A 71,174-nucleotide genomic window follows, 5' to 3' on the forward strand; every position below is an offset into this window, starting at 1 on the left:
ACAGGCTGTGCCAGTTTGGACAAATGTGGAGGAAAATATCCTCTGATAGAAGGCAGGTTACACCCAGCCCTCCCCCACCAGCTTCGGGAAAAAAGAATTTTCCTGGGAAGAAAGTGAAAGAGATAAAAACTATTTTTTTAACAAACACCCAGGAAAAGGATAACAATGCTAAATATTAAAAGCTCTCGCTGTGCAGAGAAAGCTGGGATAATTTGAGAGTCCTTCCGTGTTTCGGTGGGGTCTCCTGAAACATCCATAGACAGCGAGGCCCGTGCAAAGAAATAGGGAGCCATTCTTGAGAGAAGTTTCAGAGCTCTTTCTTCTCCAGCCACATGGGCGGGGCACTGCCAAAGAACTGAGCAATCACGGCACAACCAGGGCCCTCCTGGCACAGGGCAACACAAAATAAGCAGTGCTGAACAGGATTAGGGCACATGTCAGCAGGGAGCAGGGAGACCCCGTGCCCAGGCCATGCCTCTACCCCAGGGTCCCCTCTCCCATGACCTCATGGCAGGGGGGAGGAACCCCAACACTTCCGGAGGTGTAGTCTCTCTCCTCCTCCTTGCAGCTGGCTCATGGGCCCACATTCAGGGCCCCCACCTCGGGAGAAAATTCTCCCAATGTGGTCTGATGTTGAAAGAGTCAAGAAGAGAAGAAGGGAAAAAAAACCCCAAAGTCCCAGGAAAACAAAGTTCAACTCTCCATCTCCCCCCAGAGAAAAGGAGCTGAAAACTGGCTAAAAAGAAACAAAGTTGCTTCCTCTGCTCTTGCTGCAAGCAGGATGCAGAGGAGTGTGTGTATGTGTGTCCTTGAACAAACGCTCTGAGAAGTTTGTCCGGTTTTTTTTCCTCTCCCCCCTCTCAGGCTCAGTTGAAAGGCACAGAAATGCACAAAGTTCACTTCTGGGCATAGAGCAGCGATAGGGGATACACATGATAAAGTCACCCCAAGACACGGGGACAGAGAATTCAGTGGAAAGACTCCGAGAATTCTGCTCCCAGAGAATTCTGCTCACCCTGACCCTTGTAGAAAGGGGACATCGTTCCCGGCAGCCTGTACTGAGCATGTGGCTCCTGAGTGGGGTTTGTTGTTTAGGAAACCTGCTCCGGCTTTTCCATTCTTTCCTTCCAAACAGGAAAACTTCTCCTGGGGCTGTGTGCAGGCAGAGCCCTGAGGAGAGCAGGTGGCACATGGTGCGCTGGGCTGGGACAGCCAGCTGCAGAGCTCAAGGGAAGAAGCCCAAAGTGTCACAATGGCTCCTTGCCTTCACATGCAACACCTGGGTCACAATGGTCTCCTTGATTCCATGAGGCCCCACTGTGTCACAATGGCTCCTTGGTTCCATCGGGTTCCGCAGTGTCACCATGGTCTCTTTTGATCCGCACTGTCATCATGGACAATTGGTTCCATGAGGCCCCGCAGTGTCACAATGGTCCCTTGCTTCCATAGGTTTGATGTTGTAACAATGGACTCCTTGCTTCTATGAGCTAGCCTGCTTTTTGCAGAGGTGTCTTTGGTTCCAACAAGGCCCCGCTGTGTCTCAGTGCACCCTGGCTTCCATGTGGATCTGGAGCATCACAAAGGCTCCTTGGTTCCACCAGGTCCTGCTGTGTCACAATGGGTCCTGTGGTCCCCGAGGCCCTCCAAAGTCATCATGGAGGCTTGCTTCCATGAGGTTCCATTATGTGCCAGTGGTCATCTTGGTTCCAGGAGTTTCCTTAGTGTCACAATGCTCTCCATGCTTCCATGATTCCCCACAATGTCACAATGCTCTCCATGCTTCCATTAGGCCCTGCTTTGCCACAATGGTCCCCTTGTTTCCATGAGGCCCCGCTGTGTCACAATGGACCTATGGTTCCATGATGTTGCGTGGTGTCACCGTGCTCTTCTTGAATCCGCCGTGTTACCATGGACCATTGGTTCCATGCGGCCTGGCCGTGTCACAATGGGCTCCGTGATTCCATGATTCCCCACGGTGTCACAATGGAGCCTTGTTTCTAGGAGGTTCTGTACTGTCACAATTGCCTCCTTGATGCCATCAGCCCCTGCAGTGTCACAATGGCTCCTTGGTTCCATGAGGAACACAATAGCTTGGCATAAGCATTGAGCAACAGCTGCTGAACACACCTGGCAACATCTGCTTACATCAAAAGAGGGCTTCAAGCTGAGAATGGCACCAGCAGCTTCCATCTGCAACAGAGACCCAGGGAAAGGACAGGCTGTGCCGGTTTTGACAAATGTGGAGGAAAATATCCTCTGATAGAAGGCAGGTTACACCCAGCCCTCCCCCACCAGCTTCGGGAAAAAAGAATTTTCCTGGGAAGAAAGTGAAAGAGATAAAAACCATTTTTTAACAAACACCCAGGAAAAGGAGAACAATGCTAAATATTAAAAGCTCTCGCTGTGCAGAGAAAGCTGGGATAATTTGAGAGTCCTTCCGTGTTTCGGTGGGGTCTCCTGAAACATCCATAGACAGCGAGGCCTGTGCAAAGAAATAGGGAGCCATTCATGAGAGAAGTTTCAGAGCTCTTTCTTCTCCAGCCACATGGGCGGGGCACTGCCAAAGAACTGAGCAGTCACGGCACAACCAGGGCCCTCCTGGCACAGGGCAACACAAAATAAGCAGTGCTGAACAGGATTAGGGCACATGTCAGCAGGGAGCAGGGAGACCCCGTGCCCAGGCCATGCCTCTACCCCAGGGTCCCCTCTCCCATGACCTCATGGCAGGGGGGAGGAACCCCAACACTTCCGGAGGTGTAGTCTCTCTCCTCCTCCTTGCAGCTGGCTCATGGGCCCACATTCAGGGCCCCCACCTCAGTAGAAAATTCTCCCAATGTGGTCTGATGTTGAAAGAGTCAAGAAGAGAAGAAGGGAAAAAAAACCCCAAAGTCCCAGGAAAACAAAGTTCAACTCTCCATCTCCCCCCAGAGAAAAGGAGCTGAAAACTGGCTAAAAAGAAACAAAGTTGCTTCCTCTGCTCTTGCTGCAAGCAGGATGCAGAGGAGTGTGTATGTGTGTCCTTGAACAAACGCTCTGAGAAGTTTGTCCGGTTTTTTTTCCTCTCCCCCCTCTCAGGCTCAGTTGAAAGGCACAGAAATGCACAAAGTTCACTTCTGGGCATAGAGCAGCGATAGGGGATACACATGATAAAGTCACCCCAAGACACAGGGACAGAGAATTCAGTGGAAAGACTCCGAGAATTCTGCTCCCAGAGAATTCTGCTCACCCTGACCCTTGTAGAAAGGGGACATCGTTCCCGGCAGCCTGTACTGAGCATGTGGCTCCTGAGTGGGGTTTGTTGTTTGGGAAACCTGCTCCGGCTTTTCCATTCTTTCCTTCCAAACAGGAAAACTTCTCCTGGGGCTGTGTGCAGGCAGAGCCCTGAGGAGAGCAGGTGGCACATGGTGCGCTGGGCTGGGACAGCCAGCTGCAGAGCTCAAGGGAAGAAGCCCAAAGTGTCACAATGGCTCCTTGCCTTCACATGCAACACCTGGGTCACAATGGTCTCCTTGATTCCATGAGGCCCCACTGTGTCACAATGGCTCCTTGGTTCCATCGGGTTCCGCAGTGTCACCATGGTCTCTTTTGATCCGCACTGTCATCATGGACAATTGGTTCCATGAGGCCCCGCAGTGTCACAATGGTCCCTTGCTTCCATAGGTTTGATGTTGTAACAATGGACTCCTTGCTTCTATGAGCTAGCCTGCTTTTTGCAGAGGTGTCTTTGGTTCCAACAAGGCCCCGCTGTGTCTCAGTGCACCCTGGCTTCCATGTGGATCTGGAGCATCACAAAGGCTCCTTGGTTCCACCAGGTCCTGCTGTGTCACAATGGGTCCTGTGGTCCCTGAGGCCCTCCAAAGTCATCATGGAGGCTTGCTTCCATGAGGTTCCATTATGTGCCAGTGCTCATCTTGGTTCCAGGAGTTTCCTTAGTGTCACAATGCTCTCCATGCTTCCATGATTCCCCACAATGTCACAATGCTCTCCATGCTTCCATTAGGCCCTGCTTTGCCACAATGGTCCCCTTGTTTCCATGAGGCCCCGCTGTGTCACAATGGACCTATGGTTCCATGATGTTGCGTGGTGTCACCGTGCTCTTCTTGAATCCGCCGTGTAACCATGGACCATTGGTTCCATGCGGCCTGGCCGTGTCACAATGGGCTCCGTGATTCCATGATTCCCCACGGTGTCACAATGGAGCCTTGTTTCTAGGAGGTTCTGTACTGTCACAATTGTCTCCTTGATGCCATCAGCCCCTGCAGTGTCACAATGGCTCCTTGGTTCCATGAGGAACACAATAGCTTGGCATAAGCATTGAGCAACAGCTGCTGAACACACCTGGCAACATCTGCTTGCATCAAAAGAGGGCTTCAAGCTGACAATGGCACCAGCAGCTTCCATCTGCAACAGAGACCCAGGAAAGGACAGGCTGTGCCGGTTTGGACAAATGTGGAGGAAAATATCCTCTGATAGAAGGCAGGTTACACCCAGCCCTCCCCCACCAGCTTCGGGAAAAAAGAATTTTCCTGGGAAGAAAGTGAAAGAGATAAAAACTATTTTTTTAACAAACACCCAGGAAAAGGATAACAATGCTAAATATTAAAAGCTCTCGCTGTGCAGAGAAAGCTGGGATAATTTGAGAGTCCTTCCGTGTTTCGGTGGGGTCTCCTGAAACATCCATAGACAGCGAGGCCCGTGCAAAGAAATAGGGAGCCATTCTTGAGAGAAGTTTCAGAGCTCTTTCTTCTCCAGCCACATGGGCGGGGCACTGCCAAAGAACTGAGCAATCACGGCACAACCAGGGCCCTCCTGGCACAGGGCAACACAAAATAAGCAGTGCTGAACAGGATTAGGGCACATGTCAGCAGGGAGCAGGGAGACCCCGTGCCCAGGCCATGCCTCTACCCCAGGGTCCCCTCTCCCATGACCTCATGGCAGGGGGGAGGAACCCCAACACTTCCGGAGGTGCAGTCTCTCTCCTCCTCCTTGCAGCTGGCTCATGGGCCCACATTCAGGGCCCCCACCTCGGGAGAAAATTCTCCCAATGTGGTCTGATGTTGAAAGAGTCAAGAAGAGAAGAAGGGAAAAAAAACCCCAAAGTCCCAGGAAAACAAAGTTCAACTCTCCATCTCCCCCCAGAGAAAAGGAGCTGAAAACTGGCTAAAAAGAAACAAAGTTGCTTCCTCTGCTCTTGCTGCAAGCAGGATGCAGAGGAGTGTGTATGTGTGTCCTTGAACAAACGCTCTGAGAAGTTTGTCCGGTTTTTTTTCCTCTCCCCCCTCTCAGGCTCAGTTGAAAGGCACAGAAATGCACAAAGTTCACTTCTGGGCATAGAGCAGCGATAGGGGATACACATGATAAAGTCACCCCAAGACACGGGGACAGAGAATTCAGTGGAAAGACTCCGAGAATTCTGCTCCCAGAGAATTCTGCTCACCCTGACCCTTGTAGAAAGGGGACATCGTTCCCGGCAGCCTGTACTGAGCATGTGGCTCCTGAGTGGGGTTTGTTGTTTGGGAAACCTGCTCCGGCTTTTCCATTCTTTCCTTCCAAACAGGAAAACTTCTCCTGGGGCTGTGTGCAGGCAGAGCCCTGAGGAGAGCAGGTGGCACATGGTGCGCTGGGCTGGGACAGCCAGCTGCAGAGCTCAAGGGAAGAAGCCCAAAGTGTCACAATGGCTCCTTGCCTTCACATGCAACACCTGGGTCACAATGGTCTCCTTGATTCCATGAGGCCCCACTGTGTCACAATGGCTCCTTGGTTCCATGCGGTTCCGCAGTGTCACCATGGTCTCTTTTGATCCGCACTGTCATCATGGACAATTGGTTCCATGAGGCCCCGCAGTGTCACAATGGTCCCTTGCTTCCATAGGTTTGATGTTGTAACAATGGACTCCTTGCTTCTATGAGCTAGCCTGCTTTTTGCAGAGGTGTCTTTGGTTCCAACAAGGCCCCGCTGTGTCTCAGTGCACCCTGGCTTCCATGTGGATCTGGAGTATCACAAAGGCTCCTTGGTTCCACCAGGTCCTGCTGTGTCACAATGGGTCCTGTGGTCCCCGAGGCCCTCCAAAGTCATCATGGAGGCTTGCTTCCATGAGGTTCCATTATGTGCCAGTGGTCATCTTGGTTCCAGGAGTTTCCTTAGTGTCACAATGCTCTCCATGCTTCCATGATTCCCCACAATGTCCCAATGCTCTCCATGCTTCCATTAGGCCCTGCTTTGCCACAATGGTCCCCTTGTTTCCATGAGGCCCCGCTGTGTCACAATGGACCTATGGTTCCAGGATGTTGCGTGGTGTCACCGTGCTCTTCTTGAATCCGCCAAGTAACCATGGACCATTGGTTCCATGCGGCCTGGCCGTGTCACAATGGGCTCCGTGATTCCATGATTCCCCGCGGTGTCACAATGGAGCCTTGTTTCTAGGAGGTTCTGTACTGTCACAATTGTTTCCTTGATGCCATCAGCCCCTGCAGTGTCACAATGGCTCCTTGGTTCCATGAGGAACACAATAGCTTGGCATAAGCATTGAGCAACAGCTGCTGAACACACCTGGCAACATCTGCTTGCATCAAAAGAGGGCTTCAAGCTGACAATGGCACCAGCAGCTTCCATCTGCAACAGACACCCAGGAAAGGACAGGCTGTGCCGGTTTGGACAAATGTGGAGGAAAATATCCTCTGATAGAAGGCAGGTTACACCCAGCCCTCCCCCACCAGCTTCGGGAAAAAAGAATTTTCCTGGGAAGAAAGTGAAAGAGATAAAAACTATTTTTTTAACAAACACCCAGGAAAAGGAGAACAATGCTAAATATTAAAAGCTCTCGCTGTGCAGAGAAAGCTGGGATAATTTGAGAGTCCTTCCGTGTTTCGGTGGGGTCTCCTGAAACATCCATAGACAGCGAGGCCCGTGCAAAGAAATAGGGAGCCATTCTTGAGAGAAGTTTCAGAGCTCTTTCTTCTCCAGCCACATGGGCGGGGCACTGCCAAAGAACTGAGCAATCACGGCACAACCAGGGCCCTCCTGGCACAGGGCAACACAAAATAAGCAGTGCTGAACAGGATTAGGGCACATGTCAGCAGGGAGCAGGGAGACCCCCGTGCCCAGGCCATGCCTCTACCCCAGGGTCCCCTCTCCCATGACCTCATGGCAGGGGGGAGGAACCCCAACACTTCCGGAGGTGTAGTCTCTCTCCTCCTCCTTGCAGCTGGCTCATGGGCCCACATTCAGGGCCCCCACCTCGGGAGAAAATTCTCCCAATGTGGTCTGATGTTGAAACAGTCAAGAAGAGAAGAAGGGAAAAAAAACCCCAAAGTCCCAGGAAAACAAAGTTCAACTCTCCATCTCCCCCCAGAGAAAAGGAGCTGAAAACTGGCTAAAAAGAAACAAAGTTGCTTCCTCTGCTCTTGCTGCAAGCAGGATGCAGAGGAGTGTGTGTATGTGTGTCCTTGAACAAACGCTCTGAGAAGTTTGTCCGGTTTTTTTTCCTCTCCCCCCTCTCAGGCTCAGTTGAAAGGCACAGAAATGCACAAAGTTCACTTCTGGGCATAGAGCAGCGATAGGGGATACACATGATAAAGTCACCCCAAGACACGGGGACAGAGAATTCAGTGGAAAGACTCCGAGAATTCTGCTCCCAGAGAATTCTGCTCACCCTGACCCTTGTAGAAAGGGGACATCGTTCCCGGCAGCCTGTACTGAGCATGTGGCTCCTGAGTGGGGTTTGTTGTTTAGGAAACCTGCTCCGGCTTTTCCATTCTTTCCTTCCAAACAGGAAAACTTCTCCTGGGGCTGTGTGCAGGCAGAGCCCTGAGGAGAGCAGGTGGCACATGGTGCGCTGGGCTGGGACAGCCAGCTGCAGAGCTCAAGGGAAGAAGCCCAAAGTGTCACAATGGCTCCTTGCCTTCACATGCAACACCTGGGTCACAATGGTCTCCTTGATTCCATGAGGCCCCACTGTGTCACAATGGCTCCTTGGTTCCATGCGGTTCCGCAGTGTCACCATGGTCTCTTTTGATCCGCACTGTCATCATGGACAATTGGTTCCATGAGGCCCCGCAGTGTCACAATGGTCCCTTGCTTCCATAGGTTTGATGTTGTAACAATGGACTCCTTGCTTCTATGAGCTAGCCTGCTTTTTGCAGAGGTGTCTTTGGTTCCAACAAGGCCCCGCTGAGTCTCAGTGCACCCTGGCTTCCATGTGGATCTGGAGCATCACAAAGGCTCCTTGGTTCCACCAGGTCCTGCTGTGTCACAATGGGTCCTGTGGTCCCTGAGGCCCTCCAAAGTCATCATGGAGGCTTGCTTCCATGAGGTTCCATTATGTGCCAGTGGTCATCTTGGTTCCAGGAGTTTCCTTAGTGTCACAATGCTCTCCATGCTTCCATGATTCCCCACAATGTCACAATGCTCTCCATGCTTCCATTAGGCCCTGCTTTGCCACAATGGTCCCCTTGTTTCCATGAGGCCCCGCTGTGTCACAATGGACCTATGGTTCCATGATGTTGCGTGGTGTCACCGTGCTCTTCTTGAATCCGCCGTGTAACCATGGACCATTGGTTCCATGCGGCCTGGCCGTGTCACAATGGGCTCCGTGATTCCATGATTCCCCACGGTGTCACAATGGAGCCTTGTTTCTAGGAGGTTCTGTACTGTCACAATTGTCTCCTTGATGCCATCAGCCCCTGCAGTGTCACAATGGCTCCTTGGTTCCATGAGGAACACAATAGCTTGGCATAAGCATTGAGCAACAGCTGCTGAACACACCTGGCAACATCTGCTTGCATCAAAAGAGGGCTTCAAGCTGACAATGGCACCAGCAGCTTCCATCTGCAACAGACACCCAGGAAAGGACAGGCTGTGCCGGTTTGGACAAATGTGGAGGAAAATATCCTCTGATAGAAGGCAGGTTACACCCAGCCCTCCCCCACCAGCTTCGGGAAAAAAGAATTTTCCTGGGAAGAAAGTGAAAGAGATAAAAACTATTTTTTTAACAAACACCCAGGAAAAGGAGAACAATGCTAAATATTAAAAGCTCTCGCTGTGCAGAGAAAGCTGGGATAATTTGAGAGTCCTTCCGTGTTTCGGTGGGGTCTCCTGAAACATCCATAGACAGCGAGGCCCGTGCAAAGAAATAGGGAGCCATTCTTGAGAGAAGTTTCAGAGCTCTTTCTTCTCCAGCCACATGGGCGGGGCACTGCCAAAGAACTGAGCAATCACGGCACAACCAGGGCCCTCCTGGCACAGGGCAACACAAAATAAGCAGTGCTGAACAGGATTAGGGCACATGTCAGCAGGGAGCAGGGAGACCCCGTGCCCAGGCCATGCCTCTACCCCAGGGTCCCCTCTCCCATGACCTCATGGCAGGGGGGAGGAACCCCAACACTTCCGGAGGTGTAGTCTCTCTCCTCCTCCTTGCAGCTGGCTCATGGGCCCACATTCAGGGCCCCCACCTCGGGAGAAAATTCTCCCAATGTGGTCTGATGTTGAAAGAGTCAAGAAGAGAAGAAGGGAAAAAAAACCCCAAAGTCCCAGGAAAACAAAGTTCAACTCTCCATCTCCCCCCAGAGAAAAGGAGCTGAAAACTGGCTAAAAAGAAACAAAGTTGCTTCCTCTGCTCTTGCTGCAAGCAGGATGCAGAGGAGTGTGTGTATGTGTGTCCTTGAACAAACGCTCTGAGAAGTTTGTCCGGTTTTTTTTCCTCTCCCCCCTCTCAGGCTCAGTTGAAAGGCACAGAAATGCACAAAGTTCACTTCTGGGCATAGAGCAGCGATAGGGGATACACATGATAAAGTCACCCCAAGACACGGGGACAGAGAATTCAGTGGAAAGACTCCGAGAATTCTGCTCCCAGAGAATTCTGCTCACCCTGACCCTTGTAGAAAGGGGACATCGTTCCCGGCAGCCTGTACTGAGCATGTGGCTCCTGAGTGGGGTTTGTTGTTTAGGAAACCTGCTCCGGCTTTTCCATTCTTTCCTTCCAAACAGGAAAACTTCTCCTGGGGCTGTGTGCAGGCAGAGCCCTGAGGAGAGCAGGTGGCACATGGTGCGCTGGGCTGGGACAGCCAGCTGCAGAGCTCAAGGGAAGAAGCCCAAAGTGTCACAATGGCTCCTTGCCTTCACATGCAACACCTGGGTCACAATGGTCTCCTTGATTCCATGAGGCCCCACTGTGTCACAATGGCTCCTTGGTTCCATCGGGTTCCGCAGTGTCACCATGGTCTCTTTTGATCCGCATTGTCATCATGGACAATTGGTTCCATGAGGCCCCGCAGTGTCACAATGGTCCCTTGCTTCCATAGGTTTGATGTTGTAACAATGGACTCCTTGCTTCTATGAGCTAGCCTGCTTTTTGCAGAGGTGTCTTTGGTTCCAACAAGGCCCCGCTGTGTCTCAGTGCACCCTGGCTTCCATGTGGATCTGGAGCATCACAAAGGCTCCTTGGTTCCACCAGGTCCTGCTGTGTCACAATGGGTCCTGTGGTCCCTGAGGCCCTCCAAAGTCATCATGGAGGCTTGCTTCCATGAGGTTCCATTATGTGCCAGTGGTCATCTTGGTTCCAGGAGTTTCCTTAGTGTCACAATGCTCTCCATGCTTCCATGATTCCCCACAATGTCACAATGCTCTCCATGCTTCCATTAGGCCCTGCTTTGCCACAATGGTCCCCTTGTTTCCATGAGGCCCCGCTGTGTCACAATGGACCTATGGTTCCATGATGTTGCGTGGTGTCACTGTGCTCTTCTTGAATCCACCGTGTAACCATGGACCATTGGTTCCATGCGGCCTGGCCGTGTCACAATGGGCTCCGTGATTCCATGATTCCCCACGGTGTCACAATGGAGCCTTGTTTCTAGGAGGTTCTGTACTGTCACAATTGCCTCCTTGATGCCATCAGCCCCTGCAGTGTCACAATGGCTCCTTGGTTCCATGAGGAACACAATAGCTTGGCATAAGCATTGAGCAACAGCTGCTGAACATACCTGGCAACATCTGCTTGCATCAAAAGAGGGCTTCAAGCTGACAATGGCACCAGCAGCTTCCATCTGCAACAGAGACCCAGGAAAGGACAGGCTGTGCCGGTTTGGACAAATGTGGAGGAAAATATCCTCTGATAGAAGGCAGGTTACACCCAGCCCTCCCCCACCAGCTTCGGGAAAAAAGAATTTTCCTGGGAAGAAAGTGAAAGAGATAAAAACCATTTTTTAACAAACACCCAGGAAAAGGAGAACAATGCTAAATATTAAAAGCTCTCGCTGTGCAGAGAAAGCTGGGATAATTTGAGAGTCCTTCCGTGTTTCGGTGGGGTCTCCTGAAACATCCATAGACAGCGAGGCCCGTGCAAAGAAATAGGGAGCCATTCATGAGAGAAGTTTCAGAGCTCTTTCTTCTCCAGCCACATGGGCGGGGCACTGCCAAAGAACTGAGCAATCACGGCACAACCAGGGCCCTCCTGGCACAAGGCAACACAAAATAAGCAGTGCTGAACAGGATTAGGGCACATGTGAGCAGGGAGCAGGGAGACCCCGTGCCCAGGCCATGCCTCTACCCCAGGGTCCCCTCTCCCATGACCTCATGGCAGGGGGGAGGAACCCCAAAACTTCCGTAGGTGCAGTCTCTCTCCTCCTCCTTGCAGCTGGCTCATGGGCCCACATTCAGGGCCCCCACCTCGGGAGAAAATTCTCCCAATGTGGTCTGATGTTGAAAGAGTCAAGAAGAGAAGAAGGGAAAAAAAACCCCAAAGTCCCAGGAAAACAAAGTTCAACTCTCCATCTCCCCCCAGAGAAAAGGAGCTGAAAACTGGCTAAAAAGAAACAAAGTTGCTTCCTCTGCTCTTGCTGCAAGCAGGATGCAGAGGAGTGTGTGTATGTGTGTCCTTGAACAAACGCTCTGAGAAGTTTGTCCGGTTTTTTTTCCTCTCCCCCCTCTCAGGCTCAGTTGAAAGGCACAGAAATGCACAAAGTTCACTTCTGGGCATAGAGCAGCGATAGGGGATACACATGATAAAGTCACCCCAAGACACGGGGACAGAGAATTCAGTGGAAAGACTCCGAGAATTCTGCTCCCAGAGAATTCTGCTCACCCTGACCCTTGTAGAAAGGGGACATCGTTCCCGGCAGCCTGTACTGAGCATGTGGCTCCTGAGTGGGGTTTGTTGTTTAGGAAACCTGCTCCGGCTTTTCCATTCTTTCCTTCCAAACAGGAAAACTTCTCCTGGGGCTGTGTGCAGGCAGAGCCCTGAGGAGAGCAGGTGGCACATGGTGCGCTGGGCTGGGACAGCCAGCTGCAGAGCTCAAGGGAAGAAGCCCAAAGTGTCACAATGGCTCCTTGCCTTCACATGCAACACCTGGGTCACAATGGTCTCCTTGATTCCATGAGGCCCCACTGTGTCACAATGGCTCCTTGGTTCCATCGGGTTCCGCAGTGTCACCATGGTCTCTTTTGATCCGCATTGTCATCATGGACAATTGGTTCCATGAGGCCCCGCAGTGTCACAATGGTCCCTTGCTTCCATAGGTTTGATGTTGTAACAATGGACTCCTTGCTTCTATGAGCTAGCCTGCTTTTTGCAGAGGTGTCTTTGGTTCCAACAAGGCCCCGCTGTGTCTCAGTGCACCCTGGCTTCCATGTGGATCTGGAGCATCACAAAGGCTCCTTGGTTCCACCAGGTCCTGCTGTGTCACAATGGGTCCTGTGGTCCCTGAGGCCCTCCAAAGTCATCATGGAGGCTTGCTTCCATGAGGTTCCATTATGTGCCAGTGGTCATCTTGGTTCCAGGAGTTTCCTTAGTGTCACAATGCTCTCCATGCTTCCATGATTCCCCACAATGTCACAATGCTCTCCATGCTTCCATTAGGCCCTGCTTTGCCACAATGGTCCCCTTGTTTCCATGAGGCCCCGCTGTGTCACAATGGACCTATGGTTCCATGATGTTGCGTGGTGTCACTGTGCTCTTCTTGAATCCACCGTGTAACCATGGACCATTGGTTCCATGCGGCCTGGCCGTGTCACAATGGGCTCCGTGATTCCATGATTCCCCACGGTGTCACAATGGAGCCTTGTTTCTAGGAGGTTCTGTACTGTCACAATTGCCTCCTTGATGCCATCAGCCCCTGCAGTGTCACAATGGCTCCTTGGTTCCATGAGGAACACAATAGCTTGGCATAAGCATTGAGCAACAGCTGCTGAACATACCTGGCAACATCTGCTTGCATCAAAAGAGGGCTTCAAGCTGACAATGGCACCAGCAGCTTCCATCTGCAACAGAGACCCAGGAAAGGACAGGCTGTGCCGGTTTGGACAAATGTGGAGGAAAATATCCTCTGATAGAAGGCAGGTTACACCCAGCCCTCCCCCACCAGCTTCGGGAAAAAAGAATTTTCCTGGGAAGAAAGTGAAAGAGATAAAAACCATTTTTTAACAAACACCCAGGAAAAGGAGAACAATGCTAAATATTAAAAGCTCTCGCTGTGCAGAGAAAGCTGGGATAATTTGAGAGTCCTTCCGTGTTTCGGTGGGGTCTCCTGAAACATCCATAGACAGCGAGGCCCGTGCAAAGAAATAGGGAGCCATTCATGAGAGAAGTTTCAGAGCTCTTTCTTCTCCAGCCACATGGGCGGGGCACTGCCAAAGAACTGAGCAATCACGGCACAACCAGGGCCCTCCTGGCACAGGGCAACACAAAATAAGCAGTGCTGAACAGGATTAGGGCACATGTCAGCAGGGAGCAGGGAGACCCCGTGCCCAGGCCATGCCTCTACCCCAGGGTCCCCTCTCCCATGACCTCATGGCAGGGGGGAGGAACCCCAACACTTCCGGAGGTGTAGTCTCTCTCCTCCTCCTTGCAGCTGGCTCATGGGCCCACATTCAGGGCCCCCACCTCGGGAGAAAATTCTCCCAATGTGGTCTGATGTTGAAAGAGTCAAGAAGAGAAGAAGGGAAAAAAAACCCCAAAGTCCCAGGAAAACAAAGTTCAACTCTCCATCTCCCCCCAGAGAAAAGGAGCTGAAAACTGGCTAAAAAGAAACAAAGTTGCTTCCTCTGCTCTTGCTGCAAGCAGGATGCAGAGGAGTGTGTATGTGTGTCCTTGAACAAACGCTCTGAGAAGTTTGTCCGGTTTTTTTTCCTCTCCCCCCTCTCAGGCTCAGTTGAAAGGCACAGAAATGCACAAAGTTCACTTCTGGGCATAGAGCAGCGATAGGGGATACACATGATAAAGTCACCCGAAGACACGGGGACAGAGAATTCAGTGGAAAGACTCCGAGAATTCTGCTCCCAGAGAATTCTGCTCACCCTGACCCTTGTAGAAAGGGGACATCGTTCCCGGCAGCCTGTACTGAGCATGTGGCTCCTGAGTGGGGTTTGTTGTTTAGGAAACCTGCTCCGGCTTTTCCATTCTTTCCTTCCAAACAGGAAAACTTCTCCTGGGGCTGTGTGCAGGCAGAGCCCTGAGGAGAGCAGGTGGCACATGGTGCGCTGGGCTGGGACAGCCAGCTGCAGAGCTCAAGGGAAGAAGCCCAAAGTGTCACAATGGCTCCTTGCCTTCACATGCAACACCTGGGTCACAATGGTCTCCTTGATTCCATGAGGCCCCACTGTGTCACAATGGCTCCTTGGTTCCATCGGGTTCCGCAGTGTCACCATGGTCTCTTTTGATCCGCACTGTCATCATGGACAATTGGTTCCATGAGGCCCCGCAGTGTCACAATGGTCCCTTGCTTCCATAGGTTTGATGTTGTAACAATGGACTCCTTGCTTCTATGAGCTAGCCTGCTTTTTGCAGAGGTGTCTTTGGTTCCAACAAGGCCCCGCTGTGTCTCAGTGCACCCTGGCTTCCATGTGGATCTGGAGCATCACAAAGGCTCCTTGGTTCCACCAGGTCCTGCTGTGTCACAATGGGTCCTGTGGTCCCTGAGGCCCTCCAAAGTCATCATGGAGGCTTGCTTCCATGAGGTTCCATTATGTGCCAGTGGTCATCTTGGTTCCAGGAGTTTCCTTAGTGTCACAATGCTCTCCATGCTTCCATGATTCCCCACAATGTCACAATGCTCTCCATGCTTCCATTAGGCCCTGCTTTGCCACAATGGTCCCCTTGTTTCCATGAGGCCCCGCTGTGTCACAATGGACCTATGGTTCCATGATGTTGCGTGGTGTCACCGTGCTCTTCTTGAATCCGCCGTGTAACCATGGACCATTGGTTCCATGCGGCCTGGCCGTGTCACAATGGGCTCCGTGATTCCATGATTCCCCACGGTGTCACAATGGAGCCTTGTTTCTAGGAGGTTCTGTACTGTCACAATTGTCTCCTTGATGCCATCAGCCCCTGCAGTGTCACAATGGCTCCTTGGTTCCATGAGGAACACAATAGCTTGGCATAAGCATTGAGCAACAGCTGCTGAACACACCTGGCAACATCTGCTTGCATCAAAAGAGGGCTTCAAGCTGACAATGGCACCAGCAGCTTCCATCTGCAACAGACACCCAGGAAAGGACAGGCTGTGCCGGTTTGGACAAATGTGGAGGAAAATATCCTCTGATAGAAGGCAGGTTACACCCAGCCCTCCCCCACCAGCTTCGGGAAAAAAGAATTTTCCTGGGAAGAAAGTGAAAGAGATAAAAACTATTTTTTTAACAAACACCCAGGAAAAGGAGAACAATGCTAAATATTAAAAGCTCTCGCTGTGCAGAGAAAGCTGGGATAATTTGAGAGTCCTTCCGTGTTTCGGTGGGGTCTCCTGAAACATCCATAGACAGCGAGGCCCGTGCAAAGAAATAGGGAGCCATTCTTGAGAGAAGTTTCAGAGCTCTTTCTTCTCCAGCCACATGGGCGGGGCACTGCCAAAGAACTGAGCAATCACGGCACAACCAGGGCCCTCCTGGCACAGGGCAACACAAAATAAGCAGTGCTGAACAGGATTAGGGCACATGTCAGCAGGGAGCAGGGAGACCCCGTGCCCAGGCCATGCCTCTACCCCAGGGTCCCCTCTCCCATGACCTCATGGCAGGGGGGAGGAACCCCAACACTTCCGGAGGTGTAGTCTCTCTCCTCCTCCTTGCAGCTGGCTCATGGGCCCACATTCAGGGCCCCCACCTCAGGAGAAAATTCTCCCAATGTGGTCTGATGTTGAAAGAGTCAAGAAGAGAAGAAGGGAAAAAAAACCCCAAAGTCCCAGGAAAACAAAGTTCAACTCTCCATCTCCCCCCAGAGAAAAGGAGCTGAAAACTGGCTAAAAAGAAACAAAGTTGCTTCCTCTGCTCTTGCTGCAAGCAGGATGCAGAGGAGTGTGTGTATGTGTGTCCTTGAACAAACGCTCTGAGAAGTTTGTCCGGTTTTTTTTCCTCTCCCCCCTCTCAGGCTCAGTTGAAAGGCACAGAAATGCACAAAGTTCACTTCTGGGCATAGAGCAGCGATAGGGGATACACATGATAAAGTCACCCCAAGACACGGGGACAGAGAATTCAGTGGAAAGACTCCGAGAATTCTGCTCCCAGAGAATTCTGCTCACCCTGACCCTTGTAGAAAGGGGACATCGTTCCCGGCAGCCTGTACTGAGCATGTGGCTCCTGAGTGGGGTTTGTTGTTTAGGAAACCTGCTCCGGCTTTTCCATTCTTTCCTTCCAAACAGGAAAACTTCTCCTGGGGCTGTGTGCAGGCAGAGCCCTGAGGAGAGCAGGTGGCACATGGTGCGCTGGGCTGGGACAGCCAGCTGCAGAGCTCAAGGGAAGAAGCCCAAAGTGTCACAATGGCTCCTTGCCTTCACATGCAACACCTGGGTCACAATGGTCTCCTTGATTCCATGAGGCCCCACTGTGTCACAATGGCTCCTTGGTTCCATCGGGTTCCGCAGTGTCACCATGGTCTCTTTTGATCCGCATTGTCATCATGGACAATTGGTTCCATGAGGCCCCGCAGTGTCACAATGGTCCCTTGCTTCCATAGGTTTGATGTTGTAACAATGGACTCCTTGCTTCTATGAGCTAGCCTGCTTTTTGCAGAGGTGTCTTTGGTTCCAACAAGGCCCCGCTGTGTCTCAGTGCACCCTGGCTTCCATGTGGATCTGGAGCATCACAAAGGCTCCTTGGTTCCACCAGGTCCTGCTGTGTCACAATGGGTCCTGTGGTCCCTGAGGCCCTCCAAAGTCATCATGGAGGCTTGCTTCCATGAGGTTCCATTATGTGCCAGTGGTCATCTTGGTTCCAGGAGTTTCCTTAGTGTCACAATGCTCTCCATGCTTCCATGATTCCCCACAATGTCACAATGCTCTCCATGCTTCCATTAGGCCCTGCTTTGCCACAATGGTCCCCTTGTTTCCATGAGGCCCCGCTGTGTCACAATGGACCTATGGTTCCATGATGTTGCGTGGTGTCACTGTGCTCTTCTTGAATCCACCGTGTAACCATGGACCATTGGTTCCATGCGGCCTGGCCGTGTCACAATGGGCTCCGTGATTCCATGATTCCCCACGGTGTCACAATGGAGCCTTGTTTCTAGGAGGTTCTGTACTGTCACAATTGCCTCCTTGATGCCATCAGCCCCTGCAGTGTCACAATGGCTCCTTGGTTCCATGAGGAACACAATAGCTTGGCATAAGCATTGAGCAACAGCTGCTGAACATACCTGGCAACATCTGCTTGCATCAAAAGAGGGCTTCAAGCTGACAATGGCACCAGCAGCTTCCATCTGCAACAGAGACCCAGGAAAGGACAGGCTGTGCCGGTTTGGACAAATGTGGAGGAAAATATCCTCTGATAGAAGGCAGGTTACACCCAGCCCTCCCCCACCAGCTTCGGGAAAAAAGAATTTTCCTGGGAAGAAAGTGAAAGAGATAAAAACCATTTTTTAACAAACACCCAGGAAAAGGAGAACAATGCTAAATATTAAAAGCTCTCGCTGTGCAGAGAAAGCTGGGATAATTTGAGAGTCCTTCCGTGTTTCGGTGGGGTCTCCTGAAACATCCATAGACAGCGAGGCCCGTGCAAAGAAATAGGGAGCCATTCATGAGAGAAGTTTCAGAGCTCTTTCTTCTCCAGCCACATGGGCGGGGCACTGCCAAAGAACTGAGCAATCACGGCACAACCAGGGCCCTCCTGGCACAAGGCAACACAAAATAAGCAGTGCTGAACAGGATTAGGGCACATGTGAGCAGGGAGCAGGGAGACCCCGTGCCCAGGCCATGCCTCTACCCCAGGGTCCCCTCTCCCATGACCTCATGGCAGGGGGGAGGAACCCCAAAACTTCCGTAGGTGCAGTCTCTCTCCTCCTCCTTGCAGCTGGCTCATGGGCCCACATTCAGGGCCCCCACCTCGGGAGAAAATTCTCCCAATGTGGTCTGATGTTGAAAGAGTCAAGAAGAGAAGAAGGGAAAAAAAACCCCAAAGTCCCAGGAAAACAAAGTTCAACTCTCCATCTCCCCCCAGAGAAAAGGAGCTGAAAACTGGCTAAAAAGAAACAAAGTTGCTTCCTCTGCTCTTGCTGCAAGCAGGATGCAGAGGAGTGTGTGTATGTGTGTCCTTGAACAAACGCTCTGAGAAGTTTGTCCGGTTTTTTTTCCTCTCCCCCCTCTCAGGCTCAGTTGAAAGGCACAGAAATGCACAAAGTTCACTTCTGGGCATAGAGCAGCGATAGGGGATACACATGATAAAGTCACCCCAAGACACGGGGACAGAGAATTCAGTGGAAAGACTCCGAGAATTCTGCTCCCAGAGAATTCTGCTCACCCTGACCCTTGTAGAAAGGGGACATCGTTCCCGGCAGCCTGTACTGAGCATGTGGCTCCTGAGTGGGGTTTGTTGTTTAGGAAACCTGCTCCGGCTTTTCCATTCTTTCCTTCCAAACAGGAAAACTTCTCCTGGGGCTGTGTGCAGGCAGAGCCCTGAGGAGAGCAGGTGGCACATGGTGCGCTGGGCTGGGACAGCCAGCTGCAGAGCTCAAGGGAAGAAGCCCAAAGTGTCACAATGGCTCCTTGCCTTCACATGCAACACCTGGGTCACAATGGTCTCCTTGATTCCATGAGGCCCCACTGTGTCACAATGGCTCCTTGGTTCCATGCGGTTCCGCAGTGTCACCATGGTCTCTTTTGATCCGCACTGTCATCATGGACAATTGGTTCCATGAGGCCCCGCAGTGTCACAATGGTCCCTTGCTTCCATAGGTTTGATGTTGTAACAATGGACTCCTTGCTTCTATGAGCTAGCCTGCTTTTTGCAGAGGTGTCTTTGGTTCCAACAAGGCCCCGCTGTGTCTCAGTGCACCCTGGCTTCCATGTGGATCTGGAGTATCACAAAGGCTCCTTGGTTCCACCAGGTCCTGCTGTGTCACAATGGGTCCTGTGGTCCCCGAGGCCCTCCAAAGTCATCATGGAGGCTTGCTTCCATGAGGTTCCATTATGTGCCAGTGGTCATCTTGGTTCCAGGAGTTTCCTTAGTGTCACAATGCTCTCCATGCTTCCATGATTCCCCACAATGTCACAATGCTCTCCATGCTTCCATTAGGCCCTGCTTTGCCACAATGGTCCCCTTGTTTCCATGAGGCCCCGCTGTGTCACAATGGACCTATGGTTCCATGATGTTGCGTGGCGTCACCGTGCTCTTCTTGAATCCGCCAAGTAACCATGGACCATTGGTTCCATGCGGCCTGGCCGTGTCACAATGGGCTCCGTGATTCCATGATTCCCCGCGGTGTCACAATGGAGCCTTGTTTCTAGGAGGTTCTGTACTGTCACAATTGTTTCCTTGATGCCATCAGCCCCTGCAGTGTCACAATGGCTCCTTGGTTCCATGAGGAACACAATAGCTTGGCATAAGCATTGAGCAACAGCTGCTGAACACACCTGGCAACATCTGCTTGCATCAAAAGAGGGCTTCAAGCTGACAATGGCACCAGCAGCTTCCATCTGCAACAGAGACCCAGGAAAGGACAGGCTGTGCCGGTTTGGACAAATGTGGAGGAAAATATCCTCTGATAGAAGGCAGGTTACACCCAGCCCTCCCCCACCAGCTTCGGGAAAAAAGAATTTTCCTGGGAAGAAAGTGAAAGAGATAAAAACTATTTTTTTAACAAACACCCAGGAAAAGGAGAACAATGCTAAATATTAAAAGCTCTCGCTGTGCAGAGAAAGCTGGGATAATTTGAGAGTCCTTCCGTGTTTCGGTGGGGTCTCCTGAAACATCCATAGACAGCGAGGCCCGTGCAAAGAAATAGGGAGCCATTCATGAGAGAAGTTTCAGAGCTCTTTCTTCTCCAGCCACATGGGCGGGGCACTGCCAAAGAACTGAGCAATCACGGCACAACCAGGGCCCTCCTGGCACAGGGCAACACAAAATAAGCAGTGCTGAACAGGATTAGGGCACATGTCAGCAGGGAGCAGGGAGACCCCCGTGCCCAGGCCATGCCTCTACCCCAGGGTCCCCTCTCCCATGACCTCATGGCAGGGGGGAGGAACCCCAACACTTCCGGAGGTGTAGTCTCTCTCCTCCTCCTTGCAGCTGGCTCATGGGCCCACATTCAGGGCCCCCACCTCGGGAGAAAATTCTCCCAATGTGGTCTGATGTTGAAAGAGTCAAGAAGAGAAGAAGGGAAAAAAAACCCCAAAGTCCCAGGAAAACAAAGTTCAACTCTCCATCTCCCCCCAGAGAAAAGGAGCTGAAAACTGGCTAAAAAGAAACAAAGTTGCTTCCTCTGCTCTTGCTGCAAGCAGGATGCAGAGGAGTGTGTGTATGTGTGTCCTTGAACAAACGCTCTGAGAAGTTTGTCCGGTTTTTTTTCCTCTCCCCCCTCTCAGGCTCAGTTGAAAGGCACAGAAATGCACAAAGTTCACTTCTGGGCATAGAGCAGCGATAGGGGATACACATGATAAAGTCACCCCAAGACACGGGGACAGAGAATTCAGTGGAAAGACTCCGAGAATTCTGCTCCCAGAGAATTCTGCTCACCCTGACCCTTGTAGAAAGGGGACATCGTTCCCGGCAGCCTGTACTGAGCATGTGGCTCCTGAGTGGGGTTTGTTGTTTAGGAAACCTGCTCCGGCTTTTCCATTCTTTCCTTCCAAACAGGAAAACTTCTCCTGGGGCTGTGTGCAGGCAGAGCCCTGAGGAGAGCAGGTGGCACATGGTGCGCTGGGCTGGGACAGCCAGCTGCAGAGCTCAAGGGAAGAAGCCCAAAGTGTCACAATGGCTCCTTGCCTTCACATGCAACACCTGGGTCACAATGGTCTCCTTGATTCCATGAGGCCCCACTGTGTCACAATGGCTCCTTGGTTCCATCGGGTTCCGCAGTGTCACCATGGTCTCTTTTGATCCGCACTGTCATCATGGACAATTGGTTCCATGAGGCCCCGCAGTGTCACAATGGTCCCTTGCTTCCATAGGTTTGATGTTGTAACAATGGACTCCTTGCTTCTATGAGCTAGCCTGCTTTTTGCAGAGGTGTCTTTGGTTCCAACAAGGCCCCGCTGTGTCTCAGTGCACCCTGGCTTCCATGTGGATCTGGAGCATCACAAAGGCTCCTTGGTTCCACCAGGTCCTGCTGTGTCACAATGGGTCCTGTGGTCCCTGAGGCCCTCCAAAGTCATCATGGAGGCTTGCTTCCATGAGGTTCCATTATGTGCCAGTGGTCATCTTGGTTCCAGGAGTTTCCTTAGTGTCACAATGCTCTCCATGCTTCCATGATTCCCCACAATGTCACAATGCTCTCCATGCTTCCATTAGGCCCTGCTTTGCCACAATGGTCCCCTTGTTTCCATGAGGCCCCGCTGTGTCACAATGGACCTATGGTTCCATGATGTTGCGTGGTGTCACCGTGCTCTTCTTGAATCCGCCGTGTAACCATGGACCATTGGTTCCATGCGGCCTGGCCGTGTCACAATGGGCTCCGTGATTCCATGATTCCCCACGGTGTCACAATGGAGCCTTGTTTCTAGGAGGTTCTGTACTGTCACAATTGTCTCCTTGATGCCATCAGCCCCTGCAGTGTCACAATGGCTCCTTGGTTCCATGAGGAACACAATAGCTTGGCATAAGCATTGAGCAACAGCTGCTGAACACACCTGGCAACATCTGCTTGCATCAAAAGAGGGCTTCAAGCTGACAATGGCACCAGCAGCTTCCATCTGCAACAGACACCCAGGAAAGGACAGGCTGTGCCAGTTTGGACAAATGTGGAGGAAAATATCCTCTGATAGAAGGCAGGTTACACCCAGCCCTCCCCCACCAGCTTCGGGAAAAAAGAATTTTCCTGGGAAGAAAGTGAAAGAGATAAAAACTATTTTTTTAACAAACACCCAGGAAAAGGAGAACAATGCTAAATATTAAAAGCTCTCGCTGTGCAGAGAAAGCTGGGATAATTTGAGAGTCCTTCCGTGTTTCGGTGGGGTCTCCTGAAACATCCATAGACAGCGAGGCCCGTGCAAAGAAATAGGGAGCCATTCTTGAGAGAAGTTTCAGAGCTCTTTCTTCTCCAGCCACATGGGCGGGGCACTGCCAAAGAACTGAGCAATCACGGCACAACCAGGGCCCTCCTGGCACAGGGCAACACAAAATAAGCAGTGCTGAACAGGATTAGGGCACATGTCAGCAGGGAGCAGGGAGACCCCGTGCCCAGGCCATGCCTCTACCCCAGGGTCCCCTCTCCCATGACCTCATGGCAGGGGGGAGGAACCCCAACACTTCCGGAGGTGTAGTCTCTCTCCTCCTCCTTGCAGCTGGCTCATGGGCCCACATTCAGGGCCCCCACCTCGGGAGAAAATTCTCCCAATGTGGTCTGATGTTGAAAGAGTCAAGAAGAGAAGAAGGGAAAAAAAACCCCAAAGTCCCAGGAAAACAAAGTTCAACTCTCCATCTCCCCCCAGAGAAAAGGAGCTGAAAACTGGCTAAAAAGAAACAAAGTTGCTTCCTCTGCTCTTGCTGCAAGCAGGATGCAGAGGAGTGTGTGTATGTGTGTCCTTGAACAAACGCTCTGAGAAGTTTGTCCGGTTTTTTTTCCTCTCCCCCCTCTCAGGCTCAGTTGAAAGGCACAGAAATGCACAAAGTTCACTTCTGGGCATAGAGCAGCGATAGGGGATACACATGATAAAGTCACCCCAAGACACGGGGACAGAGAATTCAGTGGAAAGACTCCGAGAATTCTGCTCCCAGAGAATTCTGCTCACCCTGACCCTTGTAGAAAGGGGACATCGTTCCCGGCAGCCTGTACTGAGCATGTGGCTCCTGAGTGGGGTTTGTTGTTTAGGAAACCTGCTCCGGCTTTTCCATTCTTTCCTTCCAAACAGGAAAACTTCTCCTGGGGCTGTGTGCAGGCAGAGCCCTGAGGAGAGCAGGTGGCACATGGTGCGCTGGGCTGGGACAGCCAGCTGCAGAGCTCAAGGGAAGAAGCCCAAAGTGTCACAATGGCTCCTTGCCTTCACATGCAACACCTGGGTCACAATGGTCTCCTTGATTCCATGAGGCCCCACTGTGTCACAATGGCTCCTTGGTTCCATCGGGTTCCGCAGTGTCACCATGGTCTCTTTTGATCCGCACTGTCATCATGGACAATTGGTTCCATGAGGCCCCGCAGTGTCACAATGGTCCCTTGCTTCCATAGGTTTGATGTTGTAACAATGGACTCCTTGCTTCTATGAGCTAGCCTGCTTTTTGCAGAGGTGTCTTTGGTTCCAACAAGGCCCCGCTGTGTCTCAGTGCACCCTGGCTTCCATGTGGATCTGGAGCATCACAAAGGCTCCTTGGTTCCACCAGGTCCTGCTGTGTCACAATGGGTCCTGTGGTCCCTGAGGCCCTCCAAAGTCATCATGGAGGCTTGCTTCCATGAGGTTCCATTATGTGCCAGTGGTCATCTTGGTTCCAGGAGTTTCCTTAGTGTCACAATGCTCTCCATGCTTCCATGATTCCCCACAATGTCACAATGCTCTCCATGCTTCCATTAGGCCCTGCTTTGCCACAATGGTCCCCTTGTTTCCATGAGGCCCCGCTGTGTCACAATGGACCTATGGTTCCATGATGTTGCGTGGTGTCACCGTGCTCTTCTTGAATCCGCCGTGTAACCATGGACCATTGGTTCCATGCGGCCTGGCCGTGTCACAATGGGCTCCGTGATTCCATGATTCCCCACGGTGTCACAATGGAGCCTTGTTTCTAGGAGGTTCTGTACTGTCACAATTGTCTCCTTGATGCCATCAGCCCCTGCAGTGTCACAATGGCTCCTTGGTTCCATGAGGAACACAATAGCTTGGCATAAGCATTGAGCAACAGCTGCTGAACACACCTGGCAACATCTGCTTGCATCAAAAGAGGGCTTCAAGCTGACAATGGCACCAGCAGCTTCCATCTGCAACAGACACCCAGGAAAGGACAGGCTGTGCCAGTTTGGACAAATGTGGAGGAAAATATCCTCTGATAGAAGGCAGGTTACACCCAGCCCTCCCCCACCAGCTTCGGGAAAAAAGAATTTTCCTGGGAAGAAAGTGAAAGAGATAAAAACTATTTTTTTAACAAACACCCAGGAAAAGGATAACAATGCTAAATATTAAAAGCTCTCGCTGTGCAGAGAAAGCTGGGATAATTTGAGAGTCCTTCCGTGTTTCGGTGGGGTCTCCTGAAACATCCATAGACAGCGAGGCCCGTGCAAAGAAATAGGGAGCCATTCTTGAGAGAAGTTTCAGAGCTCTTTCTTCTCCAGCCACATGGGCGGGGCACTGCCAAAGAACTGAGCAATCACGGCACAACCAGGGCCCTCCTGGCACAGGGCAACACAAAATAAGCAGTGCTGAACAGGATTAGGGCACATGTCAGCAGGGAGCAGGGAGACCCCGTGCCCAGGCCATGCCTCTACCCCAGGGTCCCCTCTCCCATGACCTCATGGCAGGGGGGAGGAACCCCAACACTTCCGGAGGTGTAGTCTCTCTCCTCCTCCTTGCAGCTGGCTCATGGGCCCACATTCAGGGCCCCCACCTCGGGAGAAAATTCTCCCAATGTGGTCTGATGTTGAAAGAGTCAAGAAGAGAAGAAGGGAAAAAAAACCCCAAAGTCCCAGGAAAACAAAGTTCAACTCTCCATCTCCCCCCAGAGAAAAGGAGCTGAAAACTGGCTAAAAAGAAACAAAGTTGCTTCCTCTGCTCTTGCTGCAAGCAGGATGCAGAGGAGTGTGTGTATGTGTGTCCTTGAACAAACGCTCTGAGAAGTTTGTCCGGTTTTTTTTCCTCTCCCCCCTCTCAGGCTCAGTTGAAAGGCACAGAAATGCACAAAGTTCACTTCTGGGCATAGAGCAGCGATAGGGGATACACATGATAAAGTCACCCCAAGACACGGGGACAGAGAATTCAGTGGAAAGACTCCGAGAATTCTGCTCCCAGAGAATTCTGCTCACCCTGACCCTTGTAGAAAGGGGACATCGTTCCCGGCAGCCTGTACTGAGCATGTGGCTCCTGAGTGGGGTTTGTTGTTTAGGAAACCTGCTCCGGCTTTTCCATTCTTTCCTTCCAAACAGGAAAACTTCTCCTGGGGCTGTGTGCAGGCAGAGCCCTGAGGAGAGCAGGTGGCACATGGTGCGCTGGGCTGGGACAGCCAGCTGCAGAGCTCAAGGGAAGAAGCCCAAAGTGTCACAATGGCTCCTTGCCTTCACATGCAACACCTGGGTCACAATGGTCTCCTTGATTCCATGAGGCCCCACTGTGTCACAATGGCTCCTTGGTTCCATCGGGTTCCGCAGTGTCACCATGGTCTCTTTTGATCCGCACTGTCATCATGGACAATTGGTTCCATGAGGCCCCGCAGTGTCACAATGGTCCCTTGCTTCCATAGGTTTGATGTTGTAACAATGGACTCCTTGCTTCTATGAGCTAGCCTGCTTTTTGCAGAGGTGTCTTTGGTTCCAACAAGGCCCCGCTGTGTCTCAGTGCACCCTGGCTTCCATGTGGATCTGGAGCATCACAAAGGCTCCTTGGTTCCACCAGGTCCTGCTGTGTCACAATGGGTCCTGTGGTCCCTGAGGCCCTCCAAAGTCATCATGGAGGCTTGCTTCCATGAGGTTCCATTATGTGCCAGTGGTCATCTTGGTTCCAGGAGTTTCCTTAGTGTCACAATGCTCTCCATGCTTCCATGATTCCCCACAATGTCACAATGCTCTCCATGCTTCCATTAGGCCCTGCTTTGCCACAATGGTCCCCTTGTTTCCATGAGGCCCCGCTGTGTCACAATGGACCTATGGTTCCATGATGTTGCGTGGTGTCACCGTGCTCTTCTTGAATCCGCCGTGTAACCATGGACCATTGGTTCCATGCGGCCTGGCCGTGTCACAATGGGCTCCGTGATTCCATGATTCCCCACGGTGTCACAATGGAGCCTTGTTTCTAGGAGGTTCTGTACTGTCACAATTGTCTCCTTGATGCCATCAGCCCCTGCAGTGTCACAATGGCTCCTTGGTTCCATGAGGAACACAATAGCTTGGCATAAGCATTGAGCAACAGCTGCTGAACACACCTGGCAACATCTGCTTGCATCAAAAGAGGGCTTCAAGCTGACAATGGCACCAGCAGCTTCCATCTGCAACAGACACCCAGGAAAGGACAGGCTGTGCCGGTTTGGACAAATGTGGAGGAAAATATCCTCTGATAGAAGGCAGGTTACACCCAGCCCTCCCCCACCAGCTTCGGGAAAAAAGAATTTTCCTGGGAAGAAAGTGAAAGAGATAAAAACTATTTTTTTAACAAACACCCAGGAAAAGGAGAACAATGCTAAATATTAAAAGCTCTCGCTGTGCAGAGAAAGCTGGGATAATTTGAGAGTCCTTCCGTGTTTCGGTGGGGTCTCCTGAAACATCCATAGACAGCGAGGCCCGTGCAAAGAAATAGGGAGCCATTCTTGAGAGAAGTTTCAGAGCTCTTTCTTCTCCAGCCACATGGGCGGGGCACTGCCAAAGAACTGAGCAATCACGGCACAACCAGGGCCCTCCTGGCACAGGGCAACACAAAATAAGCAGTGCTGAACAGGATTAGGGCACATGTCAGCAGGGAGCAGGGAGACCCCGTGCCCAGGCCATGCCTCTACCCCAGGGTCCCCTCTCCCATGACCTCATGGCAGGGGGGAGGAACCCCAACACTTCCGGAGGTGTAGTCTCTCTCCTCCTCCTTGCAGCTGGCTCATGGGCCCACATTCAGGGCCCCCACCTCGGGAGAAAATTCTCCCAATGTGGTCTGATGTTGAAAGAGTCAAGAAGAGAAGAAGGGAAAAAAAACCCCAAAGTCCCAGGAAAACAAAGTTCAACTCTCCATCTCCCCCCAGAGAAAAGGAGCTGAAAACTGGCTAAAAAGAAACAAAGTTGCTTCCTCTGCTCTTGCTGCAAGCAGGATGCAGAGGAGTGTGTGTATGTGTGTCCTTGAACAAACGCTCTGAGAAGTTTGTCCGGTTTTTTTTTCCTCTCCCCCCTCTCAGGCTCAGTTGAAAGGCACAGAAATGCACAAAGTTCACTTCTGGGCATAGAGCAGCGATAGGGGATACACATGATAAAGTCACCCCAAGACACGGGGACAGAGAATTCAGTGGAAAGACTCCGAGAATTCTGCTCCCAGAGAATTCTGCTCACCCTGACCCTTGTAGAAAGGGGACATCGTTCCCGGCAGCCTGTACTGAGCATGTGGCTCCTGAGTGGGGTTTGTTGTTTAGGAAACCTGCTCCGGCTTTTCCATTCTTTCCTTCCAAACAGGAAAACTTCTCCTGGGGCTGTGTGCAGGCAGAGCCCTGAGGAGAGCAGGTGGCACATGGTGCGCTGGGCTGGGACAGCCAGCTGCAGAGCTCAAGGGAAGAAGCCCAAAGTGTCACAATGGCTCCTTGCCTTCACATGCAACACCTGGGTCACAATGGTCTCCTTGATTCCATGAGGCCCCACTGTGTCACAATGGCTCCTTGGTTCCATCGGGTTCCGCAGTGTCACCATGGTCTCTTTTGATCCGCATTGTCATCATGGACAATTGGTTCCATGAGGCCCCGCAGTGTCACAATGGTCCCTTGCTTCCATAGGTTTGATGTTGTAACAATGGACTCCTTGCTTCTATGAGCTAGCCTGCTTTTTGCAGAGGTGTCTTTGGTTCCAACAAGGCCCCGCTGTGTCTCAGTGCACCCTGGCTTCCATGTGGATCTGGAGCATCACAAAGGCTCCTTGGTTCCACCAGGTCCTGCTGTGTCACAATGGGTCCTGTGGTCCCTGAGGCCCTCCAAAGTCATCATGGAGGCTTGCTTCCATGAGGTTCCATTATGTGCCAGAGGTCATCTTGGTTCCAGGAGTTTCCTTAGTGTCACAATGCTCTCCATGCTTCCATGATTCCCCACAATGTCACAATGCTCTCCATGCTTCCATTAGGCCCTGCTTTGCCACAATGGTCCCCTTGTTTCCATGAGGCCCCGCTGTGTCACAATGGACCTATGGTTCCATGATGTTGCGTGGTGTCACCGTGCTCTTCTTGAATCCACCGTGTAACCATGGACCATTGGTTCCATGCGGCCTGGCCGTGTCACAATGGGCTCCGTGATTCCATGATTCCCCACGGTGTCACAATGGAGCCTTGTTTCTAGGAGGTTCTGTACTGTCACAATTGTCTCCTTGATGCCATCAGCCCCTGCAGTGTCACAATGGCTCCTTGGTTCCATGAGGAACACAATAGCTTGGCATAAGCATTGAGCAACAGCTGCTGAACACACCTGGCAACATCTGCTTGCATCAAAAGAGGGCTTCAAGCTGACAATGGCACCAGCAGCTTCCATCTGCAACAGAGACCCAGGAAAGGACAGGCTGTGCCGGTTTGGACAAATGTGGAGGAAAATATCCTCTGATAGAAGGCAGGTTACACCCAGCCCTCCCCCACCAGCTTCGGGAAAAAAGAATTTTCCTGGGAAGAAAGTGAAAGAGATAAAAACCATTTTTTAACAAACACCCAGGAAAAGGAGAACAATGCTAAATATTAAAAGCTCTCGCTGTGCAGAGAAAGCTGGGATAATTTGAGAGTCCTTCCGTGTTTCGGTGGGGTCTCCTGAAACATCCATAGACAGCGAGGCCCGTGCAAAGAAATAGGGAGCCATTCTTGAGAGAAGTTTCAGAGCTCTTTCTTCTCCAGCCACATGGGCGGGGCACTGCCAAAGAACTGAGCAATCACGGCACAACCAGGGCCCTCCTGGCACAAGGCAACACAAAATAAGCAGTGCTGAACAGGATTAGGGCACATGTCAGCAGGGAGCAGGGAGACCCCCGTGCCCAGGCCATGCCTCTACCCCAGGGTCCCCTCTCCCATGACCTCATGGCAGGGGGGAGGAACCCCAACACTTCCGGAGGTGCAGTCTCTCTCCTCCTCCTTGCAGCTGGCTCATGGGCCCACATTCAGGGCCCCCACCTCGGGAGAAAATTCTCCCAATGTGGTCTGATGTTGAAAGAGTCAAGAAGAGAAGAAGGGAAAAAAAACCCCAAAGTCCCAGGAAAACAAAGTTCAACTCTCCATCTCCCCCCAGAGAAAAGGAGCTGAAAACTGGCTAAAAAGAAACAAAGTTGCTTCCTCTGCTCTTGCTGCAAGCAGGATGCAGAGGAGTGTGTATGTGTGTCCTTGAACAAACGCTCTGAGAAGTTTGTCCGGTTTTTTTTCCTCTCCCCCCTCTCAGGCTCAGTTGAAAGGCACAGAAATGCACAAAGTTCACTTCTGGGCATAGAGCAGCGATAGGGGATACACATGATAAAGTCACCCCAAGACACGGGGACAGAGAATTCAGTGGAAAGACTCCGAGAATTCTGCTCCCAGAGAATTCTGCTCACCCTGACCCTTGTAGAAAGGGGACATCGTTCCCGGCAGCCTGTACTGAGCATGTGGCTCCTGAGTGGGGTTTGTTGTTTGGGAAACCTTCTCCGGCTTTTCCATTCTTTCCTTCCAAACAGGAAAACTTCTCCTGGGGCTGTGTGCAGGCAGAGCCCTGAGGAGAGCAGGTGGCACATGGTGCGCTGGGCTGGGACAGCCAGCTGCAGAGCTCAAGGGAAGAAGCCCAAAGTGTCACAATGGCTCCTTGCCTTCACATGCAACACCTGGGTCACAATGGTCTCCTTGATTCCATGAGGCCCCACTGTGTCACAATGGCTCCTTGGTTCCATGCGGTTCCGCAGTGTCACCATGGTCTCTTTTGATCCGCACTGTCATCATGGACAATTGGTTCCATGAGGCCCCGCAGTGTCACAATGGTCCCTTGCTTCCATAGGTTTGATGTTGTAACAATGGACTCCTTGCTTCTATGAGCTAGCCTGCTTTTTGCAGAGGTGTCTTTGGTTCCAACAAGGCCCCGCTGTGTCTCAGTGCACCCTGGCTTCCATGTGGATCTGGAGTATCACAAAGGCTCCTTGGTTCCACCAGGTCCTGCTGTGTCACAATGGGTCCTGTGGTCCCCGAGGCCCTCCAAAGTCATCATGGAGGCTTGCTTCCATGAGGTTCCATTATGTGCCAGTGGTCATCTTGGTTCCAGGAGTTTCCTTAGTGTCACAATGCTCTCCATGCTTCCATGATTCCCCACAATGTCACAATGCTCTCCATGCTTCCATTAGGCCCTGCTTTGCCACAATGGTCCCCTTGTTTCCATGAGGCCCCGCTGTGTCACAATGGACCTATGGTTCCATGATGTTGCGTGGTGTCACCGTGCTCTTCTTGAATCCGCCAAGTAACCATGGACCATTGGTTCCATGCGGCCTGGCCGTGTCACAATGGGCTCCGTGATTCCATGATTCCCCGTGGTGTCACAATGGAGCCTTGTTTCTAGGAGGTTCTGTACTGTCACAATTGTTTCCTTGATGCCATCAGCCCCTGCAGTGTCACAATGGCTCCTTGGTTCCATGAGGAACACAATAGCTTGGCATAAGCATTGAGCAACAGCTGCTGAACACACCTGGCAACATCTGCTTGCATCAAAAGAGGGCTTCAAGCTGACAATGGCACCAGCAGCTTCCATCTGCAACAGAGACCCAGGAAAGGACAGGCTGTGCCGGTTTGGACAAATGTGGAGGAAAATATCCTCTGATAGAAGGCAGGTTACACCCAGCCCTCCCCCACCAGCTTCGGGAAAAAAGAATTTTCCTGGGAAGAAAGTGAAAGAGATAAAAACTATTTTTTTAACAAACACCCAGGAAAAGGAGAACAATGCTAAATATTAAAAGCTCTCGCTGTGCAGAGAAAGCTGGGATAATTTGAGAGTCCTTCCGTGTTTCGGTGGGGTCTCCTGAAACATCCATAGACAGCGAGGCCCGTGCAAAGAAATAGGGAGCCATTCTTGAGAGAAGTTTCAGAGCTCTTTCTTCTCCAGCCACATGGGCGGGGCACTGCCAAAGAACTGAGCAATCACGGCACAACCAGGGCCCTCCTGGCACAGGGCAACACAAAATAAGCAGTGCTGAACAGGATTAGGGCACATGTCAGCAGGGAGCAGGGAGACCCCCGTGCCCAGGCCATGCCTCTACCCCAGGGTCCCCTCTCCCATGACCTCATGGCAGGGGGGAGGAACCCCAACACTTCCGGAGGTGTAGTCTCTCTCCTCCTCCTTGCAGCTGGCTCATGGGCCCACATTCAGGGCCCCCACCTCGGGAGAAAATTCTCCCAATGTGGTCTGATGTTGAAACAGTCAAGAAGAGAAGAAGGGAAAAAAAACCCCAAAGTCCCAGGAAAACAAAGTTCAACTCTCCATCTCCCCCCAGAGAAAAGGAGCTGAAAACTGGCTAAAAAGAAACAAAGTTGCTTCCTCTGCTCTTGCTGCAAGCAGGATGCAGAGGAGTGTGTGTATGTGTGTCCTTGAACAAACGCTCTGAGAAGTTTGTCCGGTTTTTTTTCCTCTCCCCCCTCTCAGGCTCAGTTGAAAGGCACAGAAATGCACAAAGTTCACTTCTGGGCATAGAGCAGCGATAGGGGATACACATGATAAAGTCACCCCAAGACACGGGGACAGAGAATTCAGTGGAAAGACTCCGAGAATTCTGCTCCCAGAGAATTCTGCTCACCCTGACCCTTGTAGAAAGGGGACATCGTTCCCGGCAGCCTGTACTGAGCATGTGGCTCCTGAGTGGGGTTTGTTGTTTAGGAAACCTGCTCCGGCTTTTCCATTCTTTCCTTCCAAACAGGAAAACTTCTCCTGGGGCTGTGTGCAGGCAGAGCCCTGAGGAGAGCAGGTGGCACATGGTGCGCTGGGCTGGGACAGCCAGCTGCAGAGCTCAAGGGAAGAAGCCCAAAGTGTCACAATGGCTCCTTGCCTTCACATGCAACACCTGGGTCACAATGGTCTCCTTGATTCCATGAGGCCCCACTGTGTCACAATGGCTCCTTGGTTCCATCGGGTTCCGCAGTGTCACCATGGTCTCTTTTGATCCGCACTGTCATCATGGACAATTGGTTCCATGAGGCCCCGCAGTGTCACAATGGTCCCTTGCTTCCATAGGTTTGATGTTGTAACAATGGACTCCTTGCTTCTATGAGCTAGCCTGCTTTTTGCAGAGGTGTCTTTGGTTCCAACAAGGCCCCGCTGTGTCTCAGTGCACCCTGGCTTCCATGTGGATCTGGAGCATCACAAAGGCTCCTTGGTTCCACCAGGTCCTGCTGTGTCACAATGGGTCCTGTGGTCCCTGAGGCCCTCCAAAGTCATCATGGAGGCTTGCTTCCATGAGGTTCCATTATGTGCCAGTGCTCATCTTGGTTCCAGGAGTTTCCTTAGTGTCACAATGCTCTCCATGCTTCCATGATTCCCCACAATGTCACAATGCTCTCCATGCTTCCATTAGGCCCTGCTTTGCCACAATGGTCCCCTTGTTTCCATGAGGCCCCGCTGTGTCACAATGGACCTATGGTTCCATGATGTTGCGTGGTGTCACCGTGCTCTTCTTGAATCCGCCGTGTAACCATGGACCATTGGTTCCATGCGGCCTGGCCGTGTCACAATGGGCTCCGTGATTCCATGATTCCCCACGGTGTCACAATGGAGCCTTGTTTCTAGGAGGTTCTGTACTGTCACAATTGTCTCCTTGATGCCATCAGCCCCTGCAGTGTCACAATGGCTCCTTGGTTCCATGAGGAACACAATAGCTTGGCATAAGCATTGAGCAACAGCTGCTGAACACACCTGGCAACATCTGCTTGCATCAAAAGAGGGCTTCAAGCTGACAATGGCACCAGCAGCTTCCATCTGCAACAGAGACCCAGGAAAGGACAGGCTGTGCCGGTTTGGACAAATGTGGAGGAAAATATCCTCTGATAGAAGGCAGGTTACACCCAGCCCTCCCCCACCAGCTTTGGGAAAAAAGAATTTTCCTGGGAAGAAAGTGAAAGAGATAAAAACTATTTTTTTAACAAACACCCAGGAAAAGGAGAACAATGCTAAATATTAAAAGCTCTCGCTGTGCAGAGAAAGCTGGGATAATTTGAGAGTCCTTCCGTGTTTCGGTGGGGTCTCCTGAAACATCCATAGACAGCGAGGCCCGTGCAAAGAAATAGGGAGCCATTCTTGAGAGAAGTTTCAGAGCTCTTTCTTCTCCAGCCACATGGGCGGGGCACTGCCAAAGAACTGAGCAATCACGGCACAACCAGGGCCCTCCTGGCACAGGGCAACACAAAATAAGCAGTGCTGAACAGGATTAGGGCACATGTCAGCAGGGAGCAGGGAGACCCCCGTGCCCAGGCCATGCCTCTACCCCAGGGTCCCCTCTCCCATGACCTCATGGCAGGGGGGAGGAACCCCAACACTTCCGGAGGTGTAGTCTCTCTCCTCCTCCTTGCAGCTGGCTCATGGGCCCACATTCAGGGCCCCCACCTCGGGAGAAAATTCTCCCAATGTGGTCTGATGTTGAAAGAGTCAAGAAGAGAAGAAGGGAAAAAAAACCCCAAAGTCCCAGGAAAACAAAGTTCAACTCTCCATCTCCCCCCAGAGAAAAGGAGCTGAAAACTGGCTAAAAAGAAACAAAGTTGCTTCCTCTGCTCTTGCTGCAAGCAGGATGCAGAGGAGTGTGTGTATGTGTGTCCTTGAACAAACGCTCTGAGAAGTTTGTCCGGTTTTTTTTCCTCTCCCCCCTCTCAGGCTCAGTTGAAAGGCACAGAAATGCACAAAGTTCACTTCTGGGCATAGAGCAGCGATAGGGGATACACATGATAAAGTCACCCCAAGACACGGGGACAGAGAATTCAGTGGAAAGACTCCGAGAATTCTGCTCCCAGAGAATTCTGCTCACCCTGACCCTTGTAGAAAGGGGACATCGTTCCCGGCAGCCTGTACTGAGCATGTGGCTCCTGAGTGGGGTTTGTTGTTTAGGAAACCTGCTCCGGCTTTTCCATTCTTTCCTTCCAAACAGGAAAACTTCTCCTGGGGCTGTGTGCAGGCAGAGCCCTGAGGAGAGCAGGTGGCACATGGTGCGCTGGGCTGGGACAGCCAGCTGCAGAGCTCAAGGGAAGAAGCCCAAAGTGTCACAATGGCTCCTTGCCTTCACATGCAACACCTGGGTCACAATGGTCTCCTTGATTCCATGAGGCCCCACTGTGTCACAATGGCTCCTTGGTTCCATGCGGTTCCGCAGTGTCACCATGGTCTCTTTTGATCCGCACTGTCATCATGGACAATTGGTTCCATGAGGCCCCGCAGTGTCACAATGGTCCCTTGCTTCCATAGGTTTGATGTTGTAACAATGGACTCCTTGCTTCTATGAGCTAGCCTGCTTTTTGCAGAGGTGTCTTTGGTTCCAACAAGGCCCCGCTGTGTCTCAGTGCACCCTGGCTTCCATGTGGATCTGGAGCATCACAAAGGCTCCTTGGTTCCACCAGGTCCTGCTGTGTCACAATGGGTCCTGTGGTCCCTGAGGCCCTCCAAAGTCATCATGGAGGCTTGCTTCCATGAGGTTCCATTATGTGCCAGTGGTCATCTTGGTTCCAGGAGTTTCCTTAGTGTCACAATGCTCTCCATGCTTCCATGATTCCCCACAATGTCACAATGCTCTCCATGCTTCCATTAGGCCCTGCTTTGCCACAATGGTCCCCTTGTTTCCATGAGGCCCCGCTGTGTCACAATGGACCTATGGTTCCATGATGTTGCGTGGTGTCACCGTGCTCTTCTTGAATCCGCCGTGTAACCATGGACCATTGGTTCCATGCGGCCTGGCCGTGTCACAATGGGCTCCGTGATTCCATGATTCCCCACGGTGTCACAATGGAGCCTTGTTTCTAGGAGGTTCTGTACTGTCACAATTGTCTCCTTGATGCCATCAGCCCCTGCAGTGTCACAATGGCTCCTTGGTTCCATGAGGAACACAATAGCTTGGCATAAGCATTGAGCAACAGCTGCTGAACACACCTGGCAACATCTGCTTGCATCAAAAGAGGGCTTCAAGCTGACAATGGCACCAGCAGCTTCCATCTGCAACAGAGACCCAGGAAAGGACAGGCTGTGCCGGTTTGGACAAATGTGGAGGAAAATATCCTCTGATAGAAGGCAGGTTACACCCAGCCCTCCCCCACCAGCTTTGGGAAAAAAGAATTTTCCTGGGAAGAAAGTGAAAGAGATAAAAACTATTTTTTTAACAAACACCCAGGAAAAGGAGAACAATGCTAAATATTAAAAGCTCTCGCTGTGCAGAGAAAGCTGGGATAATTTGAGAGTCCTTCCGTGTTTCGGTGGGGTCTCCTGAAACATCCATAGACAGCGAGGCCCGTGCAAAGAAATAGGGAGCGATTCTTGAGAGAAGTTTCAGAGCTCTTTCTTCTCCAGCCACATGGGCGGGGCACTGCCAAAGAACTGAGCAATCACGGCACAACCAGGGCCCTCCTGGCACAGGGCAACACAAAATAAGCAGTGCTGAACAGGATTAGGGCACATGTCAGCAGGGAGCAGGGAGACCCCCGTGCCCAGGCCATGCCTCTACCCCAGGGTCCCCTCTCCCATGACCTCATGGCAGGGGGGAGGAACCCCAACACTTCCGGAGGTGTAGTCTCTCTCCTCCTCCTTGCAGCTGGCTCATGGGCCCACATTCAGGGCCCCCACCTCGGGAGAAAATTCTCCCAATGTGGTCTGATGTTGAAACAGTCAAGAAGAGAAGAAGGGAAAAAAAACCCCAAAGTCCCAGGAAAACAAAGTTCAACTCTCCATCTCCCCCCAGAGAAAAGGAGCTGAAAACTGGCTAAAAAGAAACAAAGTTGCTTCCTCTGCTCTTGCTGCAAGCAGGATGCAGAGGAGTGTGTGTATGTGTGTCCTTGAACAAACGCTCTGAGAAGTTTGTCCGGTTTTTTTTCCTCTCCCCCCTCTCAGGCTCAGTTGAAAGGCACAGAAATGCACAAAGTTCACTTCTGGGCATAGAGCAGCGATAGGGGATACACATGATAAAGTCACCCCAAGACACGGGGACAGAGAATTCAGTGGAAAGACTCCGAGAATTCTGCTCCCAGAGAATTCTGCTCACCCTGACCCTTGTAGAAAGGGGACATCGTTCCCGGCAGCCTGTACTGAGCATGTGGCTCCTGAGTGGGGTTTGTTGTTTAGGAAACCTGCTCCGGCTTTTCCATTCTTTCCTTCCAAACAGGAAAACTTCTCCTGGGGCTGTGTGCAGGCAGAGCCCTGAGGAGAGCAGGTGGCACATGGTGTGCTGGGCTGGGACAGCCAGCTGCAGAGCTCAAGGGAAGAAGCCCAAAGTGTCACAATGGCTCCTTGCCTTCACATGCAACACCTGGGTCACAATGGTCTCCTTGATTCCATGAGGCCCCACTGTGTCACAATGGCTCCTTGGTTCCATCGGGTTCCGCAGTGTCACCATGGTCTCTTTTGATCCGCACTGTCATCATGGACAATTGGTTCCATGAGGCCCCGCAGTGTCACAATGGTCCCTTGCTTCCATAGGTTTGATGTTGTAACAATGGACTCCTTGCTTCTATGAGCTAGCCTGCTTTTTGCAGAGGTGTCTTTGGTTCCAACAAGGCCCCGCTGTGTCTCAGTGCACCCTGGCTTCCATGTGGATCTGGAGCATCACAAAGGCTCCTTGGTTCCACCAGGTCCTGCTGTGTCACAATGGGTCCTGTGGTCCCTGAGGCCCTCCAAAGTCATCATGGAGGCTTGCTTCCATGAGGTTCCATTATGTGCCAGTGCTCATCTTGGTTCCAGGAGTTTCCTTAGTGTCACAATGCTCTCCATGCTTCCATGATTCCCCACAATGTCACAATGCTCTCCATGCTTCCATTAGGCCCTGCTTTGCCACAATGGTCCCCTTGTTTCCATGAGGCCCCGCTGTGTCACAATGGACCTATGGTTCCATGATGTTGCGTGGTGTCACCGTGCTCTTCTTGAATCCGCCGTGTAACCATGGACCATTGGTTCCATGCGGCCTGGCCGTGTCACAATGGGCTCCGTGATTCCATGATTCCCCACGGTGTCACAATGGAGCCTTGTTTCTAGGAGGTTCTGTACTGTCACAATTGTCTCCTTGATGCCATCAGCCCCTGCAGTGTCACAATGGCTCCTTGGTTCCATGAGGAACACAATAGCTTGGCATAAGCATTGAGCAACAGCTGCTGAACACACCTGGCAACATCTGCTTGCATCAAAAGAGGGCTTCAAGCTGACAATGGCACCAGCAGCTTCCATCTGCAACAGACACCCAGGAAAGGACAGGCTGTGCCGGTTTGGACAAATGTGGAGGAAAATATCCTCTGATAGAAGGCAGGTTACACCCAGCCCTCCCCCACCAGCTTCGGGAAAAAAGAATTTTCCTGGGAAGAAAGTGAAAGAGATAAAAACTATTTTTTTAACAAACACCCAGGAAAAGGAGAACAATGCTAAATATTAAAAGCTCTCGCTGTGCAGAGAAAGCTGGGATAATTTGAGAGTCCTTCCGTGTTTCGGTGGGGTCTCCTGAAACATCCATAGACAGCGAGGCCCGTGCAAAGAAATAGGGAGCCATTCTTGAGAGAAGTTTCAGAGCTCTTTCTTCTCCAGCCACATGGGCGGGGCACTGCCAAAGAACTGAGCAATCACGGCACAACCAGGGCCCTCCTGGCACAGGGCAACACAAAATAAGCAGTGCTGAACAGGATTAGGGCACATGTCAGCAGGGAGCAGGGAGACCCCGTGCCCAGGCCATGCCTCTACCCCAGGGTCCCCTCTCCCATGACCTCATGGCAGGGGGGAGGAACCCCAACACTTCCGGAGGTGTAGTCTCTCTCCTCCTCCTTGCAGCTGGCTCATGGGCCCACATTCAGGGCCCCCACCTCGGGAGAAAATTCTCCCAATGTGGTCTGATGTTGAAAGAGTCAAGAAGAGAAGAAGGGAAAAAAAACCCCAAAGTCCCAGGAAAACAAAGTTCAACTCTCCATCTCCCCCCAGAGAAAAGGAGCTGAAAACTGGCTAAAAAGAAACAAAGTTGCTTCCTCTGCTCTTGCTGCAAGCAGGATGCAGAGGAGTGTGTGTATGTGTGTCCTTGAACAAACGCTCTGAGAAGTTTGTCCGGTTTTTTTTCCTCTCCCCCCTCTCAGGCTCAGTTGAAAGGCACAGAAATGCACAAAGTTCACTTCTGGGCATAGAGCAGCGATAGGGGATACACATGATAAAGTCACCCCAAGACACGGGGACAGAGAATTCAGTGGAAAGACTCCGAGAATTCTGCTCCCAGAGAATTCTGCTCACCCTGACCCTTGTAGAAAGGGGACATCGTTCCCGGCAGCCTGTACTGAGCATGTGGCTCCTGAGTGGGGTTTGTTGTTTAGGAAACCTGCTCCGGCTTTTCCATTCTTTCCTTCCAAACAGGAAAACTTCTCCTGGGGCTGTGTGCAGGCAGAGCCCTGAGGAGAGCAGGTGGCACATGGTGCGCTGGGCTGGGACAGCCAGCTGCAGAGCTCAAGGGAAGAAGCCCAAAGTGTCACAATGGCTCCTTGCCTTCACATGCAACACCTGGGTCACAATGGTCTCCTTGATTCCATGAGGCCCCACTGTGTCACAATGGCTCCTTGGTTCCATCGGGTTCCGCAGTGTCACCATGGTCTCTTTTGATCCGCACTGTCATCATGGACAATTGGTTCCATGAGGCCCCGCAGTGTCACAATGGTCCCTTGCTTCCATAGGTTTGATGTTGTAACAATGGACTCCTTGCTTCTATGAGCTAGCCTGCTTTTTGCAGAGGTGTCTTTGGTTCCAACAAGGCCCCGCTGTGTCTCAGTGCACCCTGGCTTCCATGTGGATCTGGAGCATCACAAAGGCTCCTTGGTTCCACCAGGTCCTGCTGTGTCACAATGGGTCCTGTGGTCCCTGAGGCCCTCCAAAGTCATCATGGAGGCTTGCTTCCATGAGGTTCCATTATGTGCCAGTGGTCATCTTGGTTCCAGGAGTTTCCTTAGTGTCACAATGCTCTCCATGCTTCCATGATTCCCCACAATGTCACAATGCTCTCCATGCTTCCATTAGGCCCTGCTTTGCCACAATGGTCCCCTTGTTTCCATGAGGCCCCGCTGTGTCACAATGGACCTATGGTTCCATGATGTTGCGTGGTGTCACCGTGCTCTTCTTGAATCCGCCGTGTAACCATGGACCATTGGTTCCATGCGGCCTGGCCGTGTCACAATGGGCTCCGTGATTCCATGATTCCCCACGGTGTCACAATGGAGCCTTGTTTCTAGGAGGTTCTGTACTGTCACAATTGTCTCCTTGATGCCATCAGCCCCTGCAGTGTCACAATGGCTCCTTGGTTCCATGAGGAACACAATAGCTTGGCATAAGCATTGAGCAACAGCTGCTGAACACACCTGGCAACATCTGCTTGCATCAAAAGAGGGCTTCAAGCTGACAATGGCACCAGCAGCTTCCATCTGCAACAGAGACCCAGGAAAGGACAGGCTGTGCCGGTTTGGACAAATGTGGAGGAAAATATCCTCTGATAGAAGGCAGGTTACACCCAGCCCTCCCCCACCAGCTTTGGGAAAAAAGAATTTTCCTGGGAAGAAAGTGAAAGAGATAAAAACTATTTTTTTAACAAACACCCAGGAAAAGGAGAACAATGCTAAATATTAAAAGCTCTCGCTGTGCAGAGAAAGCTGGGATAATTTGAGAGTCCTTCCGTGTTTCGGTGGGGTCTCCTGAAACATCCATAGACAGCGAGGCCCGTGCAAAGAAATAGGGAGCCATTCTTGAGAGAAGTTTCAGAGCTCTTTCTTCTCCAGCCACATGGGCGGGGCACTGCCAAAGAACTGAGCAATCACGGCACAACCAGGGCCCTCCTGGCACAGGGCAACACAAAATAAGCAGTGCTGAACAGGATTAGGGCACATGTCAGCAGGGAGCAGGGAGACCCCCGTGCCCAGGCCATGCCTCTACCCCAGGGTCCCCTCTCCCATGACCTCATGGCAGGGGGGAGGAACCCCAACACTTCCGGAGGTGTAGTCTCTCTCCTCCTCCTTGCAGCTGGCTCATGGGCCCACATTCAGGGCCCCCACCTCGGGAGAAAATTCTCCCAATGTGGTCTGATGTTGAAAGAGTCAAGAAGAGAAGAAGGGAAAAAAAACCCCAAAGTCCCAGGAAAACAAAGTTCAACTCTCCATCTCCCCCCAGAGAAAAGGAGCTGAAAACTGGCTAAAAAGAAACAAAGTTGCTTCCTCTGCTCTTGCTGCAAGCAGGATGCAGAGGAGTGTGTGTATGTGTGTCCTTGAACAAACGCTCTGAGAAGTTTGTCCGGTTTTTTTTCCTCTCCCCCCTCTCAGGCTCAGTTGAAAGGCACAGAAATGCACAAAGTTCACTTCTGGGCATAGAGCAGCGATAGGGGATACACATGATAAAGTCACCCCAAGACACGGGGACAGAGAATTCAGTGGAAAGACTCCGAGAATTCTGCTCCCAGAGAATTCTGCTCACCCTGACCCTTGTAGAAAGGGGACATCGTTCCCGGCAGCCTGTACTGAGCATGTGGCTCCTGAGTGGGGTTTGTTGTTTAGGAAACCTGCTCCGGCTTTTCCATTCTTTCCTTCCAAACAGGAAAACTTCTCCTGGGGCTGTGTGCAGGCAGAGCCCTGAGGAGAGCAGGTGGCACATGGTGCGCTGGGCTGGGACAGCCAGCTGCAGAGCTCAAGGGAAGAAGCCCAAAGTGTCACAATGGCTCCTTGCCTTCACATGCAACACCTGGGTCACAATGGTCTCCTTGATTCCATGAGGCCCCACTGTGTCACAATGGCTCCTTGGTTCCATCGGGTTCCGCAGTGTCACCATGGTCTCTTTTGATCCGCACTGTGATCATGGACAATTGGTTCCATGAGGCCCCGCAGTGTCACAATGGTCCCTTGCTTCCATAGGTTTGATGTTGTAACAATGGACTCCTTGCTTCTATGAGCTAGCCTGCTTTTTGCAGAGGTGTCTTTGGTTCCAACAAGGCCCCGCTGTGTCTCAGTGCACCCTGGCTTCCATGTGGATCTGGAGCATCACAAAGGCTCCTTGGTTCCACCAGGTCCTGCTGTGTCACAATGGGTCCTGTGGTCCCTGAGGCCCTCCAAAGTCATCATGGAGGCTTGCTTCCATGAGGTTCCATTATGTGCCAGTGCTCATCTTGGTTCCAGGAGTTTCCTTAGTGTCACAATGCTCTCCATGCTTCCATGATTCCCCACAATGTCACAATGCTCTCCATGCTTCCATTAGGCCCTGCTTTGCCACAATGGTCCCCTTGTTTCCATGAGGCCCCGCTGTGTCACAATGGACCTATGGTTCCATGATGTTGCGTGGTGTCACCGTGCTCTTCTTGAATCCGCCGTGTAACCATGGACCATTGGTTCCATGCGGCCTGGCCGTGTCACAATGGGCTCCGTGATTCCATGATTCCCCACGGTGTCACAATGGAGCCTTGTTTCTAGGAGGTTCTGTACTGTCACAATTGTCTCCTTGATGCCATCAGCCCCTGCAGTGTCACAATGGCTCCTTGGTTCCATGAGGAACACAATAGCTTGGCATAAGCATTGAGCAACAGCTGCTGAACACACCTGGCAACATCTGCTTGCATCAAAAGAGGGCTTCAAGCTGACAATGGCACCAGCAGCTTCCATCTGCAACAGACACCCAGGAAAGGACAGGCTGTGCCGGTTTGGACAAATGTGGAGGAAAATATCCTCTGATAGAAGGCAGGTTACACCCAGCCCTCCCCCACCAGCTTCGGGAAAAAAGAATTTTCCTGGGAAGAAAGTGAAAGAGATAAAAACTATTTTTTTAACAAACACCCAGGAAAAGGAGAACAATGCTAAATATTAAAAGCTCTCGCTGTGCAGAGAAAGCTGGGATAATTTGAGAGTCCTTCCGTGTTTCGGTGGGGTCTCCTGAAACATCCATAGACAGCGAGGCCCGTGCAAAGAAATAGGGAGCCATTCTTGAGAGAAGTTTCAGAGCTCTTTCTTCTCCAGCCACATGGGCGGGGCACTGCCAAAGAACTGAGCAATCACGGCACAACCAGGGCCCTCCTGGCACAGGGCAACACAAAATAAGCAGTGCTGAACAGGATTAGGGCACATGTCAGCAGGGAGCAGGGAGACCCCGTGCCCAGGCCATGCCTCTACCCCAGGGTCCCCTCTCCCATGACCTCATGGCAGGGGGGAGGAACCCCAACACTTCCGGAGGTGTAGTCTCTCTCCTCCTCCTTGCAGCTGGCTCATGGGCCCACATTCAGGGCCCCCACCTCGGGAGAAAATTCTCCCAATGTGGTCTGATGTTGAAAGAGTCAAGAAGAGAAGAAGGGAAAAAAAACCCCAAAGTCCCAGGAAAACAAAGTTCAACTCTCCATCTCCCCCCAGAGAAAAGGAGCTGAAAACTGGCTAAAAAGAAACAAAGTTGCTTCCTCTGCTCTTGCTGCAAGCAGGATGCAGAGGAGTGTGTGTATGTGTGTCCTTGAACAAACGCTCTGAGAAGTTTGTCCGGTTTTTTTTCCTCTCCCCCCTCTCAGGCTCAGTTGAAAGGCACAGAAATGCACAAAGTTCACTTCTGGGCATAGAGCAGCGATAGGGGATACACATGATAAAGTCACCCCAAGACACGGGGACAGAGAATTCAGTGGAAAGACTCCGAGAATTCTGCTCCCAGAGAATTCTGCTCACCCTGACCCTTGTAGAAAGGGGACATCGTTCCCGGCAGCCTGTACTGAGCATGTGGCTCCTGAGTGGGGTTTGTTGTTTAGGAAACCTGCTCCGGCTTTTCCATTCTTTCCTTCCAAACAGGAAAACTTCTCCTGGGGCTGTGTGCAGGCAGAGCCCTGAGGAGAGCAGGTGGCACATGGTGCGCTGGGCTGGGACAGCCAGCTGCAGAGCTCAAGGGAAGAAGCCCAAAGTGTCACAATGGCTCCTTGCCTTCACATGCAACACCTGGGTCACAATGGTCTCCTTGATTCCATGAGGCCCCACTGTGTCACAATGGCTCCTTGGTTCCATCGGGTTCCGCAGTGTCACCATGGTCTCTTTTGATCCGCACTGTCATCATGGACAATTGGTTCCATGAGGCCCCGCAGTGTCACAATGGTCCCTTGCTTCCATAGGTTTGATGTTGTAACAATGGACTCCTTGCTTCTATGAGCTAGCCTGCTTTTTGCAGAGGTGTCTTTGGTTCCAACAAGGCCCCGCTGTGTCTCAGTGCACCCTGGCTTCCATGTGGATCTGGAGCATCACAAAGGCTCCTTGGTTCCGCCAGGTCCTGCTGTGTCACAATGGGTCCTGTGGTCCCTGAGGCCCTCCAAAGTCATCATGGAGGCTTGCTTCCATGAGGTTCCATTATGTGCCAGTGGTCATCTTGGTTCCAGGAGTTTCCTTAGTGTCACAATGCTCTCCATGCTTCCATGATTCCCCACAATGTCACAATGCTCTCCATGCTTCCATTAGGCCCTGCTTTGCCACAATGGTCCCCTTGTTTCCATGAGGCCCCGCTGTGTCACAATGGACCTATGGTTCCATGATGTTGCGTGGTGTCACCGTGCTCTTCTTGAATCCGCCGTGTAACCATGGACCATTGGTTCCATGCGGCCTGGCCGTGTCACAATGGGCTCCGTGATTCCATGATTCCCCACGGTGTCACAATGGAGCCTTGTTTCTAGGAGGTTCTGTACTGTCACAATTGTCTCCTTGATGCCATCAGCCCCTGCAGTGTCACAATGGCTCCTTGGTTCCATGAGGAACACAATAGCTTGGCATAAGCATTGAGCAACAGCTGCTGAACACACCTGGCAACATCTGCTTGCATCAAAAGAGGGCTTCAAGCTGACAATGGCACCAGCAGCTTCCATCTGCAACAGAGACCCAGGAAAGGACAGGCTGTGCCGGTTTGGACAAATGTGGAGGAAAATATCCTCTGATAGAAGGCAGGTTACACCCAGCCCTCCCCCACCAGCTTCGGGAAAAAAGAATTTTCCTGGGAAGAAAGTGAAAGAGATAAAAACCATTTTTTAACAAACACCCAGGAAAAGGAGAACAATGCTAAATATTAAAAGCTCTCGCTGTGCAGAGAAAGCTGGGATAATTTGAGAGTCCTTCCGTGTTTCGGTGGGGTCTCCTGAAACATCCATAGACAGCGAGGCCCGTGCAAAGAAATAGGGAGCCATTCTTGAGAGAAGTTTCAGAGCTCTTTCTTCTCCAGCCACATGGGCGGGGCACTGCCAAAGAACTGAGCAATCACGGCACAACCAGGGCCCTCCTGGCACAAGGCAACACAAAATAAGCAGTGCTGAACAGGATTAGGGCACATGTCAGCAGGGAGCAGGGAGACCCCCGTGCCCAGGCCATGCCTCTACCCCAGGGTCCCCTCTCCCATGACCTCATGGCAGGGGGGAGGAACCCCAACACTTCCGGAGGTGTAGTCTCTCTCCTCCTCCTTGCAGCTGGCTCATGGGCCCACATTCAGGGCCCCCACCTCGGGAGAAAATTCTCCCAATGTGGTCTGATGTTGAAAGAGTCAAGAAGAGAAGAAGGGAAAAAAAACCCCAAAGTCCCAGGAAAACAAAGTTCAACTCTCCATCTCCCCCCAGAGAAAAGGAGCTGAAAACTGGCTAAAAAGAAACAAAGTTGCTTCCTCTGCTCTTGCTGCAAGCAGGATGCAGAGGAGTGTGTGTATGTGTGTCCTTGAACAAACGCTCTGAGAAGTTTGTCCGGTTTTTTTTCCTCTCCCCCCTCTCAGGCTCAGTTGAAAGGCACAGAAATGCACAAAGTTCACTTCTGGGCATAGAGCAGCGATAGGGGATACACATGATAAAGTCACCCCAAGACACGGGGACAGAGAATTCAGTGGAAAGACTCCGAGAATTCTGCTCCCAGAGAATTCTGCTCACCCTGACCCTTGTAGAAAGGGGACATCGTTCCCGGCAGCCTGTACTGAGCATGTGGCTCCTGAGTGGGGTTTGTTGTTTAGGAAACCTGCTCCGGCTTTTCCATTCTTTCCTTCCAAACAGGAAAACTTCTCCTGGGGCTGTGTGCAGGCAGAGCCCTGAGGAGAGCAGGTGGCACATGGTGCGCTGGGCTGGGACAGCCAGCTGCAGAGCTCAAGGGAAGAAGCCCAAAGTGTCACAATGGCTCCTTGCCTTCACATGCAACACCTGGGTCACAATGGTCTCCTTGATTCCATGAGGCCCCACTGTGTCACAATGGCTCCTTGGTTCCATCGGGTTCCGCAGTGTCACCATGGTCTCTTTTGATCCGCACTGTCATCATGGACAATTGGTTCCATGAGGCCCCGCAGTGTCACAATGGTCCCTTGCTTCCATAGGTTTGATGTTGTAACAATGGACTCCTTGCTTCTATGAGCTAGCCTGCTTTTTGCAGAGGTGTCTTTGGTTCCAACAAGGCCCCGCTGTGTCTCAGTGCACCCTGGCTTCCATGTGGATCTGGAGCATCACAAAGGCTCCTTGGTTCCACCAGGTCCTGCTGTGTCACAATGGGTCCTGTGGTCCCTGAGGCCCTCCAAAGTCATCATGGAGGCTTGCTTCCATGAGGTTCCATTATGTGCCAGTGCTCATCTTGGTTCCAGGAGTTTCCTTAGTGTCACAATGCTCTCCATGCTTCCATGATTCCCCACAATGTCACAATGCTCTCCATGCTTCCATTAGGCCCTGCTTTGCCACAATGGTCCCCTTGTTTCCATGAGGCCCCGCTGTGTCACAATGGACCTATGGTTCCATGATGTTGCGTGGTGTCACCGTGCTCTTCTTGAATCCGCCGTGTTACCATGGACCATTGGTTCCATGCGGCCTGGCCGTGTCACAATGGGCTCCGTGATTCCATGATTCCCCACGGTGTCACAATGGAGCCTTGTTTCTAGGAGGTTCTGTACTGTCACAATTGTCTCCTTGATGCCATCAGCCCCTGCAGTGTCACAATGGCTCCTTGGTTCCATGAGGAACACAATAGCTTGGCATAAGCATTGAGCAACAGCTGCTGAACACACCTGGCAACATCTGCTTGCATCAAAAGAGGGCTTCAAGCTGACAATGGCACCAGCAGCTTCCATCTGCAACAGAGACCCAGGAAAGGACAGGCTGTGCCGGTTTGGACAAATGTGGAGGAAAATATCCTCTGATAGAAGGCAGGTTACACCCAGCCCTCCCCCACCAGCTTCGGGAAAAAAGAATTTTCCTGGGAAGAAAGTGAAAGAGATAAAAACCATTTTTTAACAAACACCCAGGAAAAGGAGAACAATGCTAAATATTAAAAGCTCTCGCTGTGCAGAGAAAGCTGGGATAATTTGAGAGTCCTTCCGTGTTTCGGTGGGGTCTCCTGAAACATCCATAGACAGCGAGGCCCGTGCAAAGAAATAGGGAGCCATTCTTGAGAGAAGTTTCAGAGCTCTTTCTTCTCCAGCCACATGGGCGGGGCACTGCCAAAGAACTGAGCAATCACGGCACAACCAGGGCCCTCCTGGCACAAGGCAACACAAAATAAGCAGTGCTGAACAGGATTAGGGCACATGTCAGCAGGGAGCAGGGAGACCCCCGTGCCCAGGCCATGCCTCTACCCCAGGGTCCCCTCTCCCATGACCTCATGGCAGGGGGGAGGAACCCCAACACTTCCGGAGGTGTAGTCTCTCTCCTCCTCCTTGCAGCTGGCTCATGGGCCCACATTCAGGGCCCCCACCTCGGGAGAAAATTCTCCCAATGTGGTCTGATGTTGAAAGAGTCAAGAAGAGAAGAAGGGAAAAAAAACCCCAAAGTCCCAGGAAAACAAAGTTCAACTCTCCATCTCCCCCCAGAGAAAAGGAGCTGAAAACTGGCTAAAAAGAAACAAAGTTGCTTCCTCTGCTCTTGCTGCAAGCAGGATGCAGAGGAGTGTGTGTATGTGTGTCCTTGAACAAACGCTCTGAGAAGTTTGTCCGGTTTTTTTTCCTCTCCCCCCTCTCAGGCTCAGTTGAAAGGCACAGAAATGCACAAAGTTCACTTCTGGGCATAGAGCAGCGATAGGGGATACACATGATAAAGTCACCCCAAGACACGGGGACAGAGAATTCAGTGGAAAGACTCCGAGAATTCTGCTCCCAGAGAATTCTGCTCACCCTGACCCTTGTAGAAAGGGGACATCGTTCCCGGCAGCCTGTACTGAGCATGTGGCTCCTGAGTGGGGTTTGTTGTTTAGGAAACCTGCTCCGGCTTTTCCATTCTTTCCTTCCAAACAGGAAAACTTCTCCTGGGGCTGTGTGCAGGCAGAGCCCTGAGGAGAGCAGGTGGCACATGGTGCGCTGGGCTGGGACAGCCAGCTGCAGAGCTCAAGGGAAGAAGCCCAAAGTGTCACAATGGCTCCTTGCCTTCACATGCAACACCTGGGTCACAATGGTCTCCTTGATTCCATGAGGCCCCACTGTGTCACAATGGCTCCTTGGTTCCATCGGGTTCCGCAGTGTCACCATGGTCTCTTTTGATCCGCACTGTCATCATGGACAATTGGTTCCATGAGGCCCCGCAGTGTCACAATGGTCCCTTGCTTCCATAGGTTTGATGTTGTAACAATGGACTCCTTGCTTCTATGAGCTAGCCTGCTTTTTGCAGAGGTGTCTTTGGTTCCAACAAGGCCCCGCTGTGTCTCAGTGCACCCTGGCTTCCATGTGGATCTGGAGCATCACAAAGGCTCCTTGGTTCCACCAGGTCCTGCTGTGTCACAATGGGTCCTGTGGTCCCTGAGGCCCTCCAAAGTCATCATGGAGGCTTGCTTCCATGAGGTTCCATTATGTGCCAGTGCTCATCTTGGTTCCAGGAGTTTCCTTAGTGTCACAATGCTCTCCATGCTTCCGTGATTCCCCACAATGTCACAATGCTCTCCATGCTTCCATTAGGCCCTGCTTTGCCACAATGGTCCCCTTGTTTCCATGAGGCCCCGCTGTGTCACAATGGACCTATGGTTCCATGATGTTGCGTGGTGTCACCGTGCTCTTCTTGAATCCGCCGTGTAACCATGGACCATTGGTTCCATGCGGCCTGGCCGTGTCACAATGGGCTCCGTGATTCCATGATTCCCCACGGTGTCACAATGGAGCCTTGTTTCTAGGAGGTTCTGTACTGTCACAATTGTCTCCTTGATGCCATCAGCCCCTGCAGTGTCACAATGGCTCCTTGGTTCCATGAGGAACACAATAGCTTGGCATAAGCATTGAGCAACAGCTGCTGAACACACCTGGCAACATCTGCTTGCATCAAAAGAGGGCTTCAAGCTGACAATGGCACCAGCAGCTTCCATCTGCAACAGACACCCAGGAAAGGACAGGCTGTGCCGGTTTGGACAAATGTGGAGGAAAATATCCTCTGATAGAAGGCAGGTTACACCCAGCCCTCCCCCACCAGCTTCGGGAAAAAAGAATTTTCCTGGGAAGAAAGTGAAAGAGATAAAAACTATTTTTTTAACAAACACCCAGGAAAAGGAGAACAATGCTAAATATTAAAAGCTCTCGCTGTGCAGAGAAAGCTGGGATAATTTGAGAGTCCTTCCGTGTTTCGGTGGGGTCTCCTGAAACATCCATAGACAGCGAGGCCCGTGCAAAGAAATAGGGAGCCATTCTTGAGAGAAGTTTCAGAGCTCTTTCTTCTCCAGCCACATGGGCGGGGCACTGCCAAAGAACTGAGCAATCACGGCACAACCAGGGCCCTCCTGGCACAGGGCAACACAAAATAAGCAGTGCTGAACAGGATTAGGGCACATGTCAGCAGGGAGCAGGGAGACCCCGTGCCCAGGCCATGCCTCTACCCCAGGGTCCCCTCTCCCATGACCTCATGGCAGGGGGGAGGAACCCCAACACTTCCGGAGGTGTAGTCTCTCTCCTCCTCCTTGCAGCTGGCTCATGGGCCCACATTCAGGGCCCCCACCTCGGGAGAAAATTCTCCCAATGTGGTCTGATGTTGAAAGAGTCAAGAAGAGAAGAAGGGAAAAAAAACCCCAAAGTCCCAGGAAAACAAAGTTCAACTCTCCATCTCCCCCCAGAGAAAAGGAGCTGAAAACTGGCTAAAAAGAAACAAAGTTGCTTCCTCTGCTCTTGCTGCAAGCAGGATGCAGAGGAGTGTGTGTATGTGTGTCCTTGAACAAACGCTCTGAGAAGTTTGTCCGGTTTTTTTTCCTCTCCCCCCTCTCAGGCTCAGTTGAAAGGCACAGAAATGCACAAAGTTCACTTCTGGGCATAGAGCAGCGATAGGGGATACACATGATAAAGTCACCCCAAGACACGGGGACAGAGAATTCAGTGGAAAGACTCCGAGAATTCTGCTCCCAGAGAATTCTGCTCACCCTGACCCTTGTAGAAAGGGGACATCGTTCCCGGCAGCCTGTACTGAGCATGTGGCTCCTGAGTGGGGTTTGTTGTTTAGGAAACCTGCTCCGGCTTTTCCATTCTTTCCTTCCAAACAGGAAAACTTCTCCTGGGGCTGTGTGCAGGCAGAGCCCTGAGGAGAGCAGGTGGCACATGGTGCGCTGGGCTGGGACAGCCAGCTGCAGAGCTCAAGGGAAGAAGCCCAAAGTGTCACAATGGCTCCTTGCCTTCACATGCAACACCTGGGTCACAATGGTCTCCTTGATTCCATGAGGCCCCACTGTGTCACAATGGCTCCTTGGTTCCATCGGGTTCCGCAGTGTCACCATGGTCTCTTTTGATCCGCACTGTCATCATGGACAATTGGTTCCATGAGGCCCCGCAGTGTCACAATGGTCCCTTGCTTCCATAGGTTTGATGTTGTAACAATGGACTCCTTGCTTCTATGAGCTAGCCTGCTTTTTGCAGAGGTGTCTTTGGTTCCAACAAGGCCCCGCTGTGTCTCAGTGCACCCTGGCTTCCATGTGGATCTGGAGCATCACAAAGGCTCCTTGGTTCCACCAGGTCCTGCTGTGTCACAATGGGTCCTGTGGTCCCTGAGGCCCTCCAAAGTCATCATGGAGGCTTGCTTCCATGAGGTTCCATTATGTGCCAGTGCTCATCTTGGTTCCAGGAGTTTCCTTAGTGTCACAATGCTCTCCATGCTTCCATGATTCCCCACAATGTCACAATGCTCTCCATGCTTCCATTAGGCCCTGCTTTGCCACAATGGTCCCCTTGTTTCCATGAGGTCCCGCTGTGTCACAATGGACCTATGGTTCCATGATGTTGCGTGGTGTCACCGTGCTCTTCTTGAATCCGCCGTGTAACCATGGACCATTGGTTCCATGCGGCCTGGCCGTGTCACAATGGGCTCCGTGATTCCATGATTCCCCACGGTGTCACAATGGAGCCTTGTTTCTAGGAGGTTCTGTACTGTCACAATTGTCTCCTTGATGCCATCAGCCCCTGCAGTGTCACAATGGCTCCTTGGTTCCATGAGGAACACAATAGCTTGGCATAAGCATTGAGCAACAGCTGCTGAACACACCTGGCAACATCTGCTTGCATCAAAAGAGGGCTTCAAGCTGACAATGGCACCAGCAGCTTCCATCTGCAACAGACACCCAGGAAAGGACAGGCTGTGCCGGTTTGGACAAATGTGGAGGAAAATATCCTCTGATAGAAGGCAGGTTACACCCAGCCCTCCCCCACCAGCTTCGGGAAAAAAGAATTTTCCTGGGAAGAAAGTGAAAGAGATAAAAACCATTTTTTTAACAAACACCCAGGAAAAGGAGAACAATGCTAAATATTAAAAGCTCTCGCTGTGCAGAGAAAGCTGGGATAATTTGAGAGTCCTTCCGTGTTTCGGTGGGGTCTCCTGAAACATCCATAGACAGCGAGGCCCGTGCAAAGAAATAGGGAGCCATTCTTGAGAGAAGTTTCAGAGCTCTTTCTTCTCCAGCCACATGGGCGGGGCACTGCCAAAGAACTGAGCAATCACGGCACAACCAGGGCCCTCCTGGCACAGGGCAACACAAAATAAGCAGTGCTGAACAGGATTAGGGCACATGTCAGCAGGGAGCAGGGAGACCCCGTGCCCAGGCCATGCCTCTACCCCAGGGTCCCCTCTCCCATGACCTCATGGCAGGGGGGAGGAACCCCAACACTTCCGGAGGTGTAGTCTCTCTCCTCCTCCTTGCAGCTGGCTCATGGGCCCACATTCAGGGCCCCCACCTCGGGAGAAAATTCTCCCAATGTGGTCTGATGTTGAAACAGTCAAGAAGAGAAGAAGGGAAAAAAAACCCCAAAGTCCCAGGAAAACAAAGTTCAACTCTCCATCTCCCCCCAGAGAAAAGGAGCTGAAAACTGGCTAAAAAGAAACAAAGTTGCTTCCTCTGCTCTTGCTGCAAGCAGGATGCAGAGGAGTGTGTGTATGTGTGTCCTTGAACAAACGCTCTGAGAAGTTTGTCCGGTTTTTTTCCTCTCCCCCCTCTCAGGCTCAGTTGAAAGGCACAGAAATGCACAAAGTTCACTTCTGGGCATAGAGCAGCGATAGGGGATACACATGATAAAGTCACCCCAAGACACGGGGACAGAGAATTCAGTGGAAAGACTCCGAGAATTCTGCTCCCAGAGAATTCTGCTCACCCTGACCCTTGTAGAAAGGGGACATCGTTCCCGGCAGCCTGTACTGAGCATGTGGCTCCTGAGTGGGGTTTGTTGTTTAGGAAACCTGCTCCGGCTTTTCCATTCTTTCCTTCCAAACAGGAAAACTTCTCCTGGGGCTGTGTGCAGGCAGAGCCCTGAGGAGAGCAGGTGGCACATGGTGCGCTGGGCTGGGACAGCCAGCTGCAGAGCTCAAGGGAAGAAGCCCAAAGTGTCACAATGGCTCCTTGCCTTCACATGCAACACCTGGGTCACAATGGTCTCCTTGATTCCATGAGGCCCCACTGTGTCACAATGGCTCCTTGGTTCCATCGGGTTCCGCAGTGTCACCATGGTCTCTTTTGATCCGCACTGTCATCATGGACAATTGGTTCCATGAGGCCCCGCAGTGTCACAATGGTCCCTTGCTTCCATAGGTTTGATGTTGTAACAATGGACTCCTTGCTTCTATGAGCTAGCCTGCTTTTTGCAGAGGTGTCTTTGGTTCCAACAAGGCCCCGCTGTGTCTCAGTGCACCCTGGCTTCCATGTGGATCTGGAGCATCACAAAGGCTCCTTGGTTCCACCAGGTCCTGCTGTGTCACAATGGGTCCTGTGGTCCCTGAGGCCCTCCAAAGTCATCATGGAGGCTTGCTTCCATGAGGTTCCATTATGTGCCAGTGCTCATCTTGGTTCCAGGAGTTTCCTTAGTGTCACAATGCTCTCCATGCTTCCGTGATTCCCCACAATGTCACAATGCTCTCCATGCTTCCATTAGGCCCTGCTTTGCCACAATGGTCCCCTTGTTTCCATGAGGCCCCGCTGTGTCACAATGGACCTATGGTTCCATGATGTTGCGTGGTGTCACCGTGCTCTTCTTGAATCCGCCGTGTTACCATGGACCATTGGTTCCATGCGGCCTGGCCGTGTCACAATGGGCTCCGTGATTCCATGATTCCCCACGGTGTCACAATGGAGCCTTGTTTCTAGGAGGTTCTGTACTGTCACAATTGTCTCCTTGATGCCATCAGCCCCTGCAGTGTCACAATGGCTCCTTGGTTCCATGAGGAACACAATAGCTTGGCATAAGCATTGAGCAACAGCTGCTGAACACACCTGGCAACATCTGCTTGCATCAAAAGAGGGCTTCAAGCTGACAATGGCACCAGCAGCTTCCATCTGCAACAGAGACCCAGGAAAGGACAGGCTGTGCCGGTTTGGACAAATGTGGAGGAAAATATCCTCTGATAGAAGGCAGGTTACACCCAGCCCTCCCCCACCAGCTTCGGGAAAAAAGAATTTTCCTGGGAAGAAAGTGAAAGAGATAAAAACCATTTTTTAACAAACACCCAGGAAAAGGAGAACAATGCTAAATATTAAAAGCTCTCGCTGTGCAGAGAAAGCTGGGATAATTTGAGAGTCCTTCCGTGTTTCGGTGGGGTCTCCTGAAACATCCATAGACAGCGAGGCCCGTGCAAAGAAATAGGGAGCCATTCTTGAGAGAAGTTTCAGAGCTCTTTCTTCTCCAGCCACATGGGCGGGGCACTGCCAAAGAACTGAGCAATCATGGCACAACCAGGGCCCTCCTGGCACAAGGCAACACAAAATAAGCAGTGCTGAACAGGATTAGGGCACATGTCAGCAGGGAGCAGGGAGACCCCCGTGCCCAGGCCATGCCTCTACCCCAGGGTCCCCTCTCCCATGACCTCATGGCAGGGGGGAGGAACCCCAACACTTCCGGAGGTGCAGTCTCTCTCCTCCTCCTTGCAGCTGGCTCATGGGCCCACATTCAGGGCCCCCACCTCGGGAGAAAATTCTCCCAATGTGGTCTGATGTTGAAAGAGTCAAGAAGAGAAGAAGGGAAAAAAAACCCCAAAGTCCCAGGAAAACAAAGTTCAACTCTCCATCTCCCCCCAGAGAAAAGGAGCTGAAAACTGGCTAAAAAGAAACAAAGTTGCTTCCTCTGCTCTTGCTGCAAGCAGGATGCAGAGGAGTGTGTGTATGTGTGTCCTTGAACAAACGCTCTGAGAAGTTTGTCCGGTTTTTTTTCCTCTCCCCCCTCTCAGGCTCAGTTGAAAGGCACAGAAATGCACAAAGTTCACTTCTGGGCATAGAGCAGCGATAGGGGATACACATGATAAAGTCACCCCAAGACACGGGGACAGAGAATTCAGTGGAAAGACTCCGAGAATTCTGCTCCCAGAGAATTCTGCTCACCCTGACCCTTGTAGAAAGGGGACATCGTTCCCGGCAGCCTGTACTGAGCATGTGGCTCCTGAGTGGGGTTTGTTGTTTAGGAAACCTGCTCCGGCTTTTCCATTCTTTCCTTCCAAACAGGAAAACTTCTCCTGGGGCTGTGTGCAGGCAGAGCCCTGAGGAGAGCAGGTGGCACATGGTGCGCTGGGCTGGGACAGCCAGCTGCAGAGCTCAAGGGAAGAAGCCCAAAGTGTCACAATGGCTCCTTGCCTTCACATGCAACACCTGGGTCACAATGGTCTCCTTGATTCCATGAGGCCCCACTGTGTCACAATGGCTCCTTGGTTCCATCGGGTTCCGCAGTGTCACCATGGTCTCTTTTGATCCGCACTGTCATCATGGACAATTGGTTCCATGAGGCCCCGCAGTGTCACAATGGTCCCTTGCTTCCATAGGTTTGATGTTGTAACAATGGACTCCTTGCTTCTATGAGCTAGCCTGCTTTTTGCAGAGGTGTCTTTGGTTCCAACAAGGCCCCGCTGTGTCTCAGTGCACCCTGGCTTCCATGTGGATCTGGAGCATCACAAAGGCTCCTTGGTTCCACCAGGTCCTGCTGTGTCACAATGGGTCCTGTGGTCCCTGAGGCCCTCCAAAGTCATCATGGAGGCTTGCTTCCATGAGGTTCCATTATGTGCCAGTGGTCATCTTGGTTCCAGGAGTTTCCTTAGTGTCACAATGCTCTCCATGCTTCCATGATTCCCCACAATGTCACAATGCTCTCCATGCTTCCATTAGGCCCTGCTTTGCCACAATGGTCCCCTTGTTTCCATGAGGCCCCGCTGTGTCACAATGGACCTATGGTTCCATGATGTTGCGTGGTGTCACCGTGCTCTTCTTGAATCCGCCGTGTTACCATGGACCATTGGTTCCATGCGGCCTGGCCGTGTCACAATGGGCTCCGTGATTCCATGATTCCCCACGGTGTCACAATGGAGCCTTGTTTCTAGGAGGTTCTGTACTGTCACAATTGTCTCCTTGATGCCATCAGCCCCTGCAGTGTCACAATGGCTCCTTGGTTCCATGAGGAACACAATAGCTTGGCATAAGCATTGAGCAACAGCTGCTGAACACACCTGGCAACATCTGCTTGCATCAAAAGAGGGCTTCAAGCTGACAATGGCACCAGCAGCTTCCATCTGCAACAGAGACCCAGGAAAGGACAGGCTGTGCCGGTTTGGACAAATGTGGAGGAAAATATCCTCTGATAGAAGGCAGGTTACACCCAGCCCTCCCCCACCAGCTTCGGGAAAAAAGAATTTTCCTGGGAAGAAAGTGAAAGAGATAAAAACCATTTTTTAACAAACACCCAGGAAAAGGAGAACAATGCTAAATATTAAAAGCTCTCGCTGTGCAGAGAAAGCTGGGATAATTTGAGAGTCCTTCCGTGTTTCGGTGGGGTCTCCTGAAACATCCATAGACAGCGAGGCCCGTGCAAAGAAATAGGGAGCCATTCTTGAGAGAAGTTTCAGAGCTCTTTCTTCTCCAGCCACATGGGCGGGGCACTGCCAAAGAACTGAGCAATCACGGCACAACCAGGGCCCTCCTGGCACAAGGCAACACAAAATAAGCAGTGCTGAACAGGATTAGGGCACATGTCAGCAGGGAGCAGGGAGACCCCCGTGCCCAGGCCATGCCTCTACCCCAGGGTCCCCTCTCCCATGACCTCATGGCAGGGGGGAGGAACCCCAACACTTCCGGAGGTGCAGTCTCTCTCCTCCTCCTTGCAGCTGGCTCATGGGCCCACATTCAGGGCCCCCACCTCGGGAGAAAATTCTCCCAATGTGGTCTGATGTTGAAAGAGTCAAGAAGAGAAGAAGGGAAAAAAAACCCCAAAGTCCCAGGAAAACAAAGTTCAACTCTCCATCTCCCCCCAGAGAAAAGGAGCTGAAAACTGGCTAAAAAGAAACAAAGTTGCTTCCTCTGCTCTTGCTGCAAGCAGGATGCAGAGGAGTGTGTATGTGTGTCCTTGAACAAACGCTCTGAGAAGTTTGTCCGGTTTTTTTTCCTCTCCCCCCTCTCAGGCTCAGTTGAAAGGCACAGAAATGCACAAAGTTCACTTCTGGGCATAGAGCAGCGATAGGGGATACACATGATAAAGTCACCCCAAGACACGGGGACAGAGAATTCAGTGGAAAGACTCCGAGAATTCTGCTCCCAGAGAATTCTGCTCACCCTGACCCTTGTAGAAAGGGGACATCGTTCCCGGCAGCCTGTACTGAGCATGTGGCTCCTGAGTGGGGTTTGTTGTTTAGGAAACCTGCTCCGGCTTTTCCATTCTTTCCTTCCAAACAGGAAAACTTCTCCTGGGGCTGTGTGCAGGCAGAGCCCTGAGGAGAGCAGGTGGCACATGGTGCGCTGGGCTGGGACAGCCAGCTGCAGAGCTCAAGGGAAGAAGCCCAAAGTGTCACAATGGCTCCTTGCCTTCACATGCAACACCTGGGTCACAATGGTCTCCTTGATTCCATGAGGCCCCACTGTGTCACAATGGCTCCTTGGTTCCATGCGGTTCCGCAGTGTCACCATGGTCTCTTTTGACCCGCACTGTCATCATGGACAATTGGTTCCATGAGGCCCCGCAGTGTCACAATGGTCCCTTGCTTCCATAGGTTTGATGTTGTAACAATGGACTCCTTGCTTCTATGAGCTAGCCTGCTTTTTGCAGAGGTGTCTTTGGTTCCAACAAGGCCCCGCTGTGTCTCAGTGCACCCTGGCTTCCATGTGGATCTGGAGTATCACAAAGGCTCCTTGGTTCCACCAGGTCCTGCTGTGTCACAATGGGTCCTGTGGTCCCCGAGGCCCTCCAAAGTCATCATGGAGGCTTGCTTCCATGAGGTTCCATTATGTGCCAGTGGTCATCTTGGTTCCAGGAGTTTCCTTAGTGTCACAATGCTCTCCATGCTTCCATGATTCCCCACAATGTCACAATGCTCTCCATGCTTCCATTAGGCCCTGCTTTGCCACAATGGTCCCCTTGTTTCCATGAGGCCCCGCTGTGTCACAATGGACCTATGGTTCCATGATGTTGCGTGGTGTCACCGTGCTCTTCTTGAATCCGCCGTGTTACCATGGACCATTGGTTCCATGCGGCCTGGCCGTGTCACAATGGGCTCCGTGATTCCATGATTCCCCGCGGTGTCACAATGGAGCCTTGTTTCTAGGAGGTTCTGTACTGTCACAATTGTTTCCTTGATGCCATCAGCCCCTGCAGTGTCACAATGGCTCCTTGGTTCCATGAGGAACACAATAGCTTGGCATAAGCATTGAGCAACAGCTGCTGAACACACCTGGCAACATCTGCTTGCATCAAAAGAGGGCTTCAAGCTGACAATGGCACCAGCAGCTTCCATCTGCAACAGAGACCCAGGAAAGGACAGGCTGTGCCGGTTTGGACAAATGTGGAGGAAAATATCCTCTGATAGAAGGCAGGTTACACCCAGCCCTCCCCCACCAGCTTCGGGAAAAAAGAATTTTCCTGGGAAGAAAGTGAAAGAGATAAAAACTATTTTTTTAACAAACACCCAGGAAAAGGAGAACAATGCTAAATATTAAAAGCTCTCGCTGTGCAGAGAAAGCTGGGATAATTTGAGAGTCCTTCCGTGTTTCGGTGGGGTCTCCTGAAACATCCATAGACAGCGAGGCCCGTGCAAAGAAATAGGGAGCCATTCTTGAGAGAAGTTTCAGAGCTCTTTCTTCTCCAGCCACATGGGCGGGGCACTGCCAAAGAACTGAGCAATCACGGCACAACCAGGGCCCTCCTGGCACAGGGCAACACAAAATAAGCAGTGCTGAACAGGATTAGGGCACATGTCAGCAGGGAGCAGGGAGACCCCCGTGCCCAGGCCATGCCTCTACCCCAGGGTCCCCTCTCCCATGACCTCATGGCAGGGGGGAGGAACCCCAACACTTCCGGAGGTGTAGTCTCTCTCCTCCTCCTTGCAGCTGGCTCATGGGCCCACATTCAGGGCCCCCACCTCGGGAGAAAATTCTCCCAATGTGGTCTGATGTTGAAAGAGTCAAGAAGAGAAGAAGGGAAAAAAAACCCCAAAGTCCCAGGAAAACAAAGTTCAACTCTCCATCTCCCCCCAGAGAAAAGGAGCTGAAAACTGGCTAAAAAGAAACAAAGTTGCTTCCTCTGCTCTTGCTGCAAGCAGGATGCAGAGGAGTGTGTGTATGTGTGTCCTTGAACAAACGCTCTGAGAAGTTTGTCCGGTTTTTTTTCCTCTCCCCCCTCTCAGGCTCAGTTGAAAGGCACAGAAATGCACAAAGTTCACTTCTGGGCATAGAGCAGCGATAGGGGATACACATGATAAAGTCACCCCAAGACACGGGGACAGAGAATTCAGTGGAAAGACTCCGAGAATTCTGCTCCCAGAGAATTCTGCTCACCCTGACCCTTGTAGAAAGGGGACATCGTTCCCGGCAGCCTGTACTGAGCATGTGGCTCCTGAGTGGGGTTTGTTGTTTAGGAAACCTGCTCCGGCTTTTCCATTCTTTCCTTCCAAACAGGAAAACTTCTCCTGGGGCTGTGTGCAGGCAGAGCCCTGAGGAGAGCAGGTGGCACATGGTGCGCTGGGCTGGGACAGCCAGCTGCAGAGCTCAAGGGAAGAAGCCCAAAGTGTCACAATGGCTCCTTGCCTTCACATGCAACACCTGGGTCACAATGGTCTCCTTGATTCCATGAGGCCCCACTGTGTCACAATGGCTCCTTGGTTCCATCGGGTTCCGCAGTGTCACCATGGTCTCTTTTGATCCGCATTGTCATCATGGACAATTGGTTCCATGAGGCCCCGCAGTGTCACAATGGTCCCTTGGTTCCATAGGTTTGATGTTGTAACAATGGACTCCTTGCTTCTATGAGCTAGCCTGCTTTTTGCAGAGGTGTCTTTGGTTCCAACAAGGCCCCGCTGTGTCTCAGTGCACCCTGGCTTCCATGTGGATCTGGAGCATCACAAAGGCTCCTTGGTTCCACCAGGTCCTGCTGTGTCACAATGGGTCCTGTGGTCCCCGAGGCCCTCCAAAGTCATCATGGAGGCTTGCTTCCATGAGGTTCCATTATGTGCCAGTGGTCATCTTGGTTCCAGGAGTTTCCTTAGTGTCACAATGCTCTCCATGCTTCCATGATTCCCCACAATGTCACAATGCTCTCCATGCTTCCATTAGGCCCTGCTTTGCCACAATGGTCCCCTTGTTTCCATGAGGCCCCGCTGTGTCACAATGGACCTATGGTTCCATGATGTTGCGTGGTGTCACCGTGCTCTTCTTGAATCCGCCAAGTAACCATGGACCATTGGTTCCATGCGGCCTGGCCGTGTCACAATGGGCTCCGTGATTCCATGATTCCCCGCGGTGTCACAATGGAGCCTTGTTTCTAGGAGGTTCTGTACTGTCACAATTGTTTCCTTGATGCCATCAGCCCCTGCAGTGTCACAATGGCTCCTTGGTTCCATGAGGAACACAATAGCTTGGCATAAGCATTGAGCAACAGCTGCTGAACACACCTGGCAACATCTGCTTGCATCAAAAGAGGGCTTCAAGCTGACAATGGCACCAGCAGCTTCCATCTGCAACAGAGACCCAGGAAAGGACAGGCTGTGCCGGTTTGGACAAATGTGGAGGAAAATATCCTCTGATAGAAGGCAGGTTACACCCAGCCCTCCCCCACCAGCTTCGGGAAAAAAGAATTTTCCTGGGAAGAAAGTGAAAGAGATAAAAACTATTTTTTTAACAAACACCCAGGAAAAGGAGAACAATGCTAAATATTAAAAGCTCTCGCTGTGCAGAGAAAGCTGGGATAATTTGAGAGTCCTTCCGTGTTTCGGTGGGGTCTCCTGAAACATCCATAGACAGCGAGGCCCGTGCAAAGAAATAGGGAGCCATTCTTGAGAGAAGTTTCAGAGCTCTTTCTTCTCCAGCCACATGGGCGGGGCACTGCCAAAGAACTGAGCAATCACGGCACAACCAGGGCCCTCCTGGCACAGGGCAACACAAAATAAGCAGTGCTGAACAGGATTAGGGCACATGTCAGCAGGGAGCAGGGAGACCCCCGTGCCCAGGCCATGCCTCTACCCCAGGGTCCCCTCTCCCATGACCTCATGGCAGGGGGGAGGAACCCCAACACTTCCGGAGGTGTAGTCTCTCTCCTCCTCCTTGCAGCTGGCTCATGGGCCCACATTCAGGGCCCCCACCTCGGGAGAAAATTCTCCCAATGTGGTCTGATGTTGAAAGAGTCAAGAAGAGAAGAAGGGAAAAAAAACCCCAAAGTCCCAGGAAAACAAAGTTCAACTCTCCATCTCCCCCCAGAGAAAAGGAGCTGAAAACTGGCTAAAAAGAAACAAAGTTGCTTCCTCTGCTCTTGCTGCAAGCAGGATGCAGAGGAGTGTGTGTATGTGTGTCCTTGAACAAACGCTCTGAGAAGTTTGTCCGGTTTTTTTTCCTCTCCCCCCTCTCAGGCTCAGTTGAAAGGCACAGAAATGCACAAAGTTCACTTCTGGGCATAGAGCAGCGATAGGGGATACACATGATAAAGTCACCCCAAGACACGGGGACAGAGAATTCAGTGGAAAGACTCCGAGAATTCTGCTCCCAGAGAATTCTGCTCACCCTGACCCTTGTAGAAAGGGGACATCGTTCCCGGCAGCCTGTACTGAGCATGTGGCTCCTGAGTGGGGTTTGTTGTTTAGGAAACCTGCTCCGGCTTTTCCATTCTTTCCTTCCAAACAGGAAAACTTCTCCTGGGGCTGTGTGCAGGCAGAGCCCTGAGGAGAGCAGGTGGCACATGGTGCGCTGGGCTGGGACAGCCAGCTGCAGAGCTCAAGGGAAGAAGCCCAAAGTGTCACAATGGCTCCTTGCCTTCACATGCAACACCTGGGTCACAATGGTCTCCTTGATTCCATGAGGCCCCACTGTGTCACAATGGCTCCTTGGTTCCATCGGGTTCCGCAGTGTCACCATGGTCTCTTTTGATCCGCACTGTCATCATGGACAATTGGTTCCATGAGGCCCCGCAGTGTCACAATGGTCCCTTGCTTCCATAGGTTTGATGTTGTAACAATGGACTCCTTGCTTCTATGAGCTAGCCTGCTTTTTGCAGAGGTGTCTTTGGTTCCAACAAGGCCCCGCTGTGTCTCAGTGCACCCTGGCTTCCATGTGGATCTGGAGCATCACAAAGGCTCCTTGGTTCCACCAGGTCCTGCTGTGTCACAATGGGTCCTGTGGTCCCTGAGGCCCTCCAAAGTCATCATGGAGGCTTGCTTCCATGAGGTTCCATTATGTGCCAGTGGTCATCTTGGTTCCAGGAGTTTCCTTAGTGTCACAATGCTCTCCATGCTTCCATGATTCCCCACAATGTCACAATGCTCTCCATGCTTCCATTAGGCCCTGCTTTGCCACAATGGTCCCCTTGTTTCCATGAGGCCCCGCTGTGTCACAATGGACCTATGGTTCCATGATGTTGCGTGGTGTCACCGTGCTCTTCTTGAATCCGCCGTGTTACCATGGACCATTGGTTCCATGCGGCCTGGCCGTGTCACAATGGGCTCCGTGATTCCATGATTCCCCACGGTGTCACAATGGAGCCTTGTTTCTAGGAGGTTCTGTACTGTCACAATTGTCTCCTTGATGCCATCAGCCCCTGCAGTGTCACAATGGCTCCTTGGTTCCATGAGGAACACAATAGCTTGGCATAAGCATTGAGCAACAGCTGCTGAACACACCTGGCAACATCTGCTTGCATCAAAAGAGGGCTTCAAGCTGACAATGGCACCAGCAGCTTCCATCTGCAACAGAGACCCAGGAAAGGACAGGCTGTGCCGGTTTGGACAAATGTGGAGGAAAATATCCTCTGATAGAAGGCAGGTTACACCCAGCCCTCCCCCACCAGCTTCGGGAAAAAAGAATTTTCCTGGGAAGAAAGTGAAAGAGATAAAAACCATTTTTTAACAAACACCCAGGAAAAGGAGAACAATGCTAAATATTAAAAGCTCTCGCTGTGCAGAGAAAGCTGGGATAATTTGAGAGTCCTTCCGTGTTTCGGTGGGGTCTCCTGAAACATCCATAGACAGCGAGGCCCGTGCAAAGAAATAGGGAGCCATTCTTGAGAGAAGTTTCAGAGCTCTTTCTTCTCCAGCCACATGGGCGGGGCACTGCCAAAGAACTGAGCAATCACGGCACAACCAGGGCCCTCCTGGCACAAGGCAACACAAAATAAGCAGTGCTGAACAGGATTAGGGCACATGTCAGCAGGGAGCAGGGAGACCCCCGTGCCCAGGCCATGCCTCTACCCCAGGGTCCCCTCTCCCATGACCTCATGGCAGGGGGGAGGAACCCCAACACTTCCGGAGGTGCAGTCTCTCTCCTCCTCCTTGCAGCTGGCTCATGGGCCCACATTCAGGGCCCCCACCTCGGGAGAAAATTCTCCCAATGTGGTCTGATGTTGAAACAGTCAAGAAGAGAAGAAGGGAAAAAAAACCCCAAAGTCCCAGGAAAACAAAGTTCAACTCTCCATCTCCCCCCAGAGAAAAGGAGCTGAAAACTGGCTAAAAAGAAACAAAGTTGCTTCCTCTGCTCTTGCTGCAAGCAGGATGCAGAGGAGTGTGTATGTGTGTCCTTGAACAAACGCTCTGAGAAGTTTGTCCGGTTTTTTTTCCTCTCCCCCCTCTCAGGCTCAGTTGAAAGGCACAGAAATGCACAAAGTTCACTTCTGGGCATAGAGCAGCGATAGGGGATACACATGATAAAGTCACCCCAAGACACGGGGACAGAGAATTCAGTGGAAAGACTCCGAGAATTCTGCTCCCAGAGAATTCTGCTCACCCTGACCCTTGTAGAAAGGGGACATCGTTCCCGGCAGCCTGTACTGAGCATGTGGCTCCTGAGTGGGGTTTGTTGTTTGGGAAACCTTCTCCGGCTTTTCCATTCTTTCCTTCCAAACAGGAAAACTTCTCCTGGGGCTGTGTGCAGGCAGAGCCCTGAGGAGAGCAGGTGGCACATGGTGCGCTGGGCTGGGACAGCCAGCTGCAGAGCTCAAGGGAAGAAGCCCAAAGTGTCACAATGGCTCCTTGCCTTCACATGCAACACCTGGGTCACAATGGTCTCCTTGATTCCATGAGGCCCCACTGTGTCACAATGGCTCCTTGGTTCCATGCGGTTCCGCAGTGTCACCATGGTCTCTTTTGACCCGCACTGTCATCATGGACAATTGGTTCCATGAGGCCCCGCAGTGTCACAATGGTCCCTTGCTTCCATAGGTTTGATGTTGTAACAATGGACTCCTTGCTTCTATGAGCTAGCCTGCTTTTTGCAGAGGTGTCTTTGGTTCCAACAAGGCCCCGCTGTGTCTCAGTGCACCCTGGCTTCCATGTGGATCTGGAGTATCACAAAGGCTCCTTGGTTCCACCAGGTCCTGCTGTGTCACAATGGGTCCTGTGGTCCCCGAGGCCCTCCAAAGTCATCATGGAGGCTTGCTTCCATGAGGTTCCATTATGTGCCAGTGGTCATCTTGGTTCCAGGAGTTTCCTTAGTGTCACAATGCTCTCCATGCTTCCATGATTCCCCACAATGTCACAATGCTCTCCATGCTTCCATTAGGCCCTGCTTTGCCACAATGGTCCCCTTGTTTCCATGAGGCCCCGCTGTGTCACAATGGACCTATGGTTCCATGATGTTGCGTGGTGTCACCGTGCTCTTCTTGAATCCGCCGTGTTACCATGGACCATTGGTTCCATGCGGCCTGGCCGTGTCACAATGGGCTCCGTGATTCCATGATTCCCCGCGGTGTCACAATGGAGCCTTGTTTCTAGGAGGTTCTGTACTGTCACAATTGTTTCCTTGATGCCATCAGCCCCTGCAGTGTCACAATGGCTCCTTGGTTCCATGAGGAACACAATAGCTTGGCATAAGCATTGAGCAACAGCTGCTGAACACACCTGGCAACATCTGCTTGCATCAAAAGAGGGCTTCAAGCTGACAATGGCACCAGCAGCTTCCATCTGCAACAGAGACCCAGGAAAGGACAGGCTGTGCCGGTTTGGACAAATGTGGAGGAAAATATCCTCTGATAGAAGGCAGGTTACACCCAGCCCTCCCCCACCAGCTTCGGGAAAAAAGAATTTTCCTGGGAAGAAAGTGAAAGAGATAAAAACTATTTTTTTAACAAACACCCAGGAAAAGGAGAACAATGCTAAATATTAAAAGCTCTCGCTGTGCAGAGAAAGCTGGGATAATTTGAGAGTCCTTCCGTGTTTCGGTGGGGTCTCCTGAAACATCCATAGACAGCGAGGCCCGTGCAAAGAAATAGGGAGCCATTCTTGAGAGAAGTTTCAGAGCTCTTTCTTCTCCAGCCACATGGGCGGGGCACTGCCAAAGAACTGAGCAATCACGGCACAACCAGGGCCCTCCTGGCACAGGGCAACACAAAATAAGCAGTGCTGAACAGGATTAGGGCACATGTCAGCAGGGAGCAGGGAGACCCCCGTGCCCAGGCCATGCCTCTACCCCAGGGTCCCCTCTCCCATGACCTCATGGCAGGGGGGAGGAACCCCAACACTTCCGGAGGTGTAGTCTCTCTCCTCCTCCTTGCAGCTGGCTCATGGGCCCACATTCAGGGCCCCCACCTCGGGAGAAAATTCTCCCAATGTGGTCTGATGTTGAAAGAGTCAAGAAGAGAAGAAGGGAAAAAAAACCCCAAAGTCCCAGGAAAACAAAGTTCAACTCTCCATCTCCCCCCAGAGAAAAGGAGCTGAAAACTGGCTAAAAAGAAACAAAGTTGCTTCCTCTGCTCTTGCTGCAAGCAGGATGCAGAGGAGTGTGTGTATGTGTGTCCTTGAACAAACGCTCTGAGAAGTTTGTCCGGTTTTTTTTCCTCTCCCCCCTCTCAGGCTCAGTTGAAAGGCACAGAAATGCACAAAGTTCACTTCTGGGCATAGAGCAGCGATAGGGGATACACATGATAAAGTCACCCCAAGACACGGGGACAGAGAATTCAGTGGAAAGACTCCGAGAATTCTGCTCCCAGAGAATTCTGCTCACCCTGACCCTTGTAGAAAGGGGACATCGTTCCCGGCAGCCTGTACTGAGCATGTGGCTCCTGAGTGGGGTTTGTTGTTTAGGAAACCTGCTCCGGCTTTTCCATTCTTTCCTTCCAAACAGGAAAACTTCTCCTGGGGCTGTGTGCAGGCAGAGCCCTGAGGAGAGCAGGTGGCACATGGTGCGCTGGGCTGGGACAGCCAGCTGCAGAGCTCAAGGGAAGAAGCCCAAAGTGTCACAATGGCTCCTTGCCTTCACATGCAACACCTGGGTCACAATGGTCTCCTTGATTCCATGAGGCCCCACTGTGTCACAATGGCTCCTTGGTTCCATCGGGTTCCGCAGTGTCACCATGGTCTCTTTTGATCCGCATTGTCATCATGGACAATTGGTTCCATGAGGCCCCGCAGTGTCACAATGGTCCCTTGGTTCCATAGGTTTGATGTTGTAACAATGGACTCCTTGCTTCTATGAGCTAGCCTGCTTTTTGCAGAGGTGTCTTTGGTTCCAACAAGGCCCCGCTGTGTCTCAGTGCACCCTGGCTTCCATGTGGATCTGGAGCATCACAAAGGCTCCTTGGTTCCACCAGGTCCTGCTGTGTCACAATGGGTCCTGTGGTCCCCGAGGCCCTCCAAAGTCATCATGGAGGCTTGCTTCCATGAGGTTCCATTATGTGCCAGTGGTCATCTTGGTTCCAGGAGTTTCCTTAGTGTCACAATGCTCTCCATGCTTCCATGATTCCCCACAATGTCACAATGCTCTCCATGCTTCCATTAGGCCCTGCTTTGCCACAATGGTCCCCTTGTTTCCATGAGGCCCCGCTGTGTCACAATGGACCTATGGTTCCATGATGTTGCGTGGTGTCACCGTGCTCTTCTTGAATCCGCCAAGTAACCATGGACCATTGGTTCCATGCGGCCTGGCCGTGTCACAATGGGCTCCGTGATTCCATGATTCCCCGCGGTGTCACAATGGAGCCTTGTTTCTAGGAGGTTCTGTACTGTCACAATTGTTTCCTTGATGCCATCAGCCCCTGCAGTGTCACAATGGCTCCTTGGTTCCATGAGGAACACAATAGCTTGGCATAAGCATTGAGCAACAGCTGCTGAACACACCTGGCAACATCTGCTTGCATCAAAAGAGGGCTTCAAGCTGACAATGGCACCAGCAGCTTCCATCTGCAACAGAGACCCAGGAAAGGACAGGCTGTGCCGGTTTGGACAAATGTGGAGGAAAATATCCTCTGATAGAAGGCAGGTTACACCCAGCCCTCCCCCACCAGCTTCGGGAAAAAAGAATTTTCCTGGGAAGAAAGTGAAAGAGATAAAAACTATTTTTTTAACAAACACCCAGGAAAAGGAGAACAATGCTAAATATTAAAAGCTCTCGCTGTGCAGAGAAAGCTGGGATAATTTGAGAGTCCTTCCGTGTTTCGGTGGGGTCTCCTGAAACATCCATAGACAGCGAGGCCCGTGCAAAGAAATAGGGAGCCATTCTTGAGAGAAGTTTCAGAGCTCTTTCTTCTCCAGCCACATGGGCGGGGCACTGCCAAAGAACTGAGCAATCACGGCACAACCAGGGCCCTCCTGGCACAGGGCAACACAAAATAAGCAGTGCTGAACAGGATTAGGGCACATGTCAGCAGGGAGCAGGGAGACCCCCGTGCCCAGGCCATGCCTCTACCCCAGGGTCCCCTCTCCCATGACCTCATGGCAGGGGGGAGGAACCCCAACACTTCCGGAGGTGTAGTCTCTCTCCTCCTCCTTGCAGCTGGCTCATGGGCCCACATTCAGGGCCCCCACCTCGGGAGAAAATTCTCCCAATGTGGTCTGATGTTGAAAGAGTCAAGAAGAGAAGAAGGGAAAAAAAACCCCAAAGTCCCAGGAAAACAAAGTTCAACTCTCCATCTCCCCCCAGAGAAAAGGAGCTGAAAACTGGCTAAAAAGAAACAAAGTTGCTTCCTCTGCTCTTGCTGCAAGCAGGATGCAGAGGAGTGTGTGTATGTGTGTCCTTGAACAAACGCTCTGAGAAGTTTGTCCGGTTTTTTTTCCTCTCCCCCCTCTCAGGCTCAGTTGAAAGGCACAGAAATGCACAAAGTTCACTTCTGGGCATAGAGCAGCGATAGGGGATACACATGATAAAGTCACCCCAAGACACGGGGACAGAGAATTCAGTGGAAAGACTCCGAGAATTCTGCTCCCAGAGAATTCTGCTCACCCTGACCCTTGTAGAAAGGGGACATCGTTCCCGGCAGCCTGTACTGAGCATGTGGCTCCTGAGTGGGGTTTGTTGTTTAGGAAACCTGCTCCGGCTTTTCCATTCTTTCCTTCCAAACAGGAAAACTTCTCCTGGGGCTGTGTGCAGGCAGAGCCCTGAGGAGAGCAGGTGGCACATGGTGCGCTGGGCTGGGACAGCCAGCTGCAGAGCTCAAGGGAAGAAGCCCAAAGTGTCACAATGGCTCCTTGCCTTCACATGCAACACCTGGGTCACAATGGTCTCCTTGATTCCATGAGGCCCCACTGTGTCACAATGGCTCCTTGGTTCCATCGGGTTCCGCAGTGTCACCATGGTCTCTTTTGATCCGCACTGTGATCATGGACAATTGGTTCCATGAGGCCCCGCAGTGTCACAATGGTCCCTTGCTTCCATAGGTTTGATGTTGTAACAATGGACTCCTTGCTTCTATGAGCTAGCCTGCTTTTTGCAGAGGTGTCTTTGGTTCCAACAAGGCCCCGCTGTGTCTCAGTGCACCCTGGCTTCCATGTGGATCTGGAGCATCACAAAGGCTCCTTGGTTCCACCAGGTCCTGCTGTGTCACAATGGGTCCTGTGGTCCCTGAGGCCCTCCAAAGTCATCATGGAGGCTTGCTTCCATGAGGTTCCATTATGTGCCAGTGCTCATCTTGGTTCCAGGAGTTTCCTTAGTGTCACAATGCTCTCCATGCTTCCATGATTCCCCACAATGTCACAATGCTCTCCATGCTTCCATTAGGCCCTGCTTTGCCACAATGGTCCCCTTGTTTCCATGAGGCCCCGCTGTGTCACAATGGACCTATGGTTCCATGATGTTGCGTGGTGTCACCGTGCTCTTCTTGAATCCGCCAAGTAACCATGGACCATTGGTTCCATGCGGCCTGGCCGTGTCACAATGGGCTCCGTGATTCCATGATTCCCCACGGTGTCACAATGGAGCCTTGTTTCTAGGAGGTTCTGTACTGTCACAATTGTCTCCTTGATGCCATCAGCCCCTGCAGTGTCACAATGGCTCCTTGGTTCCATGAGGAACACAATAGCTTGGCATAAGCATTGAGCAACAGCTGCTGAACACACCTGGCAACATCTGCTTGCATCAAAAGAGGGCTTCAAGCTGACAATGGCACCAGCAGCTTCCATCTGCAACAGACACCCAGGAAAGGACAGGCTGTGCCGGTTTGGACAAATGTGGAGGAAAATATCCTCTGATAGAAGGCAGGTTACACCCAGCCCTCCCCCACCAGCTTCGGGAAAAAAGAATTTTCCTGGGAAGAAAGTGAAAGAGATAAAAACCATTTTTTTAACAAACACCCAGGAAAAGGATAACAATGCTAAATATTAAAAGCTCTCGCTGTGCAGAGAAAGCTGGGATAATTTGAGAGTCCTTCCGTGTTTCGGTGGGGTCTCCTGAAACATCCATAGACAGCGAGGCCCGTGCAAAGAAATAGGGAGCCATTCTTGAGAGAAGTTTCAGAGCTCTTTCTTCTCCAGCCACATGGGCGGGGCACTGCCAAAGAACTGAGCAATCACGGCACAACCAGGGCCCTCCTGGCACAGGGCAACACAAAATAAGCAGTGCTGAACAGGATTAGGGCACATGTCAGCAGGGAGCAGGGAGACCCCGTGCCCAGGCCATGCCTCTACCCCAGGGTCCCCTCTCCCATGACCTCATGGCAGGGGGGAGGAACCCCAACACTTCCGGAGGTGTAGTCTCTCTCCTCCTCCTTGCAGCTGGCTCATGGGCCCACATTCAGGGCCCCCACCTCGGGAGAAAATTCTCCCAATGTGGTCTGATGTTGAAAGAGTCAAGAAGAGAAGAAGGGAAAAAAAACCCCAAAGTCCCAGGAAAACAAAGTTCAACTCTCCATCTCCCCCCAGAGAAAAGGAGCTGAAAACTGGCTCAAAAGAAACAAGGTTGCTTCCTCTGCTCTTGCTGCAAGCAGGATGCAGAGGAGTGTGTATGTGTGTCCTTGAACAAATGGTCTGAGAAGGTTGTCCGGTTTTTTTTCCCTCTTCCCCCTCTCAGGCTCAGTTGAAAGGCACAGAAATGCACAAAGTTCACTTCTGGGCATAGAGCAGCGATAGGGGATACACATGATAAAGTCACCCCAAGACACGGGGACAGAGAATTCAGTGGAAAGACTCCGAGAATTCTGCTCCCAGAGAATTCTGCTCACCCTGACCCTTGTAGAAAGGGGACATCGTTCCCGGCAGCCTGTACTGAGCATGTGGCTCCTGAGTGGGGTTTGTTGTTTAGGAAACCTGCTCCGGCTTTTCCATTCTTTCCTTCCAAACAGGAAAACTTCTCCTGGGGCTGTGTGCAGGCAGAGCCCTGAGGAGAGCAGGTGGCACATGGTGCGCTGGGCTGGGACAGCCAGCTGCAGAGCTCAAGGGAAGAAGCCCAAAGTGTCACAATGGCTCCTTGCCTTCACATGCAACACCTGGGTCACAATGGTCTCCTTGATTCCATGAGGCCCCACTGTGTCACAATGGCTCCTTGGTTCCATCGGGTTCCGCAGTGTCACCATGGTCTCTTTTGATCCGCACTGTCATCATGGACAATTGGTTCCATGAGGCCCCGCAGTGTCACAATGGTCCCTTGCTTCCATAGGTTTGATGTTGTAACAATGGACTCCTTGCTTCTATGAGCTAGCCTGCTTTTTGCAGAGGTGTCTTTGGTTCCAACAAGGCCCCGCTGTGTCTCAGTGCACCCTGGCTTCCATGTGGATCTGGAGCATCACAAAGGCTCCTTGGTTCCACCAGGTCCTGCTGTGTCACAATGGGTCCTGTGGTCCCTGAGGCCCTCCAAAGTCATCATGGAGGCTTGCTTCCATGAGGTTCCATTATGTGCCAGTGCTCATCTTGGTTCCAGGAGTTTCCTTAGTGTCACAATGCTCTCCATGCTTCCATGATTCCCCACAATGTCACAATGCTCTCCATGCTTCCATTAGGCCCTGCTTTGCCACAATGGTCCCCTTGTTTCCATGAGGCCCCGCTGTGTCACAATGGACCTATGGTTCCATGATGTTGCGTGGTGTCACCGTGCTCTTCTTGAATCCGCCGTGTTACCATGGACCATTGGTTCCATGCGGCCTGGCCGTGTCACAATGGGCTCCGTGATTCCATGATTCCCCACGGTGTCACAATGGAGCCTTGTTTCTAGGAGGTTCTGTACTGTCACAATTGTCTCCTTGATGCCATCAGCCCCTGCAGTGTCACAATGGCTCCTTGGTTCCATGAGGAACACAATAGCTTGGCATAAGCATTGAGCAACAGCTGCTGAACACACCTGGCAACATCTGCTTGCATCAAAAGAGGGCTTCAAGCTGACAATGGCACCAGCAGCTTCCATCTGCAACAGAGACCCAGGAAAGGACAGGCTGTGCCGGTTTGGACAAATGTGGAGGAAAATATCCTCTGATAGAAGGCAGGTTACACCCAGCCCTCCCCCACCAGCTTCGGGAAAAAAGAATTTTCCTGGGAAGAAAGTGAAAGAGATAAAAACCATTTTTTAACAAACACCCAGGAAAAGGAGAACAATGCTAAATATTAAAAGCTCTCGCTGTGCAGAGAAAGCTGGGATAATTTGAGAGTCCTTCCGTGTTTCGGTGGGGTCTCCTGAAACATCCATAGACAGCGAGGCCCGTGCAAAGAAATAGGGAGCCATTCTTGAGAGAAGTTTCAGAGCTCTTTCTTCTCCAGCCACATGGGCGGGGCACTGCCAAAGAACTGAGCAATC

This window comes from Aphelocoma coerulescens, unplaced genomic scaffold (assembly GCF_041296385.1).
Source record: "Aphelocoma coerulescens isolate FSJ_1873_10779 unplaced genomic scaffold, UR_Acoe_1.0 HiC_scaffold_61, whole genome shotgun sequence".
In the NCBI taxonomy this organism is placed as follows: domain Eukaryota; kingdom Metazoa; phylum Chordata; class Aves; order Passeriformes; family Corvidae; genus Aphelocoma; species Aphelocoma coerulescens.